At 39.7% G+C, this 72,089-nt stretch overlaps 1 protein-coding gene across 1 annotated transcript; it reads left to right on the top strand.

Moving 5' to 3' along the window:
* Positions 1–49,393: 49,393 nt before the first annotated feature.
* LOC148039649 (uncharacterized) lies at positions 49,394–54,030 on the top strand. The gene is made up of 4 exons (XM_087692355.1): positions 49,394–50,273; positions 50,893–51,153; positions 51,581–52,573; positions 52,778–54,030. The coding sequence occupies exons 1-4, from the start codon at positions 49,781–49,783 to the stop codon at positions 53,410–53,412; spliced, it is 2,382 nt and encodes a 793-aa protein (XP_087548481.1). The 5' UTR covers positions 49,394–49,780; the 3' UTR covers positions 53,413–54,030.
* Positions 54,031–72,089: the final 18,059 nt, after the last annotated feature.

The following is a 72,089-nucleotide window of genomic DNA, read 5'->3' as shown; positions in this document are numbered from 1 at the left end:
GAAGATAGGCAAGTGGATTGGCATCTATGTAGCAATATCCTACTCCAAGTCCAATGCCTTTCCACATGAAATGGTGAAGGGTTGTAGAGTTGATCCAAGACCCCCATCATGCCGGATCGTTGGTGATAACTTGAAGAGTACATAGCTATCTTGAACATGATATGAAATACGACAAACTTGCTCCATGCCTCGTAAGTCTAGAAGCAGCAACAATTCACAAATGAGTAATAGGATTTTTTTTTTCTAGTGAAAACATCACTTCGCTCTTCTCAATTTATTCCTATCTTGGTTGTCTTATTCGTTGGTTTGCTCTAATACCAATTGTAATGTGACCACCAACCCCGAAGCAGACCCATGCCACACTTGGGGAAACGAGAGGGATACGCCACTCAACCTCTCTGCCCGTAGGGCATAGTTCCCATTTCGGTCCCTTAAAATGGCATGAATAGGGTCCTAATTTACTATTACCTAAAGATCGTAAGATTGTAGAACCTTGTGAGAAGCCTCCCAGTCTTCTGGGACCACCCTTTCGTAGGACGGACCCGTTGGGGGTTTTGCACACCCACTTCCCTCAATAGGTGTTCTTTAGTTATCTAATTAGGTTCTGTCACATTTACGTGTGAGATTCAAAATCAACTTCCTTAATTAAGCCTTTTAGGGAACATGGTTCATTCATGTAGCTTATGGTGCTGACATGAAAACAACTCAAATAGATTCCTTGGAAGTAAACTTTATATTGGCATTTTAATTGAGACATAAGTCTTGTCCAAAAAGGACGTTTCCTGCAATCCATGAGGATGTGTCTTATTTTTTCCAAGTTTTCGCCCTTGCACTAGTAACAAGGCCTCGAGAATCCATCTCGAGTCACGTAGGTCATTTGAGTAGGATGACTTGGAGGCAGGGAATTTACAGCCAGAGCCCCTTAGCATACAAGCATCCTCCTATGTTCAAACTAACCCATAGAGATGTCAAGATTGTGGGAGAGAAGGAAGGAGTCTCTCTTGTAGCTTTCTCACTTACACAATGGGGGAATACACACAAAGGTGGAGGCTGAAAACAGTTTTCCTCTTCTTAGTTGTGTAAGCCAAAAGGAACACAAGTACATAGAAATAGAAGAACCCTATATATGGGTCTCAAACCAAACTCAACTAACTAAGGTGGCATACTAATTGAGCCATGAACTAGAGTAGATAAGGATAGCTGTCATATAGCTATTATTCATGGGCGGTGTACCAACAGCATTTGCAGCTAACAAGTCGGTGACATAAATGCACAACGGTCACCCTAGCATATCACGAGTGGAGCTCGATATCTCAACACTCCCCCTCAAGCTCAATCCCAATTCTTGCACACCAAGTAGGTCTCTGAACTTGCGCAGCTTCTCTGCGCCCAATGGCTTCGTGAATATGTCAGCTACCTAATCCTCTGTGCTGACATAAACTAGATCAATAAGACCTAGTAAAACCCTCTCCCGCACATAGTGATAATGCACCTCAATGTGCTTTGTTCTAGCATGATAGACTGGGTTATTTGCTAAGTGTATACTGCTCATGTTGTCACAATAAATGACAAACGGCCCATCTATAGGCTGATGCATATCATAAAGTAGCTTATGCAACCAAGCTACCTCACATGTAGCCATTGCTGCACCCCTATACTCAGTCTCTGTGCTTGACAAGGCAACTGTAGGCTGTTTCTTGCTGCTCCAAGTGACTGTAGCACTCCCAAAAGAGAACACATATCCACTGGTAGATCGTCTATCAGAAATACTACCAACCCAATCACCATCAATGTATCCATGCAACTGTATTTGAACCCTAGTCTCATAAAATAGTCCATACTGCAATGTGGACTTCACATACCTGAGTATGCATCTAGTCGCATCCAAATGTGGTTTCCTTGGAGCCTGCATAAACTGACTTACCAATCCAACAGCATAGCTCAAATCTGGCTTGGTAATAGTCATATAAATCAAACTTCCTACTATGCATCTGTACATAGTAGGGTCTTCAAGAAGCTCACCTACATCTACGCTCAGCTTCACATTCTACTCCAAAGGAACTGAAATAGGCTTATAGCATGTTATCCCATATTTGAATAGCATGTCCAATCCATACTGCCTCTGCAAGAGCCGTATCCCACTTGGTGATCTAATCACCTCAATGCCCAAGAAATAATGTAGCTCTCCCAAATCCTTCATCTTAAACTTCTGCTTCAATAGCATTTTCACATGAAGGATATCTTCATTACTATCATTTGTGATAATCAAATCATCAACATAAATGACAAGAAGCATAATACCTTTCTCTATTTTTCTCACATAAAGTGAAAAATCTGCCTGGAAATATGAAAGCCAATAGTGACAAGATACTGTCCTATCTTGTCAGACCATGCTCTAGGTGCTTGCTTCAAGCCATACAAGGCTTTCTTCAACCTGCAAACAAACTCAGGATGAACAGCATGCACATAACCTGGTGGCTGCTCCATATAGACCTCTTCTTGCAAATCACCATGCAAGAAGGTATTCTTTACATCCATCTGATGTAAAGACCATCCCTTTGATGCAACCATAGCAATGACTGCTCTTACGGTTGCCATCCTTGCAACCGGACTGAATGTTTCTTCATAATCAATGCCATATGTTTGTGCATACCCCTTGACTACTAATCTTGCCTTGTATCTATTCACAAAACCATCTGCATTGTGCTTGACTACTAATCTTGTCTGTCCATGGCGAAAAATGTGAACCACTGCTAGAGGACACGCCAGGTCCACTAATATGTTGTGACTATTGCTGTGAATTATGTGCAGCATTATTATTTTGTGCATCTACATTATCAATCACGTTTACTGGTTTATACCAGGTACTCATCTCATCAGAAACAACATCTCTGCTCACTGTAAACTTATGAGTAGAAGGGTTATAGCATCTATACCCTTTCTGCTGTGCAGAGAGTAACCAATAAAGATGCACTTCTCAGCTTTTGGATCCAACTTGGATCTCAACTCATCTGGCACATGAACATAGGCAATGAAACAAAAAATTTTCAAATGAGAAATATCTGGTTTCCTACCAATATACCTCTCCTCTAGAGTCATGCCATGTATTGTTGCAGTGGGAGTCTTGTTCATTATGTAGACTGCTGTAGCAACTGCCTCAGCCCAGTAAAAATCTGGCATGTCTTTTTCATTGAGCATGGCACGAGATACCTCTCCAATATGCCTGTTTTTTCTTTCTACAATTCCATTTTGCTGTGGGATATGACTACATGAATATTGCTGCTTTATGCCATGCTCCTGCAAGAACCTTGCAAAGTCATTTGAGAGGTACTCTCCCCCTCCATCTAACCTTAGGCATTTTATTTGCAGGCCAGTTTCTTTTTCAACCATAGCTTTAAGAGTTTTGAAATGCCCAAAAACTTCACTTTTTTTTTCATAAAATACACCCAAACTTTTCTGCTATAGTCATCAATAAAAGTGACAAAATAATGATAGTCTCCAATAGATACAGCTTTAGTAGTCCACACATGAGAGTGGATTAATTCCAAGGGCTTCTTACTCTCTTGAACATGTCTTGGAAATGGTTTCCTTGCCTGTTTTCTAAATTGACAGGCTTCACATACCTTATGCATTTCTGAAACCTTGAATTTAGGCAATCCTGCAACAATATTTTGGGCTTGCATTAATTTAAGTCGTTGTACATTAACATGACCAATGCGTTTATGCCAGATATCAATATCTGCAACTACACCGGTCCCATGTGCAAACATTGCTGCACTCAATTTAGGCATGTCTGCATCCAATGTAAACATTCTGCCCTTCTTATTTCCTTTTGCTATCAAGTGACCTTTATTTTTCATATCCTCAACAAAGCATCCATGAGGATTAAATCTAACCTGCAAGCCCTGCTCAACCATTTGACCAACAGAAACCAGGTTCTTGGTGATATTCGGGACATGAAATACATTCGACATGTATTTATTTTTCCCATCCTGCATAAACAAAGGGATTTTTCCAATCTGCACAATAGGATGTGCAGTATCATCACCAGTCTCCACAAATCCTAGTTTTTCCATTTTCCTTGCAGCTTGCATCCATTCTGCATGACCTGTCATGTGGTTTGATGCACCTGAGTCAACATACCACACATCATTGCTTTCTTCTGCACTTGTCACAGAATTGGTCATGTGTTGATGTTGGGGGTAAAGGCGCCTCCGCCGTGCCGCCCCATGTATTACTACACTAACAGTACCCGCCATTGCATACTGCAGGTGGCGGGCATGTCACGTCACTTTATTCTTTATTCTTTTAGTGATAGTTTGAATAAAGGAAGGCCCGGTCACACATTGTGACAGTTGGAGTTCCCATTTCTTGTCTCTCTTTTTCTTGCTCTTGCTCTCCCGCCATAGCTCTCCTGCATGCTTCGATCCTTCTCACCTTTCAATTGGTATCAAAGCTTGGCATTCTCTTGCTTGAGCTCTACTCGGTGCTTCCTGACCTTCGCATCGACTCGCTTCACGCATTGGGTCTCCATCCCGGCAGCCATAGCGGACCTCTCGAGCTCCCGACTCTCCTCGGCTTCCCGAGCTCCATCCCGGCCTTCTTGAGCTTCATCAGGGCCTTGCCCTTGAGGTATTGTTTCAGCATTTGCAAGCATTTGAGTGTATTCTCAGTTTGAAACATGGCAGGAACAAAGGGCAGCCACTCTTCTTGAGCTCCATAGCTCATATCTTCCCTCCCCTTTGCATTGGGCCTTCATGGCTTGGTATGTGCCTACCTTGGGCCATCATTGAGCCCTCCCACACTCAACATTTAGCCACGTTGATCAGCAGCCATTTTCCAGCAACTCACGCTTATTTCAGCGCACCTATTCAGCCCTCCCCTCCTCACGTGTTGAAGCTGCAGCCACTTGATCTTCATCAAGCCCTTGTGTGTGGCCTATTGGGGCTTATTTTGGAGCCCCCCAACCATCATAACTCCACGTGATTGGCAGCAGCACTCCAGGCCTCAACACGCTGAATATGGAGCCCATTTTCAGACTTTGACCTCCACGTTTTACAACTAAATGTTTTGTTTCTCATGGAGCCCTCATCATTGGCCTATTTGGAGGGCATTTGAGCCATTTTTGGATGTCATTTTGATGCTTTGGCTTGACATTGAGGTTGGGAGCTGATCATTCTCAGTTTTGAAACTGTCATTCACTGCATAACAGTGCTGGAAACAGGGCAGCACCCCTGACACTGACATTTGTTGCTTATGCCTCATTCCATTGAAGCTATTTGATGCCCGTATGCGGTCTACTTCCTACCCAGATGTATTGGGGATGTATGCATTTGGTTTGACCATGATTTTGGCTTGAATTCGGGGCTGAAATCTACTGTTTAGAACAGTAAATACATGCTGGAATAACAGTGGGCTGAAGGTACTTTACATGCTTTGGCACTTACCTACCGATACCGGATGTATGCTTTGAGCTTTGGCATGATGTCTCTGACATTTGGGGACGACTTGGAGCATATGTATGAGATTATGGGATGCTTTTGAGCTTTGCATTAGCTCTGTCTTCACTGGCATTTGGACCGACTTGGCATGCTCGTGGACCGCCTATGCCTCATGTCTCTGCTTGACAGTTAGGCTTTTGCATTACATGCTTTGGTTCGTGCCATATGCTATTTGGTTCGTGTATGCCATACCGACATTTGGAGCTTGGATTTGGATGTATTTGAGCATTCCCGGCTTACTTGATCACTAATCTTGGTTGCTATTTGGATGTCATTGAGTTGATCGAGAGCTTATTTGGGCTTATGTATTGCTTTATGGTTAATGCGACTGGTGCTTCATGTATGTCATGCTCTCTTGGATGCGCTTGATGCATTGACAGGGTCACTTATCACTGGTGCCTTCTCTTGGGTTGTTTGAGCTTCTGAGCTCGCTTTGTACGCCTTTTGTGCCAGTGGGAGCATTTTACATGCTTGCTTGACCTTTGACAGTTGCATGCTATTGGAGCACTTACATGTATTTGGAGCAGTTTATGTCTTGAGCAGCTACATACGCATTGAGACTTTGGGATCATACTCCGATTTTTATGGATATGCATTGATGTACTCTTGGTTCACAGGATGCTTATGAGCTGAGTCTCATATTTGGATCTTTCTCTTTGAGCAGGCACCTATTTGTGTCAGGTTTTGGCAGTTACAGGAACACTTTGCCTAGAGTGTCTGGGGGTGTGCCTTTCACTGGCAGATGTTATTTTGACATGCTTCGGTATTGAGCTCATGTTCTTTTCACTGTCATTGGCCTTGCTTATGTCCGTTTCATGCCGGCTTTGGACCTAGCATTGTTTGCTTGACATTGGATCCTATTTTGGGACAGTTTGCTCTCTAGACTGCATACCTGCAATTTATTACAGCAAGCAGTTATTGGTAGACTGAGGTGTACTTTTCATGCTGAAATATCCTGATTTGGTGTACCGCACCTAGTACTAAGTGGGCAGCAACTTTTGGCACACTTTGCTCGCCCTTTGGACCCCGTTTTGGTCATTTTTGGGCAGTTTCTGCAGTAAAACAACAAGCAGTTTTGGACTGTTTGGGCATTTCCAGCCTGCATAATGGCGTCATCTTCTCATGATAGTGCCATCTTTAACATTAAAAGTTGGATGGTACCAACTACTCTTATTGGAAGAGTCAAATTTGGTAGGTCTTGGTGCAGAAATCTCAGATTAAGCCACTTCGGTTGAGTGGGGAGCAGCTTGAAACTATGGACAATGACGACTGGCTTGAACTTGATGAGCTATGCAAGTTCACGATTGTATTGTCTCTCGCTGAACAGGTACATTATAATGTATTTGAGGAAGCACAGAGTGCATGGGATCTATGGAATAAGATCAAGAATCTTTATGATAAGAAAAGTCCGGCGAGTCAGATGTACTGGTTGAAGCAGCTTATGGATCTGCGCCATGAAGGATAATGCGACTATGTCTGCTCACTTGAGCCAGTTCCATGCTATACTGAAGAACCTGACTTCGCAGGATATCACCTTTGGAGAGGAAGTAACTCCTCTTTTCTTGCTTGGGACTCTGAATGAGCCATGGGATGTATTCCCCACTGCTCTTTGTGCCTCTAGTGCTACTCTAAAATTGGCAGATGTTGAGAGTGCTCTTCTTCAGGAAGAGGTCAATCGCAAAAACTTGGATGCCTCTCATGGTAGTCATGCTTTGACAGTTAGAGGCGGGAATGATAGGAATGATCGTGGTAATAACCGTGGCCGTGACTCGCAGAAGGGTCGGTCTAAATCTCGTGGCAAGTCGCGTAGTAAGTCACGTGGGCGCAATGCAAATGTCACTTGTCATCATTGTGGGAAAAAGGGCCATATTAGACCACAGTGTCATGAGTTGCGCAATGAGAAGCGCAAGGATAAGGGGAAAGATAAAGTGCAGGAGAAGTCCTCTGATCGTAGCATAGTACCTGTGAAGTCCAGCGTCAAGATTGAGGAAATTAATGTCACGCAGACTGAGGAGTCCGATGGTGGTGATGAGTTTATACTTGCAGCTAGTTCTTCTGATGCTTCACACTTGACTGAGACATCTAGTATGTATGCACAGTGCTGGTTATTGGATTCAGGAGCATCCTTCCATGTGACGCCTTACCGTGAGTGGTTCTACTCTTACCGCACTATATCTGGTTTAGTCAGACTTGGAGACGACAGGTCTCTTGACATTGTGGGCATGGGTGATATTCAGTTGCAGTTTTCCACTGGCAGTTCATTTTTGCTTAGGGATGCACATCATGTACCTACGCTTACGCGCAGTCTTATGTTTGCACGATAGCTGGATGATGCAGGATTTCATGTATGTTTTGGGGATTCTGCCTGGAAGATTACTCGTGGCAGACTTGTGCTTGCTAGAGGCGCCAAGGCTGGCAGCCTCTATCCTCTTGTTGTATCTGGGTCGTCAGTTGACCATGTTTTGGCAGTGGGTTCTATCCCACATGTATCACTTTGGCATGCTCATTTAGGGCACATGTCTTTGAAGGGAATGAAAATGTTATCTGGTTTGCAGTATCTTCCGCCTTTAGATTATGCATGTTTTGACTCGTGTGATCATTGTCCTTATGGTAAGCAGAATAGGTCTACGCATAAGAAATCGGGTAGGCCACGCATGAGTGAGCCCTTGACATTGGTGCATTCCGATGTTTGTGGGCCTATGCCTTGGATGTCTATGGGTGGCGCGAAGTACTTTGTTACCTTCATTGATGATTTTTCTAGGAAAGTGTGGGCTTATCCCATAAAGCAAAAGTCTGATGTCTTGGCAGTCTTTCAGCGTTGGCTTGCTCTTGTTGAGAACCAGACTGGGTATAGGTTGAAATGCCTTAGGACTGACAATGGGGGAGAATATGTATCGCATGCTTTTGAGTAGTTTTGTGATGACAGGGGTATTAAGCGTCAGTTGACCGCCCCTTACACCCCACCCCAGAATGGTTTGGCTGAGCGCATGAACAGGACTATTCAGGAGCGTGTGCGCTCTATGCTTAGCCATGCAGGCCTACCCCAGAGTTTTTGGGCTGAGGCAATTAGTACGGTAGTGTATGTCATAAACCGATCGCCTTCCAGTGGATTGGATTTCCAGGTTGCAGAGGAAGTTTGGGCTGGTAAGCCACCCTCTTATGCGCATCTCCATGTCTTTGGATGTGAGGCATTCTGCCATGTGCCCAAGGACAAGAGGAGTAAATTGGATCCAAAGAGCATTAAATGCATATTCCTTGGCTATGGTGAGTCAGGAGAGATGGGCTATCGCCTATGGGATCCGCAGGCGCGAAAAATAGTACGCAGCCATGATGTCGTCTTCCATGAATACAAGATGCACAGGCAGCCTGAGAAGGTGGTTGAGATCCGCAGAGTGATCTTTCAAGAGGAGCCTAGAGCTCCAGCATAGCTAGTAGTACAGCCTGCAGCAGTTCCTCCACAGGGCCAGGGTGTTGGACAGGCAGTTAGACAGGCAGCAGATCCTGCGGTGAGACGGTCTGCTAGAGACAGACGTCCACCTAACAGATTTCAGCCCTCTATGCATTATGTTTTGGTTACAGATGCAGGAGAGCCTTTCACTTATGATGAGGCTATGCCCAGGGGTGACAGTCACTCCTGGGAGAGGGCTATGCAGTCTGAAATAGACTCCCTGCATAAGAATGAGACTTGGGATTTGGTTGCATTGCCTAAGGGCAAGAAGGCTTTGCCATGCAAGTGGGTGTACAAGCTGAAAAGTACCCCTGGACACCCCAAGCCAGTATACAAGACTAGATTGGTAGCAAAGGGTTTTAAGCAGGAACATGGTGTGGACTTTGATGAGGTCTTCTCTCCTGTGGTTAAGATGACCACCCTGCGCTTAGTCTTGGCTTTGGTTGCACAGCTTGACTTAGATCTATATCAGATGGATGTCAAGACAGCTTTTCTACATGGGGACTTGCATGATGAGATCTATATGGATCAGCCTAAGGGCTTTGCAGAACCTGGCAGGGAGCACCTAGTGTGCAAGTTGAAGAAGAGCTTGTATGGCTTGAAGCAGGCACCTAGGGAATGGTATCATAAGTTTGATGCCTTTATGCAGTCACAGGGCTACAGCAGGAGTGCTATGGATCCGTGTCTTTACATGAAGAAAGCCCGTGATGGCAGTTTGCTTATCTTGGTACTCTATGTTGATGATATGCTGATAGCAGGGAAAGCTCATGATGAGCTAGATGCTCTTAAATCTCAGCTGAAGAAGAGCTTTGAGATGAAGGATTTGGGACAGGCCTCACATATACTTGGGATGCGCATTAAGTGCGATAGGCATCAGGGGCTTTTGTATCTCTCACAGCGGGAGTACATTCATAAAGTCCTTGAGCGCTTCCGCATGCAGGATGTAAAGCCTATTGGCTGTCCATTACCTTCTTATGTGAAGGTATCACATGCCGATTGTCCTCTCGCAGACAGATGAGCAGAGGGCCGAGATGGCCAAGATCCCTTATGCTTCAGCCGTGGGCAGTTTGATGTATGCCATGATAGCCACTCATCCAGATATTGCGCATGCAGTTGGTGTTGTGGCATGCTATATGGCTACACCTGGCAGCAGACATTGGGATGTCGTGAAGGGTATCATGAGGTACCTAAAGGGCACAGCAGATATGTGTATTTGCTATGGCAGCCAGGATACAGGGGTCGTGGGGTACACTGACTCCGATTATGCAGGACATGCAGATAGTAGGAAGTCCACTTCTGGCTATGTATTCACCTATGTTGGAGGGGCTGTCTCTTGAATGTCCAGGGTTCAGAAGTGTACGGCTTTGTCTACCACTGAGGCCGAGTATGTTGCAGCCACTGAGGCTTGCAAGGAGGCCATATGGCTAGGCCGTCTAGTTGCTGACCTTGGGATTGATGCTATACCTACACTGCATTCGGATTCTATGAGTGCCATTCAGTTGGCTAAGAATCCGGTCTTCCATGCGAAGACAAAACACATTGAGGTGAGGTATCACTTCATACGTGGTGTTGTGGAGGACAAGTATGTTGACCTTGTCAAGATCTCCACTGACAAGAATCCTGTAGACCTGCTCACGAAAAGCCTCACTACTGAGCGCTTTGCCTTCCTCAGGAGATTGATGGGCATTGGATGAGATGTTGCCTTTCCTCATCCCTTGTACCTATGTACATTTGTACTGTCTTTTCTTTTTTCTTTTCTCTCTCACCAGGGCAGATTCGCCTTTAAGTGGGAGGTTGTTGGGGGTAAAGGCGCCTCCGCCGTGTTGCTCCATGTATTACTACACTGACAGTACCCGCCACTGCACACTGCAGGTGGCAGGCGCCCGTCACGTCACTTTATTCTTTATTCTTTTAGTGACATTTTGAATAAAGGAAGGCCCGGTCACACATTGTGACAGTTGGAGTTCCCATTTCTTGTCTCTCTCTTTCTTGATCTTGCTCTCGCGCCATAGCTCGCGTGCATGCTTCGATCCTTCTCACCTTTCAGCTGCACCATAAACAAATGCTCATTTGTGTCATCACCCTGTCTACTAGAAGATGCATAATTCCCTTGTTGCAATTTTCCATTCATGATGTCATTCTACTTTTTATAGTAGTCTTTAGCCATATGACCCATTTTACCATAGTAGTAGCATTCAACATTGCTGTTTGCATTTTGCCCTCTTTGCGATCCACCACGACCTCTTTGGCTCCCCCTGCCTCTAGAGTTACCACGTCCTCCTCCATAGGACTTGTTTTCTTGAGTTTGCTGCATATTCAGATTTCTACCACGGCCTCCAGATCGGCCTCCTCTACCTCTGCCTCTACCTCTTCCAGCATTTGAGTAGAAGACAACTTCTTTTGAAGTTCCTCCTAAAGAAGACGCACCACCATTTCTCTAATCCTCAGAAATTAGAAGAGCAATCAACTCCTCAAAATTAGGAAATCTTTCACGGACAGAAATGGATGTTCAGAATTGTGCATAATCCTTTCCTAGACCATTCAAGGTCACAGAAACTAAATCATCATCTTCCACTGGCAACCCAATGGAAGCAAGTGCATCTGCAATCTTCTTCACCTTCATGTGGTAGTCATTGATGCTCATACTTTCTCTTTGCACATTGTGCAACTCTTGCTTGAGCTACATTTTCCTGGCTTGCGTATTTGTGCTATACATTTTTGACAAAGTATCCCATGTCTCCTTTGGCGTACTTGCATCCTCAATATGCACAATCATAGAGTCTGAAATACTGATAGACAGCCAGTACATAACTTTTCTGGCTCTCTCATGCCATCCTTTAAATGCCTACATTTGCTATTGATTGGGAACATTAGGAAGAACTGGTTCTTCTTCATTTCCTGCAACGAATTCCAAATATCCTTTTCCCATAAGGAAATTCGTCATTCTAAGCTTTCATGCTTGGAAGTTGTTCTTGTCAAGCTTTTCAGTGGCAATCTGTGAAAGAGAATCAGACGCCATTACAGAACACTGTAAAAAATTCTATCACTGCAAAAAACACAGCTTTAGCCTCACAAGGGCAAATCTGCAAAACTGACGAAAGTGGTATTTGACCACACAGCCACTTCCTAGTGACGATTTTGCATCAACAAGCAACAAGGATGATTTTGTAACTCCCAATGTCTTTGCGCACAGGCATACGATGCAATTTCTATGGTAACATTTCACCGACCTGTAGAATAGTGGTCGCACAGCAAAAAAAGGGCCTTTTCTTGAGTGCATGTGAAAAACTTTCGCCTCTAAAACAGGCCCCGAAATGGCCTCGAATAAAAAAAACAGGGCAACCTTACCAGAACACCGCGAACTTGGTTTGCTTTCTTGAGCTCCTTACCATGAACCAGGCTCTGATACCATGTCAAGATTATGGGAGAAAAGGAAGGAGTCTCTCTTGTAGCTTTCTCACTTACACAATGAGGGAATACACACAAAGGTGGAGGCTGAAAATAGTTTTCCTCTTCTTAGCTGTGTAAGCCAAAAGGAACACAAGTACAGAGAAATAGAAGAACCCTATATATGGGTCTCAAACCAAACCCAACTAACTAAGGTGGCATACTAACTGAGCCACGAACTAGAGTAGATAAGGATAACTGTCATATAGCTATTATTCATGTACGGTGTACTAATCGCATCTGCAGCTAACAAGTCGGTGACATAAATGCACAACTGTCACCCTAGCATATCACGAGTGGAGCTCGATATCTCAACAGGAGAGACATCTCGTGTGATAGGTTTGGTCCACGTTCCTATCACGGTTATTTAGAACCCCCTTGGCTAGGGTTGGCTACTAGTTGGGGGTGGCTTGACGCATCCTCCATGAATTCACCCTGATTCATTATTCAAACTTCCTTTGTGAGCTTGGTTCATACATTCCTTTCACAAACATTGAATCTAGTGTTACAAGCACAAACAACAATGAAGGCGAGTGCTCGAACAGCTGCTAGTGGAGTTCCCATCTTTAAATGCTTGGTGTTGCCCTTCTTGGATCTTTCCTACCTTGGCATCAAATTTCATTATCTTCTTAGGGATAGAGGATACCCTCTTTCTGACCTCACTCCTATGTAATAGGAGTGAGCAATTATGCTATAGTTTCGGATGGTAGCTTTCCTAAGTTACTAACCTTTGGTTCATATCTTAAGGTCCCGGTCTAGGATTTCAATTAGTCAGTTGTTGGTAATCACTTTCCCACTTTAGAATTTTTTCAGGTTCTAATTTTACCCCTAGGGTTTCCTTCCCTCAAGATAACATGAACTTTTGTTCATTCCTCTCACAAGTCAAGAGTAAACTAAGCCCATTTACAATCCTTAAATAGTTGCAAGCATTGAATGTAACGTGGCGAATGGTCGTTCTTCTTGTGGATATGACATTCGAGTTTTCTTGTGTTAGCTTCAAGATGTATCATATTTTGAAATAAAATCTCCAAGAGTGTTTTGGACTCATCGTGTGGCTAGTTATTGGGATAGAGACCAAAGAGCATGTTGACTCTAAGTCAAAATATGGTCATAATGACAATTTGACCTATTTATGATTAAATCCTAGCTGAGTCGAATTAAATCTTAGCCTCACTTATGATGTAGGATTTCATTTACCAAACTAGCCATTGCAATTAAGCTTAGCATTTCACATACGCATCTTAAATCTACCTTTTTAGATGCATCCCTATTATGTGGTGCAACTAAAGCTATCCATAATGCTATGCAAATCTAGATGCAAGTATTTCTTGAATTGATGATACAATGCGGGATTCCCATTCATGAAAATTTCTTCTAGTGTATTTATGCAATTCATAAGGTGTGACCTAAGTATTTAAGTGCGAGTGTACATGAGTTCATCGTAAATGCGAGTTAATTCACTTCAATGGTCTACATGATGCAATTGACCTATACGGAATATTTATGTACACCGGAAATCTATGATGCATTTGCAAAAGTTCAAACTTAATACTTGGCTTAATTACTGCAATAACATGTAGATGCTTAATCTATTCATGGCAATTCATGGTTATTCAGCCTTTTCAACTACCTTTCAAGTTATGCAAGTTATGCGATGCGAAGTATGACTTCTTCCTAATGATGCCCATGCTTAAATGTTCGGTTCAAAGTACTAAACATTGTGGAGCAGTACCTAGTTTTTGAGTGTTGAATTAGCATTTACGCCCGATAACCCGTTTGTGTTGATGTTTACTGCGTTTACCGCAGCACAAAGGAGCAGGAAAATGGAAAAAGGAAATAGAAAAAAAAGCGCAGGATAAAAGCAGAAAAATGCACCTTGATCGGTAACTAGACCCTGAAAAACTAATGTTCGAGTACGACCCTCAGAAAGTCTCAGTGTCGCTCCGAAACAACAAAAGAGTAAAAGGCGAACCATTAAATGTGGAAGCACTCCCGAATCCTTGTAAAAGAGCATCAGGCTCGCTCCTGTGCAAATTGTACGCATTAGTTGGGAATAGGATAAATTAGAATGGTGGGAAATGGGAAAAAGGGCCTAGGCTACGGCGGCCATGTAAAAAAGGGAAAAAGGGGATGACCGTCCATGGGATTTTAGGGTTTGTATATAAAGTTCAAAAAATGAATGGAAACTCATTCTTTTGGTGTGTGGCAAAAGGAGCCTTCTTCTTCCTCTCTTCTTCTCTCCTTCTTGCTTCTGTGTGCTCTTGAGAGAGGGAGTGTGAGAGTGTGAGGGAGTGAGTGTGTGGGAGTGAGGGATCAAGAGGGTGAAGCTCTTCACCATCTCCTCTTCTCTTCTTCTCTTCTCTTCTGTTCTCTTCCCTTGCGCGCACGGCTATGGAGGATGGAGCTTGGAGATGGAGGAGGATTGAGGATGCTTGAGCTAGCATCAAGAATCGTGGAGCTATCGGAGGGCAAGAGAGAGGAGGGTACTCGATCAAGCATCAAGGTAAGCTCACTACACTTATAGGATCGACGGTGCATTGGCTAGGTGAGAGATAGCCATTAGAGCTCACTTGGAACGCTTGAAACAATAAGCAGTCCGTTGGTCTTGGCGGTTGAGCGAAAGCTCCCACATTTTGGTTCCGTTGTCAAGACTAACGGATTCAAGCTTGAGCACTGCGCGCCTCATATCGAGCATCGAAGTAGGGGATTCATCCCCGAAACGGAGCTTGAGATAGGCAGGAAGTTTGGGTGTTTTTGATCTTCAAAACAAGTAAGTATTTTGGGATATTTTGGTTGTTTGATGATTGGAAAGCATGGAGAATCTATTTCAGTTTTTTACCTTCGATTTTTGTTGCATTTAGCGTAGGTTAGAATTAGGATATCAAACCAGAGAAGGGTAGGGTTTACTGTTTTAAAATAGGGCAAAAAGCATGCAAAATGGGTAAAATGCTCGCTAGTGATGCCTAAGATCGACAAGTGAGTGATTGGGGGCATCAACGCCACACTTGGGAAGGGGTCTAAGAGCCAGGAGGCCAAGGGAGAGCTCATTTGTGCCATTTCAGAGAGAGAGAGAGAGAGAGAGAGAGAGAGAGAGAGAGAGAGAGAGAGAGAGAGAGAGAGAGAGAGAGAGAGAGAGAGAGAGAGAGAGAGAGAGAGAGAGAGAGAGAGAGAGAGAGAGAGAGAGATAGAGAGCTCCAGCCCGCATCGATTCGATCGCATCACCGACGCACTTACCGGCCCGCTCAGGTATATGAATCTCTCCCTCTACTCCCCTAGATAGGATCTGGAAGTGCATGGCCATGGTACTGACCTACATCTGGTGAATCGATCAAAATCATGTTCACGCGGGTTACGCATGCCGCATTCGGTCCCGTCCGAGTGGCCTTTCCTGGGCCGAGTCCCAGAATCGGCCCTCGGCCCTTGTCACTCGGCCCACTTAGTCGGCCCTCGAACTAGTCGCCCCCGGGCCCTCGAACCGTCCGAGTCAACCCATTCGACCGTCCGAGTCAATACTTTTTGCCACATGGCACATTTCGTCTGAACGACTGTTTGAGCCTCAAATTCGGCCTCTGGCCCAAGTGCCATTCGGCCCGTCTAAGTCATCTTGTCCGAATTTGCCACTCGACCCGTCCGAATCAAAACCATCCGAGTCTAACCCCAAAATTCGGCTCTCAGCCGTGTGCCTTGGCCCATCCGAGTGACCTACTCGGACCCTACAATTGGGACCAGTTGGTCCGAGTGCAACTTTTTATCAAAAATTTCAGAAATTTGACCTAACCCGGCAAATACGTGGCAGCACAAACTGTCGAAACCCTTCGGGCGCTTAGAACTTGATTCTGGCACATGTAATAGGAGAAATTGTAGTGTGCATTTGCTTGGCAGCTAGAAGTGAGAAGTTATGAGACCTAAGGACTTAGACGCAAACCATTGAGCTGTAAAACCTGATTGACCGAAAACGAACAAGGCGACATACGAGAAAACCCTAAACCCTGACAAAACGGCCAGAAAATGGATCTACAAGCCTATTAGGTTCGAAACAAGCGAGAGTGTGGGAGACACTGAGGAATTGCTTGCTGCACTCACATTGAATTTTTGCACTTGAAGTACACTTAAGAAAGCTGAAAGCCTGATTGGGCACAAGTGCTCGAAAAACAACACACGTACTGAGTGATCATAAATTAAGGTCTGTATTCAATAATCAAAACTGAGATAAACCACTCAAGGAACCCACCAATAGGAGAGGACCCAAGATATAGACAAACCATCAAAGAGCAGAGTAGGACCAAGCAAGGGGCGCCAACGACGTGGATGTAACAAGTCTACTGAACCTAAGTGATAGCTTAGTGGAGCAAGACAACACGACAATGGCAGAGGAAGGCTCAGACCGCGGGTCTAATGAGGAACTAGATTTGAACGCCTTCCTAGATGCTATTCAGCAGTTGATGAGCAGTTATGACATGCACACCCGGTACGAGCACCGCGGCAGGACAGCAGACTCAATCATCGCAGACCTAGAAGAGGAGAGAAGGCTAGCCCGCAGAGCATTGCTTATGTTATGCTTTTTCAGAGATTAGGGCATGGGCTGCAATGAGACAATTCTTGAATAGGCGTTCTAGCTCTATTAACCAAATTTTCCATGCTTCTTGGCCCTCCCACCTCTCTTGAGCTACTATTCTCAAGCTTGGAAACAAAGAATTCCACTACTAGAACAGCTTCAGTTCCATAGGTCAATTTGAGTGGAGTTTGTTCTATGGTTGTTTTGTAAGATGTCATGTATGCCCATAGAGGTACCATGAGCTTGTTGTTCTTGCTGCTACGTGAGGCAGAGACTACTTTTTTTAGAACACTCATCAATATCTTGTAATATGGTGAAGACTTTTTGTGGATTATTAAGAAGGTGGATAACAAGTGAGCGATCACTTCATTAATGAAGTGTGTGCCTTGGTCACTAACCAACTCTATTGGGCAACCAAATCATGAGATTACTTGCTCCCAAAGGAACTTAGCCATGGTTCTAGCATCATTTTTTATGAGTTGCTCGAGCTTTCGCCCATTTGGTGAGGTAGTTTATGGCAATAGTGATGTACTTGGCTTGGAAGTACCAATGAAGTCGATTCCCCACTTCACAAATGGTTGGCATGTGATCACTAGGGTCAACTCCATTTTGTCCTTATAAGTAGAGACTTTGGTCCATTGGCGCTCATCACAATGCTTCATGAACTTAGTTGCATTATGGAATAGGGTTGGCCACCACAACTGAGACTGGAGCACCTTGCATGTTGTAGTGTCTCCATTGAGATACCCTCCAACAATCGTGCCATGTACTTCTTTGAGTACATCATAGATTTCACATTCGTAGACACATCTCCTTAAAAGTCCATCCTATCCTAACCAATACATTTGACCTGTAATCAATGGTTAGGGTTGGATCTTCAAGATTAGTTTTTTTTAACCTAGCTTTTTCTATGGGTCATTTTGGCAATCCATTCTAGAGGATGTGGACTATGTCATCCACCCACTATGGTATGAGGTATCCTCTAAACAAATCTCGTCCATTGGACATTCTAAAAATATGTGCATCTAGTAGGTCATCACCAATTCCCTGTCCCTGCAGCTTCTCCTATGGGTGTGCAAGACAAATGCTCCACCATATAGTGTTGTTTGCTTTTGATTAAGTATTCTCTGCATTTCTAAAATACAACACCTTGCGTGCAATAATCATCGTGATCATTGTGTTTTAGTATGCTGACCCTTGTCTGAAAATATGTGATGTCGTCATCTCGTTAAAGACAACAATTGCCATTACATCACTTGTAATGCTCTCACCTATGTTGACCTTCGAATTACCTGCCATCTCCTGCCTTTATCAATGCTACCCCAATCAGGCCACCATATATGCTTCATCATTGTTCGTGCTCATCATAATGTTGCCACCTTGCATAAATATGCCATTTTTTCCTACGATCAATGTAGCCTTCCTATCATCTTTGATAGTCGTTTTGTCAACAACATCAGCAATTGCCATAATTACATTATTAATAGCGACCTTTCATTCTTCATTCCGAATCTCTCCCTGCAATCTATCTATAATCCAACATCTATACCTATGATCAATGCTTCAAGCCATCTAGTCCCTGTCATCAATGTTGTCCCCTTTGCTAGCAATTTGTCAAATGCCATCAACTTGCCTACCTCAAAACATGACGCCCTTCATCAAGGTATTAGAACTTTTGTCAATGGACACAATAATGTTGATCGATATAACTTTGAAGAACTAGGCCACCATGAAGATCCAAAGCCCTCATACCCTCCTTGCTCGCAAAGCCATCTTGATTGCTTCCATAGTAGCAACTGAAGAAAATACACAAGTGCTAATCATGAAGAATATGACCATAAAGTTGATGATGATTACATCATCCTCAAAGTGTTCCCTAAAGCATCCATATACATTTCAATAATGGATGACGAGGTGCGTAAGAAAAAAAATTGCATTCCTTGATGATCACCGAAATTTTTAGTTTCATAAATGCGTTTAGAAACTACAATGTTTGAAGTCTCCTAGGTGCCACAAACAATTTTATGAAGGGTGAATATTTTGCCCGAAATTTTCATGCATAGCATATTTGACATGTACCCTTTCTTCAAAGTGGCCCTACCCATTTCCATAGCATTTAACCATATAATGACAAGCTTGAATAGTAATGGAAATGATGACTCCAAAGAACCAATAAATCAAGGAAACAAAATTGGATGAAAAGCGATCCATGCCAACAAAACAATCTTGGAGAAATTTCCATAAATAAGAGATGGAAGTAGTAATATAGAAAGTAATAGGCTTGCTAGATGATGCTTCCAAATTTTGCAGGCCTTCCACTTTTCATGACTTCTAATAGGTCTAACATGATCTGTTGAGCCTTCAAAAACCACTTTGTTTTCTTTGAATATACGTACTTTTTTGCAATGCAATTTGTCCTAGCAAGAATGTGCTTGAAATTGAACTTTGTGCCTAATTATTTATGGTTTGAAAAATAGGCAATGTTGGATCCATGCTATGCAACCAATCAAGCCATCTTACACCAAAATTATGGATGCATTGAAGAACTGTGCCTAGCCTATCTACATGTGCTCGTGCATCATGCATAATGCAAACATAGTTCTTTGATTATAATTAATCATTCACCTCACTATCACTCAAGAAATGATTGTCCTCAAGATTTTGACCAAGAAAACAACCCATCTCACAACTCCTAGCGACCTTCACAACCCTCAAACTCTCCCAACCACCTTTCCCACTCAATCAAAGGTCCCTAACTCGATGATGAATATCCCAAATATTGTGCGTGCAAGAAACATTGTGTGCTCAAATAAAAGGTGCTCTCTTAGGTGTGCGTGCAACTAGGAATTATTGCATATAGCTGCAATGGGCCTCATGCCATACAAGTGCTCAACAATGGTGCAAAACGTGCATCAACCCAACCCATGGCATGGAAGTATTTGAAAGGATCAAGAGATGACCCCTGAGTGCAGTGTAATAGACAAGTGCAATGTGAAGTACCCATGAACCCATAATCCTTGTGATGTGTAAGAGTTTCGACAAAAGAATATACCAGTTCCACAATGTTTGGCTACTATCAACAAACTTCAACTCCAACCTGTCCAAAAATACCAAACTTGACCAAGGCTATGAAGTTTCCAAACTCAAAAAACAAATAGAATGACACAAAAAAATCCTAAGCTAGACAATCACAGAAAATCCAATTACAAAACAACAAAATAAACTATCGTGCAAACAACAAAGCTAGAAAAAACCAAACCTAACTACAGTTTCACTAGGGGTTTTCCATTTTCAAAAAAATACTTGACATATTTAGCCCTTCCTCTAGTCTACAAACATTCATGTGTAGCAGTTTCTCTCATAAAACGATGCAACATTTATGAGCCAATAAAAAATTGAATCCAACACTCCATCCCTGAGTTCTTTAAATTCATAAATTAATAAAATCTACGACACATCACTCTCAAACAACTCCTCAATGAACACATAGAAGTCATCCAAAAAATTCTCTTTAAAATCCTCCAAATTTTCAAATCCAAAACTCTCAAAACAACGCACACTATTGATACAATACATCTCATCACCTACAACAATCCACTTGTCCCTCCTATCCTCCCAAGAGGAAACTATGACAATTCCAAGGTTTGAGAATGAGGTTATGACCTTTTCTATGTTGCCAAAATCAAACATCCTAGAGAATACATCTTATAGCACCACAAAATATCCAAACATATCATTATCGACAACAAACTGAAACTCATCCTGACAAAACACACCAAAACAAGAACCCTCTTCAAGACACCCATCCAAACAACAAGACTTCTTCTCTTCAACTCCATAAACACGAGCCAACCTTTTCCACATCATTATCACAAACAATCTCAAGAGACTTTCCACAAAAATCACATACAAAAACCTTAGGCAACACATTAAGTTCGTTATCCTCATCCAAACACCCTATTGTCCAATTCTCTTTAATTGCAATTTCACAATTTGTTTCAAACTCTTTATCCTTAGTGTTAGATCTCTTTTCCCTCAAATTTTCAATCCTTTTCAAAGCCTTAGTCAAATTTCCTCTCATATTCTCATCAAAGTCACTCTCGGGGCCCTCAAAACCCCAATCAAAATCATCACTAACATCATCACAAACTCTAAGAGAACTCAAAGGAACCACAAGACAATCAGATGAAGTTTTCTCTTCAACATTGTTGCTATACCAACCAAACAATCATCCACACAACTATCAAGAAGCAAGAGGTTAGGTCTACTCAAAACAACATTAGCAACATCACAAACAAAGGCCTCTCTAGGGCTACTCAAACCGTCAACAAACAACTCACAAGACTCACCAAAGTCAACAACACCAACACCAACATGACGACAAGAGTCAGAATCCATAACCTCAAAACTCTATTAATCAACTAACTCACAATAAATCTCAACAAACTCTCCAGCATGCAACAAATTCGAACCCTCAACTTCATCAATCAATCTTACAGATTCTAAGCCCTCCCCCTCACGGTCTTCCAACAAACTCAAAAAATCCTCCTCAATTCTCTGTTCTTCTCTTTCAAGACTAACTAACTCAACTGCAACAGATGGCACCTCCCGATCAAAATCACTTTCTAAACTCTCATCCTCACTATCATCTTCCTCATCAGAACTATCACTCTCTTCATCATCATCTTCTTCTTCATTGTCATCATCATCCACCACTTCCTTTCTCTAAGACGACATGTCAAACTTCTTTGGTACTCCCCTTTAGTCATATTATTATGATAATTTTTTTCCAATCTTGTATTGCTCTTGTTTTCCTAAGCCAAGGCCTACCCAATATAAGCAAAAAAGCTCCCAACCCTGCTAGCATAACATGACAATCAATTTTCCTAGACACACCATAAACCTTAACTTCCAAATTTTAAATGATAACTAAACACCTCCCTTTAGCATGATTAGCAATCTTGATTCAAAACTTAGACCCTTCAAGAATTCAAAGTCCAAACTACTCAACACAAGCCTAAGTAATCACAGTAATTTGTGCTCCTCCATCAATATATGCTTCACCTATGTTTTGATTCTTATGCCAAGCATCAACAATAGGACAAATATTAGGCAATTCTTCAACACTCAAAACTCTCACTGTTCCTTTCTTTTTTTTCCTTATACTTCAGATTCACTGATTTCTTCCATTGTCCTCTCCTCTTAGGACACAACTTTATCAACTGAGCAAAAGATATATCAGCTTTCTTACCCATCATATCCTTTTTAAGGTCTTAATCACTCTTTCTTTTCCCTAAAGGAATGTCAATAGCATGATAATGTTTTCTAGGCATTCTCAATTTATTTTCTTCTCTCTTCTCTCTTTGTTTTTCTTCCTCTTTCCTAACTAGCCTTACTAGTTTCAGGTTCATCTCTCTCAGCATCTCTCCTTCTTTTAATTGCAGGCATTACATCAATAATTTTATTTTTCTCTTTTTGATTTTATAAAAGAATACAATTTATGGCACTTTTCCCTTTCTCCTCTTCAGTCAACCTAGGTTCTTGATTTGTCGAATCATTTTTATTTTCTATCCCAAAATCATTTTGTCTGTTAGGAAAATTTTGAGGTAAAGGATACATATCCCCTCTTACTCTAAGTAGATAATGACAATTTGTACTCACATAACCTAACTATCCATAGGAAAAACAAGTCACCATTGGTCTTCAAAAATATCCTCTCCCATTTCCTCCTCTTCCACTTCCTAGATTTTCTTGATTGGTTTGTCTTACAGGTTCTCCACTTCCTCTTCCCCAAGTTCTTCCTCTCAAACTCCTAATCTCATGTTTTGCATTTGACCTAACAACTAATCCTCAACCTCTAGTGCTAACTGAGCATTTTGTCTTGTTAGAATTTGAAAATTTTGTCCATCCCATTGCCAATTTTGGTCTCTATTTTCAACATTATACGTTCTAAAGATTCTATCTTTTTAATTTTCTCAATCTTTCTCTCTTTTTCTATGGCAATCATTACAACTTCCTCAAAAGCACTCCAACTCATCTTTGTAGGTGTAGTTAAATCTTCTCTTCATTTGGGCTCTTTTACAACAGAATGCATCAGAGAAGGAACAATAGAGAAGAGAAGATAACAATATTTTAAATGATCATTAAGGAAAAAATAGATGTGATTTTAGCGAGAAAATCTGTGACAAAGTATAATCTACTATGAGAAGCAACAAACACAAGAGAATAGGAGTAAACAATGTTAGAAATTACTCTAGAGAAAAAAAACTAACTTGATTTAAGTAAGAAAATGTGATAGCATATCATTTAACTATTTAAAAAGAAAAAAATGGTTGAAAAGTGACCCCTTATATGATTTAAAGACCTTAGGCATTTAATGGCCAACTTCTTGAATTGTAGCATGCCTGGCAAACATTCCCTTAACAACACAACTTGGATAGCCCATGAAGACATAGACCTAGGTGACACCATTTGAAACTCCCTTGAAATATTATAGAATTGTTGCTTAGTCTCACTTGAATCTACCTCATAACAGGAAGCTCTGCTCCATATCCATGAGGATCAACTTGAATTTAAGTCTTCTAAATAATACTATGGTCACATGTGGTTTATCTCTAGTATTAGTTATCAAGTAGCTACCTGTGCAAATTACCTTGATCTGAAATAGACCCATGTCACACTTGGTTCAAAGAGGGTGAGAAACAAGGGGAACTGATGTGCATCAACCCCTTTGGCCATGAGGCAAAGTCTCACCTTGAACCCCTAAAATGACACAAGGCAATCTAGAATATTTCCTAGGACAATCATCATCCAGTTCTTTCCCAAAACATTCTAAGTCATGTTTTTGAAGGAAGACTTGATTTATCAAGACTACCCAACCATAGGATGGATCCATTGAGGATCTATCCTCACACTTCTCATTTAAGATGGCATTTCTTATTTGTTTAATTACCTAGCATGGTTAATGTAACATACAAAAAAATAGCTTCTTTAATGAATCCCATTAGCATGAGGTTCATTTACACAATTTATGCACAAATACAAGGACAAGATCAAATAATATTTAGAAGATAGCAACAATAATGTGTTCAATTGTACCTTCTCCAAGGTGCAATGCTAATCTAGCATTTCATCCCTTACATTAGGACTTATCCAAACACTTCATATCTATATCCAAGTCCCATGGATCCAATCCATAATCCACCCTTTAAGGTCTTCTAATGTCCATAGAGTTAGGCCACATAGGTTTTTCCATCTCCCATCCTAGGCCCAATATGAGTTGTCCAAAGCCTCCCTAACCCACACACTACCAAAGGAGTAAACCAACATTCCTTGGTGGCCTTCACACCACTCAATCTTTGGCAATTGTATCAAGTAGTATGCTTCTTGATTCCTTGCCTTTACTAGCATCTTTTTTTACAGTAGCGCAATCATGGAGATAATCCACTCATGCATCAAAACCCATCCAAACTCTTGGAACAAGTACAACTCCCCCCTCAGGGAAGTCTCAAATTTCCAATAAAAAACAAGGCAACATCGTAACCTTAAATTAAGAAAAGTAATATTTTTTTATGATAAGCATAACATCTCTCAAGATAAAATTTAAATTCAAAAATATCCTTAAGTATCCCGCAAGGATTAATAAACTTGCCAATATAATTCTACGACTTGAGAAATAATATAAAAATAGCAACCCCAATTATGCTTGGATTGCAAGTTAAGATAAATCATTTCAAGCCTCTTCATATTACATAAATCTTTCCCTTTAGAAAGGTGCAACGCTTAACTATACATAGTCACTTCCTTATGGAGTCACAATGCATCTACCTTTACATCTAATTTAATCTAGGGATCACTACGTCCCTTGTAGACTCATCCTACTAGGAATTGACAATCTAGGGATGCAACATGAGGGTACTTGCAATTTGAGGAATACGCATTGGTCATCAACTCTCTTTAGTTTTTGAAAAGGTCCTAAAAGTAAATCCGACTCCTAGCAAGTACATGTTTAAGCATCGTACCTTTTTCTAGATGCAATTTACTTTTCATGGGAATCACATCTCTTATTCATAGCCTGATAGGGGTATACTAGTAGGTCAACTTCATTGCTCTTACACAAACTTTCATACGAATGATACTTTGGATAACAACCATTAATCATATGAATATCACTTGCAAGAAGATTTCACTACTTTAGGAATCTTAAAAAATCCTATTTTGCTATGAATATTTCAAGCACTTTCCTTCTTTATCTATCAAGATATATGTCTTATTTTATATATCAACAATCTTTTCAATGTAAGACATTTGGATGTATTAGAAGGGACCTAAAAGGCTTGTGGGGAGAAAATGTGTTTGTTGTTCTTGCAACCATGCATCCTACTCCAAAAAAGCTTCTTTTGAGTGCCATTTATATTGCCTTACTTCCAATATACCTTTTCATATGTTGTTGGGCCATATATGCTCCTTGAAGATTCCTCATGCTCAATGATTCGCAATGGGGGAAAGGGATGCCCTAGATTTCTCCTTCTCTACCCTCCCTACATTTAATTAATTATCTATTTTTTATTTTTATTTTTTTCTTGCTTCCTCCCCTCTCGCTCTCTTTGCATGCCCAAAAGAATAATATTGACAAAAGAAGGGGACAAATGCCTTAATACTTAAAGCTTACATAGCCTTAATTAATTTTGTTATTATCATTTTACTATCTCTCTCTACCTTGGTCTAATCGTAGCTCCATCTCCTCACCTTGATCAGCATCATGTTTTTCTCTTACGGCCTACATGGCAACTGGTGGTATCAATGATGATGTAAAGGTTTGATCAATTTGACAACTTGATGATGACAACGATCAATGACATGTTTTCATGATGATAATGATGAACACAATATAGAGCATGAAATACTCTTAAGGTTTAACCTTAAGATTATTTTCCTCCTCCATTAGCCTCTATTCACACATGAATTACGGGGGATATTACATCCTCTCCTCCTTAGAGGAATTGAGATATCCTCATCCCAATAGAAACTTGGGGATTATTATTCTCTAAAGTAAGTTGTTATTGCATCATAAGACGTGGTTTAGGACCCACCACACTTTCTCTTATAGCCTACATGGTGACTTGTGGTATCAATGACGATGAAGATGTAAAGGTTTGATCAATTTGATAGCTTGATGATGACAACGATCAATGACATGTTTTCATGATGATAATGATGTACACAAACTCTACACCAAACATAGAGCATGAAATACTCTTAAGGTTTAACCTTAAGATTATTTTCCTCCTCCATTAGCCTCTATTCATACATGAATTACAGGGGATATTACATCCTCTCCTCCTTAGAGGAATTGAGATATCCTCATCTCAAGAGAAACTTGGGGATTATTATTCTCTAAGGTAAGTTGTTATTGCATCATAAGACTTGTGGATTAGGACCCACCACACTTTCACTATGCTACTCTAACTATTTACAAGTACTCACTTCAAAGTGATACAAGTATTTTAAAAACAATTTTATTGCAATATTTTGTGGTATAATGACCATTGCAATGAAATCTTTAGTGCAAGTATAAGGCTTATTAAATTTTGGATTTTTTAAATATAAAGGGATCCTAATCATCTTTAAAGGTTACAATGGATTGTTAGTCCTTCATCAATATCTGATTGTAAAGCAAGGTTGAATATTGAATCTGTGCGCGCTTCTTCCCTTGGTCCTTCAAGATATCATATTCTTCTTCAATGTTTGTTGTGAGGTGGTTATCTTCAAGAAATTGGTCTCCATTTGGCCTTGGCTTGTATGAGATCTTGCAAGTCAATTGACCTTAGGGATTCTAGATAAGCATCCAAGGATTGATTCAATCCATGGCAAATTTTTGCCACTTGTTGGGTAGTATCCATAGGCAGCACATATTTTGGAAGTGTCACAACTGAGAGAGTAATAAATAGGTCTCTAGGCTTAATCCTAGTTGATATAAGGAAAAAGAACCCATTCATCTTGATGGAATGATAGGAAGGTGGCAAGTATCTCTACCTTATAGCCTTCATGATATCTTCCCAACTTACAAGGGTTTCAGTGGTAGTGTTGTCCCAGCACCATTGTTTCCACCACAAGCATGCCTACCTAGTTTTGCAATCATGGCCTTGTTAGCTACACTCATTCCTACTACATCAAAATAATCTTCAAGGGTCTCAATACAAACTTCGGCATCAATCTAAACCTTGGGTCCCTTTCCCATGAATTCATATGACTTGATTTGCTTCAAGTGAAATTTCTTTTCTTGAAGCTCAACATCCACTATTGCAGAAGATGCCTAGCAAACAAGATAGCATAATTTAGAATAATATTTTAGGGTGTCTGAGCTCTTTCATTTTTTAATCAAATCATTAAGTAAACAGATGCAAAGTTTTTTACTCATCCATTGATAACATTATGCATTAATACCACTTATAACATGTCCATCAAACATTCCCTTTAGATAACACGATTTTGGGTAGCCCATCAAGAGATATTCCTAGGAAATGCCATCCTAAAATCCCTTGGAATATTGCTAGCATTATTACCTAGGCTCAATTGAATCTACCTCATAGGGGGAAGCTCTACTCCATACATGAGGATCGACTTGAATTTAAGGCTTCTAAACACTACTATGATCACTTATGGTTTATCTAGCATTGATTATCGAGTAGCTACGTGTGCAAATCACTTGGTTCAAAGAGGGTGAGAAACTAGGGGGAGAAATGCACATCATCCCTCTACCCATGAGGCAAAGTCTCACCCTAGTCCCCTCTAACAACATAAGTTCTGGCTCTAGAATATTTACTAGGAAACTCCATCCAAATCTTTCCTAAAACCTTCTAAAATACATTTTTAAAGAAATACTCCTGGTTTACCACCCTGAGATCACGCAACAAATTCATCAAGGATCTGCCCTCCCACTTCCCATTTAAGATAGGGTTTCTAAATTGTTTAATTACTTAGCACAATTAATGCAACATATAGAGAAAAATCTATTTAATTAATCTCATTAGTACAAGGTTCATTCACGTAGTTTATCCACATACACAAAGACAAGATCAAACAATGTTTAGAAGACATTAACAATAATGTATTTAATTGCACCTTCTCCAACATGCAACACTAATCCAACATTGTGTCCCTTACACCAGGGCCCATATCCAAACACTTGCATACCCATGTCCAAGTTCCATGGACACAATCCATATTTCACACTTTATCTAGGATAGGGTATTCCAACATCCATAGACATTAAGCCACAAAGGTTTTTTCATCTCCATCCTAGGCCTAGCATAGGGTATCCAAAGCCTGCCTAACTCGCAACTATTGTAGGAGCAAACCAAGTTTCCATGGTGGCCTTCACACCACTCAATCTTCATCCAGTGTATCAAGTAGTGCCCTTTTAAGTTCCTTGTATTTATTGATATCTTTTTCCTAGGTGTGATCATGGAGGTGATCCACCTATGCATCAAAACCTCATCCAAATCCTTGGAACAAGTACAACTCTTACCCTCAAGGAAGTCTCAAAAGTCCAATTAAAAACGAGACAAACAACCTACCCTTAAACTAAGAAAAATAATATTTTGTTATGACAAGCATAACATCTCTTCAAGACAAAAATAAAATTCAAACAACATCCTTAATATCCCACAAGGGTCAATAAACTTGCCAACATAATTCTACAACTTGAGAAATCATATATAAATAGCAATCCCAATTATAATTAGATTGCAATTCAAGATAATGCATTTCAAGCCTCTTTGTATCACATTAATATTTTCATTTGAAAAGGTGCAACTTATCTATATATCGTCACTTCCTTATGGAATCAAAATGTATCTACTTTGTTGAGAAATATACAAATGATGTATGCTGTAGGATGAGGTGCTATATCCCATAAGCACAGTGAGGAGAGTGGAGAAGTCGGAAAGCTATAAAGACATGTACTTGGTTCATTTTTCAAGTAATGCTATTGTCCTTTCAATCAAGTGTCAGTGTCATTGTCCTTACACACAAGAATTTCTTTATGAGTCCAAGTCTCAATCTTGGAACCTAATTCACTTGTGTGACAATTGGTCTTGTCTAGTCTATGTCTTCATGAGTTTGTACTTTGAGTTCCAACCTCCATAGCTGCCATGCTCTAGATCCGTGTTTTTCAACATACTTTACATGTAACTTAATGTAGGGATCACTAGGTCCCTTGTAGACTCATCCTTGGGAATTGAAAATCTAGGAATACAATACAAGGGTACTTGCAATTTGAAGAATAGTTATTGGTCATCAGCTCTCTTTAGTTGTTGAAAAAGTCACAAAAAATCTGACTCCTAGCAACTACATGTTTAAGCATAATACCTTTGTCAAGGTGCAATTTACTTTTTAGAATCACATATCTTATTCATAGCCCAATAGGGATATATTAATAGGCCAACTTTCATACTCTTACAAACATTCATACAAATGATACTTTGGATAATAACAATTAAACATATGAGTCTCTCTTATTAACCTTGCAAGAAGATTTCCCTACTTTAGGAATCTAAACGATCCTTTTTTGCTATGAATATTTCAAGCACTTCCCTTCCCTATCTATCAAGATATTTTTCTTATTTTACATATCAACAATATTTTCAATACAAGACATTTGGATGCACTAGAAGGAGCTTGGAAGGCTTGTGGAAGAGATGTTGTGTTTATCTTGGTTGTAACTACACATCCTACTTTGGAAACTCTCATTTTGTGTGTCATTCATCCCACCTTGCTTTCAAGTTTCCTTTTCATATGCTCTTGGGTCCCATACACTCCTCTGTGAAGATTCCTCAAGCTCAATGATTCTCTGTGGAGGAAGGGACACCTTGGATTTCTCCTTATTTACCTCTTTTTTCCTCTGTGTGTGTGTGTGTGTGTGTGTGTGTGTGTGTGTGTGTGTGTGTGTGTGTGTGTGTGTGTGTGTGTGTGTGTGTGTGTGTGTGTGTGTGTGTGTGTGTGTGTGTGTGTGTGTGTGTGTGTGTGTGTGTGTGTGTGTGTGTGTGTGTGTGTGTGTGTGTGTGTGTGTGTGTGTGTGTGTGTGTGTGTGTGTGTGTGTGTGTGTGTGTGTGTGTGTGTGTGTGTGTGTGTGTGTGTGCCCAAAAGAATAATGTTCACAACAGAAGGGAGAAAATGCTTTATTCTTACGGCCCATATAACCTTAATTAATTTTGTTATTATCATTTTATTGTCTCTCTCTAGTCGATCTAATCATAGCCCCGATTCCCCATCTTGATTAATGTCTCATTCTTCTCTTATGGCTAGATGGCAGCTCATGTTGTTGATGATGTTGAGGATGTGAAGGTTCGATTAGTTTGATGGCTTGATGATGATGATGATGATGATCAACAGTATGTTTTCATGTGATGACAATGATGAAGATGAAGTTGATTCCAAAAACATGAAACCTAAAATACTCTTAAGGTTTAATCTTAGGATTATTTCCCCCCTCTAGTAGCCTTCATTCATATGCAGAGGACAAGGGATATTACATAGATAAAGAATATATTATCTCATTAATCACATTTGAACAACCAAATTTGGAGGGTTCATTTGTTTAAAACCTCAACTAATTAGTAACGTAATCATTTCCTTACAATTGCCTTTTTTGAAGTGTTTTAGACCTAATGCAATGAGAAAGATTGCTCAACTAAAGGATTTCATTGCATTGTATTTATCTCACAAGATGGCACGTAGCACAATTATGAATAAACAATATCCAATCTCCCAACCATAATTAGAAACAAAGAAATGTATCATATAGCGAGTTGGAAAATCTAACAATTGCACAAATAACAATATATATGTCAAAATAACATTGATGGTACTAGGAAGGCCTAAATTTGATAGCCCATTTTTGGTTATTTTGTCCATCAAAACAAGTAAAAAACGATGTCTTGCTAATTTAGATGATTGTTATAGTTTTTTATTGATTTTATTGGATAACGTTCTTAGATTTGTAGTAGATAGTTCAAGGATTAACCTAGATACATGAAATGTATTTCAAAAGACCATAAAGTAAAAGTGCCTAAATGCCTTGGCCAATATTTAGCCTACTAGGGCTAAGTTATAACTGGCCTAGCATCTTTTTGCCATTTTGCAACATTACATGTTTGAGGTCTCAACCTCCCACCATCTAAGAGGGTGAATACTCTTGGCCACCATAGCTTGGGGTGCATACATGCTGCAGCCTCTCATCATTGGATTCTCAGCCTTTTATGGTAACACCATTTCATGCCTAGCCACCTTGGCTATGGTTTCTTGGCATTTAGTCTATTTCTTTGTATTTTTAGTTTAATGGTTACCTGTGGGAATTAGCTTCTTTACAGAAATCTTCTCTCACACTCTCCCATCCCGAATTCATTCCTCCTTCTTTATCTCTCGAAACCGCTCGCGAATGATGGCTCCAAGGCAACAAGACGCAAAGACCATGAGATCCACTGCAACCGGGAACGGTTATTGCTAGAGATACAGGAGTGCCTAAGGTTGCCGGAGTTGCCACTACCAACGAAACATCGGGTGTGGCGAATGCAAGTGCAAACAAAGATGAAATTCCAAATGTCATCATGCCAAATCAAGTTATTCACAACTCAGAAATAGGCTATTATTTTCATATTGTCACATAAAATAATAAGGGTTTTGTCGAAATTTTTGATAAAATATTAGCTTTTGCATTAAATGGTATAAGAATTACTTGTTAGATTGCATGGACATCATCCATATAAAAATTAAGTGCATAAAATATTAGCTTCCATATTTACACTACGAAATGACAGCTTCTATCTAGAGAGCATATTAGTACATGCATAAACTATTAACTACTACCTATGATTTGTAGTTAGATTAGTCGAGATTATAATCCGTAGAATCATGATAAAATAGTTATAGGAGGATATTGCATGAAATGAGTAAAGGACTATATGCGCACTCAAGATTAGTAAAATAACTAGATATATTTATTGTCAAACGTGACAAGGTTAAGTGTTGATTAACAATTAAAAAGTAAAAGTCTATTAAAAGTAAAAGTCTATTTAAAGGCCTTGTAAATTGTCTCCTTAAGTTATTGTCACAATATTTTTCAAAGTACCAACTAAAGGAAATTCACTTATATTGGGTAAGTTAGCCCTAAACAAGAAATTCATGTCTTGCTTAACAAAGTTGAAAGAATTGTACTCAACACTTCTTTATGGGGAGGAGAATACTCATTAGATTGTAAGATTACCTTAGGTTAAGGTCTACCTTGGCTATGCGAAGCTGCGGAATTGCACCATGGTGTGATTGTCATTGCATCATTATATGTTTGAAAGGATTGTTTGTGTTTGCTAGAATCTAAATCTCTGATTAAAAACATTGACAAACAAGATAAAAAGAAAGATCATACTAAGCTATCCCCAAGCTAACTACAAGACCCTACTCCAAAAGGGGGTCAGGATTATCACTTTGAGAGGCTTAGACTGGCTCTGTAGCGGAAAGGTCTGTGCATTGGGATAGTCTCGAGTAGTAGAAAATGTGGATGCTAGGGGGGACTCAAGCCATAAATTCTGCATTACTCCTAGAATCTAACGAGCCCCTTCGTGACCCAGGATGGGATCTTGGAACCCCAATACTAGTTACAAGGGTGAAATCTTGGTGGGCAGAATACCCTCATGGAATTATGTATATCTTTCGCAGGATCAAAAAGATGGAAATCGTAATAAACTTTCAATATAATAAATGATTTTTTTAACTCAAGGGTTGTTTGAATTATATGTGTGTCCATGAGACAAATTACATGAAGGAACCTATGATTTAATGGACTAATTAAATAACTTAGTTATATATGTTTCAATAAATGTGATGTAGGTAATTTTTAAAAAACTAAAGATGATATCGTCATTATGGGTGGGCGTGACTCCTGATGGGTCCATCCAATGGTAGGGCGATCCCGATTAGTTGGGAGCTTTTCTAAATCAGCGATAGAAATACAAAGACGATAAATTGACCAACTAGTTGCTAGGTAGAACCGACTTGCATTGTTTTAGGGGGCCAGAATGGGATTTTGCCTTATGGGCAGGAGAGTTGATGTACCACACTCCCCTTCATCTCCCATTCTCTTTGAACCAAGTGCAATGGCAAGTCTGCTTCAGTTTGAGTAATCCTATAGGAAATGGAAACTCAAAATTACTGACACTAGTTGGCTATTAGGAGACCCAACTAATTTTAGGAACCCGAAAATTCAGGTCTATCCTAGTGGGTTCGATCGGAACTCTTATGTTGCAATGTAGACTCAGTAGGGTCTATGTGACAAAACTTGTGATATTCTAAAGGAGCGTCAAGTAGTGTCATTTGGAAAACCTACTGATGGACTACGAAAAAGTGTTGACTTGGAATGAGCCTGGCGAACACCTCATAGTTGGTATTAGAGCACTCGTTAGTATAGAATGTGATGTAAGCTTACGAAAAAAAATGGATTGTAAATACATTCTATGACATGTTTTCTTCTCTTTGTTAATGTATGTTTTTGAATTATGGCAGAGTAACGAATCTTGGAATCGATTCTTGATCTTCCAAGTAATGTTTATGTTAGCTATGCATTCATCCAATCTTGCCTGGAGGAATTAGATGATGCGGATATATTAGATCAGTTGTACAACCCCTCGCCTCTATATTGTGAAAGATGGTGGATGATTAACAGAGGATACTGCTATATTGATGCAAGTCGTCTAGCTTATCTTCAGAATAATCTGAAAAGGGTGAAATAGATGGAAGATCTTAAAGTTGTCAAGATCTATCTATTTTATGAAGCTAGTGTAAACTCAACCCTATATACTAGGGGCAAGAAGATCAAACTAAACTCATATATATGTGAGGAAGTTACAAAGATCCTTCCATTCGATAGAGTAAAAGTCACAGGTCTCTCTAGTAGATGCAACTACGAAAAGGACGAATTTCCAGATCTCCCTCAAAAATATAGATTCATAGATATCTACTCTCAGAATCCAAGTTACTTCATAAAGGATGTATCAAAGTGTCATGCTCATATTGTAGTAGGGAATCCTTTTTTGAAAAAAAAAAGAGCTTGTGAGCTATCTAAATAATGTATTTATTTCCATTTGATTACCTTGTACATTCGTTGTAATAAAGATTGATTACTCTATCAATCAGAGAAATAATGGAACCCTACTTTTCCCTTGAAACTCTAAAATTGCAATTTAACTTTAGCAATGGGAAAAGAGCTTTATTTTAAAATGTTTCAATAAATTAAGCGAGAAATAATTTAAGTATCAAACTCTAATATTAATGCTATATAAATTTCATAAAGTTTAACTTGGGAATTATTGAAAATTTCCCAAAATCTTGCACCCACAATAATTCCCAACGAAGTTCAAGAAAAAAGGAATCTTTTGAAGCAAGTTAGACCTCCGAATTTTGATAGGAGAGGCGAGAATGTGGAAGCCAATGTAGAAATTTGGATTGAATCCATGGAATATTATTTTACTGCTACTAGAACTATCCCAGCCAACCAAGCCATGATAGCTAAGCTAAAATTAATTGGTGAAGCTCGACTTTGGTGGAAGCAGTGGTGTCAAGATCAAGGTGTCCCTGAAAATACCATTACTTGGGATTTGCTGAAAGAAGCTATAAGAGGAAGGTATTTACCTCCAACTTATCTCACCCAGAAGATGAATGAGTTCTTTAATTTGAAGCAAATGGGGCTGACCGTGGAGGCATATTACTCCAAGTTTGTTTCACTTCTCAAATATGCACCCTCCGTGGATACTACTCAACAAGTGTCCAAGTTCCAAAATGGGCTAAATTCTCCTCTGAAACATTTTTTGGAATCAATGCACCCAACAGACCTCCAAGATGCTTTGATTTGAGCTGCTTCTATTGTACGAGAAGTACAATCAAAACCTAAAAACAATAAGTTCTAGAGCTACAATAATTGGAACAAAGGAGGATTCAAAGGTCAAGAAAAAAGAACCCAATGTCAATTTCACCGAGGTCAGAAAAAAAAGGCAAAATCCAATGTAGTTGCAAATTTTGTTCCTACCCAAGGAAATAGGGATGGTCTTAGGTGCTTTCACTATAATGAGCTAGGACATTTCAGGAGAGATTGTCTAAAGCTTGGAGGAAACCATATTGTATAGCACTTTGCTTGTTCATTTCTTCTAAAAAGAAAGAGAACGTAAAGAAAAAGAAAATAAATATACACCCACGAGTGTTGTACTACTACACGTAGTGGTGGTATCTCTGATGGAGCCTTGGTTAGCCGAATCCGTCTCTAACCTCTTAGCCCCTCTTTCTAACTTCCCTCACATTCACTCTAGCCCCATCGAGGGCACAACATATCTAGGGAGAGACTTGACTTGCCTATTAGACCTATCTCCTTGAGTCACTTGCACATTTCTCCTTTTCACCTTATCCACCATAATGCCAACAAATCGACCATGAAAGCAAGGTTGAAAATGCACTTCAAGTAGAAAGAGACCAATCGCATTAATTTTCACTTATAGTCAACCTATGGAAGACCTTGTCCTTCCAAGAACTATCTAGATTAGACTCAAAAAATTTTCCAACCTACCTTTTAGGTCTCTCCTTGATCTCCTTTAAGAATCCTTTTTCATTTGCACTAAAAAAAAATCCATCTTCATCCACCAAGGTTCCTTGCTTCATCAACGGTCATCGATAACAAGAATAACCATGCCTAAGTAAGCATGCATACTCATATATTGATTGCATAATAACATATACATGATTTGGGTCCTCAAGTGTAGAACAACACTCCTACCTTGCTGCTACTATTGGGAGCTCAAGTTGTCTTTAAATCAAACAACATATATCTTTTGTATGAAAATAGGAGACTAGCACTTCCCTAGGAAGTGAATGAATGTAAGGTTTTCATTGTAGGTGCAAATGTTTGTAAAGAATCCCAAGCCATAATCTCTACTTCAATAATGAATCCCCAATCTTCTAGAAAAGTATAACTATAACCTATTCTCAATGCTCATTAAAGTTCCATCCAACAAACAATGAAGAATAATCAAGTGTATTAATAACAATATGACCCTCTACAAGCTTTATCATACCAACCACAACATCAACCACCATCTAGAAAGTTCCCAAAAGCAATCTTCATCTTCACCATCAATGACAATCGTTACATCTCCAATGGATAACATCACTATATCATCCCAAGCATTTCACATCTAATGTGCAAGCTATAGCATGCTTATGACAGTGTGAAGGGAATGGTACATGTCTAGGAAGGGAGTAATATTAACCTTCAAAAGCAATAAAGGATGCAAAGCAAAGTCAAAGTACTAGGATTTTTTTTCAAAAACTATATCCGTTTAGGCACTATCCATCTATAATGTGCAATTGTAATTTATTCCATTTATTTATTTGGTGAGAGATCATTATGATTTCTATAATATTTTGTGAGATCTAGGCTCATTCGCATGCAAGCTATATCTCTTGGAGATAAATTAGAAGACTCACAACAATTTTAAGCATTGTGGGCATGGAACTTCTATTCACTTTTACCTAGACTAGATCCCATTAACTTAAGTTATATTCATATACTATGAAAAGGACTAGTTAAGAGCCCAAAAGAAGGGTAAAGTGTCCAACTTTGGGTGGATACCATAACTCTAACCCTAATGTATAAAAGGAAAAAATTTCAATAGAGACCTCATTTTTGTGTGTGAAATTTTGAGAGTGACCATTCTTGTTTCTATCTCATCCTATTGTACACCATCATTGAGAGCAAGGGAGAGAGTGTGTGAGTTTGAATGGGGGGCTTGGAGACTGAAGCTTTTTTTTTGTTCTTGCTTTCCTTCTCCTCTTTCTTCTTCCATAGGTTGGAGGATGAGTAGAGTGAGAGGTTGTGAGAGTGAGTGTGTGAGAGAGAGTGAGGGACCAATTGTAGAAGCTCTTCTTCATACTTTTATTGTTCTTTTTCTTCTCTACATTTCCTCTCTTTGGTGGACCTATTGTGGATTGGACTTGTGGACCAAGGAACTTCACATGAATCATGAGGTCACCAACAAACCTTAGATAGCACTTAGACTACAATGCACGAAGGTGCAAAGGTGAGTCTACTATGTCCTCTTAAGTTGTTCAATTTTCTTACTTGCATTAGGAGTGAGAAAAGGGGGCATAATGACTTGGAGTTTGGAATTCAAGCCAACTAGGTGTGAGATAGTTGAGACATGGTGTGATTGAAGCTCTTGAAAGAATAGCAATCTATCCAATTTCCCATCATTGAGCATGAAGTCCCAACACCCATTGATGCCAAGGTCATGATTAGTCCATCCAAGAAGTATCCAAGAGTGAGAAGCATATAGGATTGAGGGTACAAGAAGAAAGGATCAACCAATGGCACCTAATAGGAGGGTCCAAACATGCTTGCAAGGCCACATTCATCCTTCCCTAGCTATGATTGGGGACCATCTTCAAGACAATACTTGCAAGTGCTATAAAGACTTGTAAATATTTTTGTTTTTATTAATCAAATATTGGGAGTCATATGCTTAAATTTAGCCTTGAATTAATGTTAGTCTAAGGACACCATGTTGACTTAATTTCCTATTTTAACTAACATAAATAAATGGAGACTTGAGAAAAGCTAAGAGAATTTAGAATAAAACTTTGGATCACTATAACCAGTTATGCTTGTGTGACATAACTATAAATAACATTATTAACCTAATTTCTTGGATAAAAGGGGCTAATATGATTGTAGGTCAATTATGCCAAAGACACCCAAAATGATAAGCCTTATGTGGGAATTTTGTTCAAGGAAAGAGAAGAATTTTGTACCTAAAGAACAATGCAAACATAGAAGTTAAGAAATTAAATTAACAATTACTATAGGCTATACCAAACCCACTATGGATTCATAAGGACCCTTAAATTTACATTTCCTAATGAGTTGAATTTGAATTTTAAAATTGTTGGAATGCATATCTTAATTAGGTTGTGGATTGATGGCATCTATAGAAGTGGGTCGTAAGATCCTGAAGAGAACCATAGGATTCCCAAGAAAGGAAAGAGGGGTCATGAGTCAACGTCTTGGTTATGGTAATGTTGTGTTTGTCATTCCCTAGTTCTTTACAAAAAAGTGTTGCTAAGCAAAAGTAGGACTATAAAGCTATAAATGGGATGCCTTGAAAAGAACTATACATGAAAATTAGTAAAAATTAACTCTTGTAGATAGGCTCTAATTGTGTATGCTGTTACATTGTCGTACTTTATAGAATATTATTTTCATGTAAAATTTTCTTTGGGAATATTGAAGAAACTATTTCCTAAAAGGCTAATAAGAAATGTTTTAAAAAGCGACTTGGACTTACTAAAAAAGAATGTTTTTTTTGGGTACTACTTAAGGGCCTAATGTGGTTAGTAGTATCCATGGAAGAGAGCAAGGAATAGCTTGTAATTTTTTATACATTTTGTGGGCTACTTCTTGCGTGTCACACTTGGCTCGATTCAGATTGGCTACTCGTGGTGCTTGTTACACTCCCTAACAATAATTTTGGTATTATTCAACTTACTCTTGAGCATCATTTGAAGATTACTGGCTTACCCATTAACTCACAATTTGGTACATAGCTGTTGTATACCCTATGGATAGTAAATAGTGAGCTTCGTAATGAAAGTTTAATACTTCAATTATGCGATTTTGGTGCCTGGATGTTATGCTTATGATTTGGGATGCTATGTGGATTGCTTAGAGCTTGATTAGCTCAGTTTTGTAGAGGTTCGTTACTGTAATAACGTTTGTACAACAAGCTATTAACAGTCTATATGCTCTAAAGGTATGTCACTTGAATGCATTGATGCTTGGACCTAGATATGATTATGGAATGATTTGGGACTCAGATTTGAGTAACATTTGATGTCTTGAACTCGTCTTGAAGCTTTGGCTACTTGTTTCAGTTGCTTTAGTGATCGTCATTTTACATGTTTGAAGACATTGGGTTTTATGCTCCTGGATGTATTGGTTGATGTCTATGGGCACCTAGGTATTATGTACTTGATGTATTGAGCCTTGCATTGCTCTTTTACACTCTAGATACACTTCAATGGATGTGCTTTTGAGATATTAGCATATGTGGATACATTACATTAGTGCAATGGGTTTTCTATGTAATTGAGCTTGTTTACTAAGATAGTGGACTCTTGCCTTATGTACATGCTCTCTTGGATACTTTTGGATACAGTTACATCTACTAGTGGGATGATCTGATTTATATGCTTTGGACACCAACACTTACCTGTGTTAGTAAGATTCAACAATGTGTACATGCTTCTTGGTTATCTATTTAGCTTCATTACTCTCTGCTCAATCAATTGTGTATTTGATAGATCTCTACACTTGACCTTGAGATATCTTATATACACGACATCTATGCCTATGGAATGTATTGGATACTTGCATCTAAAAAAGGAATGTAGGTCATGATAGGTAATATTTTATTCCCTTAAAACCATGATAATTCTAACTTTGCACAATAACAAGCAAAGTTCTAGAAAATCCGACCTTCCCTCTATAAGTCAAGAAAGAACTTTCCAAGGATTTGTTTACCTAGAATATAAATCAAAAAATTCAAGAAGGGTGCACAAATATCGAAGGCTTCTAAGAAGTTGAAGGCCTACTCTACTATCAAGGGCTACTACATACACTATTTGGATTGTTTCAATTATTTATATTCCAAACAAAGGATGATCTTACAATTGTAGGACATTTTGGGGTTAATAAAATGATAGAGCTTCTCTCTCAAGACTATTAGTGACCTCAAATGTGAAATTTTAAAAAGAATTTATACATATAGATGATATGTGCAACATATCCAAAGTCCCTCACCATTGCAATGCCTCATGGTTGCTCCACTAGTCACTAATGTTTTAGGCAAATGCATTAATGCAATCAAATTTGTCCAAATTGAATATTGAACATTCTTTTTTGGGGGATATTCTCATAATTTAGTTTTATACATTAAAATTTATTTAGTATATATATGTTTAACAACATATAAACATACAAATGTGGTAACAGTTCAATTTCCTTAATAAAAACACTTTATTGATATCTTTTATAATTTAATTTAATTATTTTAACATTCCATGTCGTTTTATTAAGAATAACTATGTAATGGGGGCATTACAATGGCCAAGACTTTTAGGAATACACATGTTGACATGAATTTCCAACCATATGATGCACTAGTAGGACTTGAACCTACAATCTAACCATTATGAGGCCTGGTTTCAACTATGAAGCCATCACATTTGGGACCCTACTATCTATTTAAGAGGCATTGGTGAGTGAAGAAAATACCAATTTCATTAGTCAAAGTGTAACACCTTTGTCTCTCACTCTTGTCACTCTTCATAGTTGGTGCTCCTTCATCAACTCAAGTTATTTCTCATCACTCTGAGCCCTCTTCATTTCCACCCTTGATAGCTTTTATTTCAACATTATGTTGCTCTTGTGTTTCTGAACACAAGTACATGTGGTTTTAGAGCCAGATACCCTCCATCTCTAACCCTTGAGCTTTCATTCTTTATTCCTTCTCTCTATTTTTAGGTTCCCTTCCTTAACTCAATATCCCTTAGCTACCTTAAGCCATCTTTTAAAAGCCTCTAACTAAGCATGCATGTCCTATATAAGCTTCTATGATAGAGAACAAAAGGGCTTTTCCTGAGAAACAAAGGTCTCTTTGTCTTTACTAGCATTCCGCGCATGCTTTGTATGCACAGAACACTAGGCCGCTTCACGGTAGCTTTGCTATCATGTGAAGCTATCACAAAGTGGCAAGTGAAGCATGATAAGTTTGTTTGATAATCCATTTCTCCTCTGTCTCTGTTCTCTTTTCCCTCTTTATTTCTCTCTCTCTCTCCCCTTTCTCCCGCCAATTCCCTATGTCTAATTTTTTTCTCTCTCTACCTTTTATTTTAGTTTATTTTCTCTCATCTCCTTGTACACACACACACTCTCTCCCTCTCTCCTCTTTTCCTTCTCTCTCCCTCTTCTTTTTTTCATTTTCTTCTTCTTCTTCTCTCTCTTTAAAAATTTTCCTTCTCTCTCTCTCTCCCCCTTTTAAATTTTATATTTTCTCTTTCTATAATTCTCTCTCTTTGTATTCATATTCTCTCTTCTTTTCTTCTTCTTCTCTCCCCACTTTTCTCTTCTCTCTCTATCTCTCTCTCCCCTTTTCTTCTCCCCTTCCTCTCTTTTCATTCTCTCTCCCTCTTATCTTTTTTCCTTTTTCTCTTCTCTCTCTCTCTCTCTCTCTCTCTCTCTCTCATATTTTCTCTTCTTTTTCTTCTTCTCTTTCCTTCCCCCCTCTGTCTCTCAAACTATGTGAAAAACTATGTTTGAAAAAACTTTTAAAAGGGCTTTTAAAAATGTTTAATTGAAAGGGCAAAGAAATTATAAAAGTTTTTAAAAATATTTAATTAAAGAGAAAAATTAGGAAAAATGGAGAAAGTTTTAAATTAAAAGGTTTCTCTTTCCCCCCTTTGTCTCTCTTCTTTTCCTCTCTCTCTCTCTCTCTCTCTCTCACTCTCACACTCTCTTCCCCTCTTCTTTTTTAATTTTTTTCTTTCTTTGTATCTCTCTCTTGGTTTTTCATTCTCTCTTCTCATTTTTCTTTTCTTTTCTCTCTCTCTCTCTCTCTCTCTCTCTCTCTCTCTCTCTCTCTCTCTCGTCAAAAACTATATAAAAATTTTAATTTAAAAAGGACTTTCCTCTTTCTCCCCTCCCCTCCCTCTCCCTCTTTTCCTCTTTCCTCTTCCTTTTCTTCTTCTTCTCTATCTCTCTCTCTCTCTCCCCTCTTTTCTTCTCCCCCCTCTCTCCTCTCCTTTTCTTTCTCTCTCTCTCTCTCTCTCTTTTCCTTTTTTTCTTCTCTCTCTCTCAAAGTATGTGAAAAATATGTCAAAGAAATTTTTAATTTAAAAAGTTTTTAAAATATTTACTTAAAAGAAGAGAAAAAAGAGAGGGAAGTTTAAAAGTTTAATCACACACACACACACAGAGGGGGTTAATTGAAAAGGGGAGGTTTGGGAAGGGGGTAGGTTCGGGAAGCTCTTTGGAGATTTAGGGTTTCCCGAACCTACAACCAAAATAATATAGTGAGAATATAATGGAAACAGATGTGCAACTTTGGTTTCTCAAACAAGAGGAGGATAATGGGGTGGTGCTAATATATTGTTCATGTGAGTTCTCATATTTCTACATATTCTTAAGATGAATTTTTGGCCCTTACTGCTCTCAATATGTATTCAAGATTCACGATGACTCTTGATTGATGTGTGTCAAAATGTATGCATATATAAAATAAATGCTTGATGTCATTTGCTTCTTGCATTTATGGAAGGGTAAAATCCACACACATTATGCAAGTAAATGGAAGTTAGAGTTTTCATATTAGAGAAAGATCATGCATCATAGCTATGTACGTAAGACTTGTCATGTAAAATGAGCCCTATGCATTCAATTTTACAAGCAAGAGGTCAAGCCAATGATGTACTTACCTATGTCAAAACCGAAGCAATGTAGCCATTTATGTCAAGCAGAAAGGCAACATAAGAATTTACTTATGCCAAAGGTAAGGTAATGTTTGGGAAAAGAGCCCAAATGTACTAATGCCCCAATGTATAGCTATACTCATGACTAATCGACCAAGTTTCATGGTTTGAAAATTTCAAATGGTAAGGACCTATACCTAAAGGGAAGATCTATCCACCATGTCAAAAAGTTGCAAATTATGTCACATAATCATATTCCTCAAGATTGAGGAGAAAGGGGCGAATAAAATCCATCACTCTTGGTTAAGGATATATCATGATGTGGAGACTTCTAAACCATTCTTATGTCACATCTTTATGTCTCATGTTCTATAGCCTTTGGCAACCCATGATGCATGCCATGGTAAATGCCCACGTTTTTCTAAACTCATAGTTCCTATATTTTCATGTCGTAAACCACCTCTTGGACCATTGATGATGTAGTCAAAATGCTATGTTTCTATGCTTCCATAGGCTTACCTATGCTCTTCTCTTAGGTAGGATTGGTTTGGGCATCGAGAAGTGGGGGTGTTAGAGAATGTGGTGCCCTTATGCACTGATGTTCCTTTTGGATATATGGGAGAGGAGATCGAGAATAATGGTGTTGTATCTTATAAGCAAAGGGTGCTTTACAATGTACCTTACCTATTCAACAAATGAAGAAAATACGAGTATCATTTTGAAAAGATTTTTGCCTTTGTCTCATCTTTGTCCCACTCTCCACAAGTGGCCTTTTATTTTCAATTGCTCATCTTTATTAGACCTCTTCAGGGCCATCCTCCATCGTAGCACCATCTTACTTTTGTGCTTCTAAACACAACGGTCATTGTTCTCAGAAGTAAAAATATAATTAACACAATTTGGAACAAAATAAAGCTCATGCTTATGTCCATGGAATAGCTAAAGTCGAAGAAGGAAACCAAAAAGCTTAGGGAAACAAAAAAGGTTGAAGTAGTAGAGGGAAGCTAGGAAGGCAGAGCAGCTAAAGTTGCATACACATGTTAAAGTGCCAACACTTGGAGGCAACACCACTATCACATTGGCACTTCTTTTGTTTTCGTAGTGTCTTGCCATGTTAGGTTACTACAAATGCAATGACAACACATTGTGGAAATAGAGAAAGAGGAAAGCTATTTGCTTTTATTTGGAGTTTGGGGAGTCTACCTCTAAGAGTCATGAATTGACTTGCATGGGTTGTTATGGTATTGTTGGCACAAAGAAAGCAGTCTACTCTATCTTGAGTTTGGGGAGTGCACCTCTAAAATTTGTTGTTGGGGTAAAATGCCCTTGGGCCTGCCCGTGTACAGTGACTGCCCATATTCTTTATTCATATATATATATATATATATGAAAGTGCAATAAGATTGTCATAACATTGTTGACAGCACCTACATTGTGTGTGCTCTTCTCTCCCGTGTCTCCTGCATCACTTTCAATTGGTATCAAAGCAGATCCTTCACAAGTGCTTCCCGGTCTTCCCCGCATCTACACAAGGTATGAGAGCTTGCTTCTCACTCCGTTCTCAACCATTCTTTGACATGAACAGCATGGTTTCATGAAGAGACAGCCATAGCTTCCCCTCTTGCTTGGACTTGTCCTAGGCTTGTGTAGGACTATTGTAGGCCTTCATTGGGCTCTTGCTTATCTCTTGCTTATCCCCTACCCACCCTGATTTGGCCCCTCAAGTACAACACCATGATCACATTTTATTTGTGCTTGTTTAAAAAAATGACTCAAAAATCACTCTTTTTGTCATATCTCGGGCATTCAGAACCCGATTCAGGCAAGGTAAGAGTCTAAGTTGGGGTTTTGGCATGCTCCGGACGCAATGGTGATGTCGGATTTGCCAAATTTTGATGACAAAATATTCTGCAATAGATTTCATGTCTGAGATAGTATGTATTTGTATGCCTATGGATTATGTGATGCTTCTACTAATGTCTATTGATACCGGATCACTTGTGAATGTATGCCTATCATGTGAGATGGTTTTGGAGTTGATCTTGCTTAGCCATTGACTATTTTACACAGTCCATAGGTAGTCCAAAACAAGGCAATCCCCCTGTCATTACATTTTATGCTCATGCTACATGGTCATTTGATGCCCGATTATGCCCGGTTGGTGTCTACATGTCTGGAAATGTATGCCTATGAGTTTGCACTTGATTTGAGCTTGGTTTGAGTATTATTTTGCACAGTTTTGGACTGTTATTTACTGTTGAAAATTTCAGGGCTGAAGCTATTTATACTACAGTTGGGTTATGCCTATTGGTCACAGGGTGCTCTTGGCTACTCGGTATGATGTCATGATGTATTTGGACTATGCCACATGTCTTGTTTATGCTCCAAAATACTTTTGAGCTGAGATTAGAGCTTGATTCGGGTTTGAATGTCACTTCTTTGCAGCTGGCATTTCATCTATGACATGGTTTATGCCTAGGCTACCTAGTACGGGTTATGATGACTTGGTGAATGCTTTATGCTTTGGCTGTGGATGGCAGTTGTTTGAGCTCGTCTCGATATTCATTTGAGTATTCCCTTGAGCAATTGGACATTGACTTGGATTTTTCCGTTACGATTTGGCTTTTTTTGTTATGACCTTGGATGCTATATGGGTTTTGATGCTCTGATTATGGATCTTGGCTATTACTTGGATGCACTTACAAGTATTGAGCAGTGAACTGCTCCCTCATTTTGGCAGTTGCCTATTGAGCTATGATTCCTCATTTGCATTTGATATACAGGATACTTACTAATCAGTGGACTTGGATAGTGCTTGGGATTTACAGTTATGGCCATCCTACTTCTTTGTTGTATGGCATCTATGCTATTTGGGCTGCTATTGCCCGTGTATGTCAGGGAGCAGTTGATCTTTATGGCCACCCATGTATGCACATGGTCTGCTGCTATGTATTTTACAAAGCCTCTTACATGGATGCTTTTACACAGATATTTGAGCTTTTATTGGAGCTTGGTTCTTGTAGGTTTATTTGCCACCTGCCGTTCTTCGCTAGACATGTATGTTAGCACATGGTATGAGACACTGCAAAGTTATGTATACTCCTATGTTTCGAGGATGCTTATGCATTTAAGGCTCCGAGGCATGCTTATGCTTTTATGGCTGCGAGCTACAGTGGTTGGATATGTCATCCTTTTGTCTGCTAGGCTTGTCCGTGGGGAGCTTTTGCGTCCGTGGTTAATGCCTTTGTGTTCTCTCCTTCTGGTTTGGATGACTCCCCTTTGCAATATGCTATGACGACTTCCAACTCTTCTAGTCATGCAGACAGTCCTCTTGATGAGCCTGTTCTCTCTGATGAGAGTTCCCCTGATTCTTTGAGCTCCTTGGATGTATCGGAGAGCCCTACTCATGCTATTACAAAGCAGCTGTCCTCTTCTACAGGTTTTACAAGTTCTGTTTGCTTTCATGGTGGAAAGACAGGGCATGTGAAGCATAAATGCTTCAAGTGGATTAGAGAGCAGAAAAGATTGCGCCGCACTAGACATGAAAGCAGAGTCAGTGATATAGTAGGTGAGACCACTGTTGATAGTGTTATTGTGCATGTAGTTACCCATGATGATGCAGCTGAGCCTAGACTCCTGGCATCGTGTTACCCTGCAGATTACTTGTTCAATGATACAGCCTATACCTTTGATTGGCTTTTAGATAGTATGGCATCTTGTCATGTTACTCCACATAGAGCTTGGTTCTCTTCTTATAGGGAGGTTGACAGATGTATTTCTTTGGGCCTTGAGCAGGATTTTCATGTTATTGGTACAGGGGATATACACTTGGCTTTGCCAAATGGGTCTTCTCTTATGCTCCGTGATCTTGCATATACCTACGCTCAATAAGAGCCTGATCTCTGTCAGTTAGTTACATGGTGCAAGATATTATGTCTCTCTTGGGGATACTTCATGGAAAATCCATCGTGGTTGCTTGGTATTGGCTAGAGGTGCTAGATATGGTAGTGATTATGTAGTGCATATTTCTCATGTGGGAGATTCTATGGTTGCAGTTACGCAGATACCACATGCATTGTTATGGCATTGTTGCCTAGGCCATGTATGACACACTGAGATGGATGCTTTATGTGATATGGGCTTATTGCCTGCTCTTCCCCATGCTACTTGCCCTCATTGTACTCATGGTCCGTGCAGAGCCTATTTGGCTTATGACGATCGTGTGAGGCATGCTCCTCTAGATCTAGTCCATGTTGCAGTATATGGACCTATGCCTTCCCAGTCACTTGGTGGAGCGTCGTATTTTGTGACCTTCATGGATCATGCTACCCACCGTGTTTGGGCTTACCCTTTGGTATGGATTGAGGATGTTGTTAAAATGCTTGACATGTTTATGGATTTTGCTGGTAGCAAGCCTAAATGCTTGCAGATGGATTATGAGAGTCATGCTATCTCTCCCAACTTACGGATCTCTTATCAGCAATATGGCATTGATTTCTTATGCCCACGGTATTATGGGATTGCTCATGGCATGTGCTTGACTTTACAAGCAAAGGTTGCTTCTATGCTTACCACAGCTAGATTGTCTTATGGCTTTTGGGTTGAGGCCCTTATGACGGCAATCTACTTGGTTAATTGGACATCGTGTTTCTCCTTGGATGTTATTACTCCGCATGAGGCATGGAGTGGCATGAGACCCTCCTATGATCACTTGAGGATGTTTGGCTGCCAGGCATCTGTCAGTATGCCACATGAGCATATGTCACGCAGATGCATACTACTTGGTTATGGAGATGCTGACTTTACAACTTACAAGTTTTGGGATTTAGATGCCCAGTAGGTTCTATGCAACCGTCAAGCTGTCTTTTATGAGACACAGACACCTCTTAGGCCTCTTGATGCGCGTTCAGTGAGCCTTATGGCTGATTCTATAGCCGTATGTCAGTCTTTCGCTTTGCTGAGGCTGCATACTGTCTTCAGACCCTGTTTGACTTGTGTCCGGGGGATGCTGGCCCTCTTTCGATGATTGACCTTGGAGAGTTTGTATGCTCTCCACTGTCTTTTATGCGCTGTGCTGATGCTATACACCACTCTGATGCTTTACAGTCGTGCACTTATGAGTTGTGTTGCTTGCTTCATGGGAAGCAATCATGGATTGCTTTATTGTCTAGAGCTATGGGATCGCTTATCTCCTAGATGTCGTGGACTCAGGGATGCTTGACTCTTCTTGTGAGGAGGTTCCCGCCACTTATTGCACAACTCGCTTTCCAATTGGGCGTTGGGTGAGATGTCATGATTCCTCACCCTATCTCTTTTCTTTTCTTTTGTTTTTTCACTCCCTGGCCCATTGGCCTTTTAGTGGGAGGTTGTTGGGGTAAAAGGCCCTTGCCTGCCATTGTACAGTGACCGCCCATATTCTTTATTCATATATATATGAAAGTGCAATAAGGCTGTCATAACATTGTTGACAACACCTACATTGTGTGTGCTCTTCTCTCTCGTGTCTCCTGCATCCCTTTCATTTGTTAACTAACTTGTGTGCCTTATCATGCTTGCTAAAGTTGCCATGTGGACTTGCATTGGTTATCATTGCTGCTAGTGTCCTAGAACTTGTTCACCATGGGAAAAATCATTCTCAAATTTTTTTGAAGAAGGAAGTAAGTCCCATTCAAATATCTCCAAATATAGTTATAGTTTCTAAATTTATGTAAAATATCGCTCTAATAGGGGCTACTTTTTCCTTCTCACATGATGATGAAAAGATTGCTTCCTCCTCTATAGTTTTGTCTCGAACCCTACCGGTGTGGATGGAGCCACTCTAAGGAGAATTGTAGAGGTCCCATCATTGTGGAGCTTGCAATGTCATGGGGTACAATAGTTTTCAAACCTTTTTCCTCAATTTTAAAGGTAGCACTATTGGAAGTTTAATGCTAGGTTAAATAAAGCTACAAAGGAGGTGTAGGGTGGTGCAGTCAAAAGTGTACCAAGGGGCTCCAACTAGATACAAACAAGCACTAGACAAAGTCCATCTACAATCTGTATGGTACATGTAGGCTACAAGAGCAAGATAGCTTTTTCAAAAACTGTTTGATATGACACGCTGCACAAGGAGCCTATCGAAGGCAGGTGCGTGAGTTGCGGCTGCTGCTAAAATTAAAAAAAACATGTTTTTCAAAAAATATGCTTGGTCTTTTGAGGAAAACCTTGGTAACAAGGGTGGGGGTGTTTGGTCGAATGACTGTGGACTGAAGGGGTGGGAATGTCAGTGACAACAACAAGAAAGAGAAGGGGCATTGATGACTGATGTATCATATCTTACGAATCATGATGATGGGTCTTCAGAGTTTTGTTTGAAAACACACACACACAGAGTGAGTGAGAGAGAAAGAGTGTGTGTCTGTGTGAGTAATTGTTTTCGGTGTATTAAACAAAACATAAATTCACCAGCAAAAATACATGGGTTTTGCCCAATAATTGAATAAATAAATTGTAAAAAAAACTTTGAATAAAGAAGAAAAATCCCCAATTTTCTCACAAAAATCAGATTTAAAAAAGTGGCAAAAGTTTTCCGGAAATAAGCAAGAATAGCCCCGTTTTTTTCAAAATTAGATGAAATTAACATCGCCCAAATATTTTTTGGGAGACAAAATGTGCCAATTTTGTGGGAAATTAATAGTTAAGAAATGAGAGGGAAAATTAATAATTAAGAAACAAGCAGAAAAAACGAGAGCGCAGTTCGCACCGTGATTCTGCGACTGTCTGTCCCCCACAAACGAACAATTCACAGTACGACAGCCTCTCTCTCTCTCTCTCTCTCTCTCAGTTTTCCTTCCCTTTTATCTCCCCATCTATCTACGTACTGGCACACCCCTTTTGCTAGTAATGGCATGCAAAACAGAGGTTCTTCCCCTTTCCCTTTCCTACTCAATTAGAGGCGACAATTCTTCCAGAGAGTAAAATTGCCGCCCTCTCCCAGCTTCCCATGGGTAAAATCTGATGAGATGTGGGCTCATAACACTTGCTCTGTTTGAATAGAGCCCACCACTTAGTGTGCTGTCCAGTGTGCCTCTCAAGTTCAAAGCCAAAAAGTAGCCACTTGAGCTAGTGCAGCGGTGCAACATTCTCGTGCGGTAGGCCATGTCGGTCTCAACTCGAGCTTGATTTATGCTCCCTGTGTGTCCACACAGACGAAAGGGGCAAAATTCATGATCTCCTTGACAAAGGGCAACCTCCTTCAGCTCACTTGCCCCTCTTTGGATAACAGAAAAGATGCACATTACATTACCCTTGTCCAAGCCAGTGCTCACTCTGCTTCTTATGATCGTCTTTGACAATGCCAATCCCAGCCATGGAGGGCCGCTCTCAGCGGCATCGTCAACTCATGCATCAGCTGTTACGAAGAGACACATGCAAGAGCTCGCGGAGACTGACAATTTGATGCAAATTAAGGCTGCATTGGACCCTGATGGCAAAATTCTGAAGTCTTGGCTGCTTCCCGGAGGATCTTTTGAAGGGGTGGCATGGAACGGCGAGGGCAAAGTGGCCAACATATCTCTGCAGGGGAGAGGTCTTACAGGGTTCATCCCGAGCGCCATAGCTGAGCTCAGTGCTCTCACTGGCCTCTATTTGCACTACAACAAGCTACATGGGCCTATCCCTACCATGCTGTATAAGCTCAGTGGCCTAACAGATCTTTACCTGAATGTCAATCTCCTCTCAGGAACCATTCCTTCTGAATTGGGCTCACTTTACAGTCTTCAAGGTACGCTGTGTTTTTTCTGCAAATGTGTGTGTTTTCTCTGTAGTGTCCATGGCATCAAGTGTTCCACGCTAAGATAGTTTGTTGTGATCGTTTGTCAATTCAGTGTCACTGCATTTGCATTCACAAGAAACATTAGGCAGGTTCCCACTATAATTACCACATTGTGAATTATGAAAACATCACGAGCTTTTGCAAGGGAGACACTGCATATCTAGCTAGGTGTGGTTGGGGGCATGGGGCGGCCGGCATCAGGGTGGAGGCTGACAGCCCCTGCCCCCAGTTGCACCTAGCTAGGTCTGCGATGCCTCCTGAGCAGGAGCTCATGATGTTGCACACTACAAGGAAAAACAAGGGAAAAGAGTCCAATGTCGCAGATGTGAAAATTTCAAAATTTTCTTCTGAATTCTCTGTGGCATCCTATGTTTCACAAGCAACTGCACTGCACCAGTTCTTTGTGACCCGTTTTGCTCTATGCTCTGTCCCTTTCAGGGCTTGTTAGTTTTTTCTCGCGTTTGCAATATGCCTGAAATCATCTCTCTTTGTATTGTTCTCTTCTCTCCATCACATTCTTTAATTTCTTGCTGCGAAGTCTTTAGAAAGAAGCTTTTGTTTGGTGCAGCTTTGCAGCTGTGCTGCAATGCATTGGAGGGTGTCATACCCATGGAGCTCGGGGGACTGAAGCAACTCAATGTTCTGGCCCTCCAGCACAATAAGCTTGTGGGGGAGATACCTTCTTCTCTGGGCTATCTTGCTGATCTCACTCGTCTGGACTTCAGCTTCAACCAGCTGAATGGAACCATTCCCACATCATTGGGTAACTTGAACCAGCTCACGATGGTAGATGTCTCCAGCAATCTTTTATCAGGTCCTATTCCAGCAGGTGAGTGACAGAAATCTGTGCCCAGACAGCATCATAACCTTATAACCTGTCTGTGTCCATGCTGGTTTGTCTCAACTGTTAGGGAGGTTTAGTAAGAGAATGTCGGATATTTGCACGAGACCATAGAAAATGAAAAAGAGAGCCCTAATGTTTGCAACTTTGAGACATTTTTGTTACGTAATGACAAAATCCTACCAATTTGTTCAGAATTTTCATATCAGCTTCTGAAAAGCCTTTTGATAGAACAGTGTTTGCTATCCCTTCAGTCTGCTATGTGCATGACTAGTTGCATATGTGTCGATGGACAATGCGTGTTGGCTGCTTTGAAGTGCACTTTCAACTGGTTTAACGTCACTGTTACTTAACCTTTGTGATTTAACTGGTTTTATCTCTATGACAACATTTTTGGTTCACTGGTCTCAAGCAGCAATGCGGAGGCTACAGCAGGCCTTCACATATGAAAACAATTCAAAGCTTTGTGGAGAAGGGTTCACAGACATCCAGACATGTGATCACTATTCTCTTTCTTCTGTGACCCAGATTGACCAGCCACTGGCGGGGGCTCAACCTCCATCTTCAGGCAACAATAGTTTGGCATCAGTATCGGATGCTGCTGAGTCTGCTGACCCTCACCTACTCCAGAAGAAGATAAGGTTGGGCTCTAAGACAGCCCAAGTGGCAGTTGTATCAGGGGTGGTGGCATTTGCAGCTGGGGGTGTCATCATTGGTCTTCTTATCTTCATTGTTTTCAGGAGACATAAGCAGAAGATAAGTAGTGCCTTTGAGAGTAGTGATATCAAACTTGGAGACCATCACTACATGTTTTCCTCTGAGCAGAAGCTATTCGCCAAAGTAGATGCGATCGATGCTACTTTGAGCAAGAAAGGCTCCTCCAGCAAGCCTCCCCCTGTTAAAGTTCTTGATCATGGAGCTCACCATGCATCTGCTTCCACTAGTCATCGAGCTTCACGATCCTTTGGGTCCTTCAGTGGAGTTGTCTTCTCTAATGGCTCAAACCAAAGTTTCCAGTATGATTTAGAAGAACTTGAGATGGCTACAAACTTCTTTTCTGAAAAGAACTTGCTGGGGAAAAGAGGAGGCCATTCGGCTGTTTACAGAGGAGTATTGAGGGACGGCTCTTGTGTAGCAGTAAGGGCTTTGCATAAGGCTAGCTGTAGAACACCTGGACCCCCGGAATTCAAGTCTGTTGTGGGCACCATAGGCCAGCTCAGACATGAGAATATAGTTAGCCTGAAGGGCTTCTGCTTTTCTTCAGGTAAGGCAGAGTGTTTCTTGGTCTATGACTTTGTGACCAATGGGACCCTCCAAGAGCATCTGGATACCAAGAGAAAGGGCAAGGCTTCTTCAGGTTGCTTGGATTGGTCAGCAAGGGCACGCATTGCTAACAACATTGCACGAGGTATGTAAGGCATCCACATTTATAATAATGTGATAATGCTTCTGGGCTCAATAATTCATTCATATTATGATTGACTACTCCATGTAAAAGAAGTCTAAAAATAAAACCTGCTCTGTAACAGGTTCTAGAACAGGGGCAGTTCAGTCTAGTTCCGTGAAATGTTATTAAGCCTAACTCTAATGACTAAACTGCTTTTTTTAATAGGTCTTCAATATATGCACAGAGGAACAGATGATGTAGTGGTTCATCAAAACGTCTCAGCAGCAAATGTGCTTCTGGATCAAAATTACAATGCTTTTCTCTCTGATGCTGGTCTCGATAGGCTTCTAGCTGATGAGATTGTTTTCTCTGTTCTCAAGTCTTCTGCAGCTAGAGGATATCTAGCACCTGAGTATGTCACCATAGGAAGGCTCACTGAGAAAAGTGATGTGTATGCCTTTGGGGTGTTACTTCTCCAGCTGCTCACTGGCAAAAGGCCTCTTTTTGTGGGAGAAACTCATGATTGTGGTGCTGATGTGCATCACACTGGATCAGGGGTGATCAACATGGTGAGTTGGGCAAGGTCTCTTGTGGGTGCAGGATGCATTGAAGAGGTCGTGGATCCCAGTTTGAATGGTAAGTACTCATGTGCAGCGGCCACACACATGGCTGCGGTTGCATTTGCATGCACCCATGAGGATGCAGTTGAGAGGCCTGACATGGTGGAGGTTGTGAGCCTACTGCAGAAGATGGATGCATGTGCAGAGACAATGGTAGAGGCAGGGTTGTCTTCAGGGGAAGACTATCCTAGGAGGCAACAAGCTTTGTTTGCAGAAAGGCTGTTGGACGACGGGCGCTAGCCGGCGGCTTGAGCATTGTTGTGGTGCTCTCAATGCTGCTGGGGGGCTCCAAGGCCTTAGTGGGCTGGGTGTTACTGCACACGAGCATGAAGTGGATGGATATGGCATCTGTTTGTTAATGGAGCTATGATGGCCAACCCTTTTGAGCTCCACTAAAGCACAGAAATGATTCAGGGAGATGCGCTAGCTGCTTCACCTTTTTCTGTGCTTCCAATGCTTCGGTAAAGTAAACTGACAAATCTGACCTGTTTAGGAAATTCTGATTTTTTGGAACATTTGTGGGGTCTTTTGGATCATGGGAGAAAGTCCTTTGTGGAGGGTCCTATTTCTGATGAACTTATAACCAGCTCTTTTGGAACCCATAATCTCAATGGGTTCTGTTTTTGGAGCCCATAATCTCAATGGGTTCTGTTTTTGGAAACCATCATCTCAATGGGTTTTCTGAATACCTATGTACAAACTTTTTTTCTTCAAGGCAAACCTTATTTTTACTTGACATTCTTGCAGTTCAGGAATCAGATCAATTTCCAGACATTGCATTGTATTTAGTTTCTCTCATGATCCCTTTGGAAGGAAGGGGTCACTAGCGATGAAGAATTTCTGTTCTTTTTTTGTCTATCTTGGCAAGAGAAGCTTGTGTAATGCAAATCCTGGGATCTGTGCGCTACCATAGACTTAATAGCTTCAGATGAAGTAATGTGACAAATATATGCCTATCAAGCTCGGGGAACCATGGAAACACTAATATTCTATAATCGTTTATTGAAACACTGCATTTGAAACACTAATATTCAATTATTATGGTTATTGGGAGACCAATGAAAGACCTTATAAGATGACTTTCAAACTATGAAAATTGGAACATAAGTTGGCATGAAGCGCTTAAATTCACTTACCTTAATTGAGAGCCTAAAGGTCATTACTTGAAATGAACTAGTTAGTACTCGGAATTTAATGACTCATGTGCAGATCGATTTAAATCAGTGATACACTTGTTTTTTGTTAAAACTTGGTTATTCATGATGAATTGATTATCTTAGCTTATTCTAATTGTTTGGTGCACAGTCACCCTTGCCTTTGTTTGTGTTGAGCCAAAATATTGAACCAAAGCTTGAGCTATGTTTTGACATGTTATGTTTTGGTACCTTTTCATTTGTCATATTCTCAATCTTCTATATTAATCAAGCACTTTTCTAGTATTTGCTCTTGAAGGTATAGTTATATCAACTCACTACTACAATCATCTAAGCCTCCTTTCCCCCTCTTTTTCTTTTACAAATTCATTGTCTCTAGTTTAAAGTGTGACAAATCTACATTTTAGTTGATACTTTCGTCAAACATTTTCTTATTGTGATGTTTTCGACTTTATCAACTTCTCATAATTAAGATTTGGAGAGTTTAGACTATTAAGAGCAGTATCTTGAATAAAATAATCCATATCTCATACCTTGACACCTTACGGGACTGATACAATTGCTAGCATCTCTACATGAGAATTGTCATGTGTACAACGGTTATAGCTCATAAGTTTAGAACTGACTAAACACGTTTAAAACTTGAGTAGGTCAAGACTTGGATTGTGGAGGCTAAGGAAAAAAAAAGCCTTAAGCTTAAAAAAAAAAGAAAAGATTAAGAAGGAGAAGATGTCGAATTGACGTCGTCCTTCCTCTCCTTTTTCATAATCAATGGCACCATCTTCCTCTCTCTTCCCAATTTGGGAAAACTGAATCGGGCAAAAACAAAAGCTTTGAATTCTCCTCTTCAACCTAAATGTAAGACTCCAGCAATCTCCCCCTTTACTCACCTTGACAAGAGGCTTGAATTATTGAAGCAAGATCACCTGAAAGCCAAGCGAATCAGCCATGGCATCTTTGGACCTCAGAGATTAGATTGCCAGCATTAGATTGCATCTCAAAAGCTTCCAGATAGCTGGATTGGCAAGATACCCTTCATAAAGGACTATGCTTCTCAGCCACAACTCATGAAACCCACTCTCTTCAATTTGATTATAAATCTGGGGCATGAGTAATCGTAGGGAACATAAGTTGAATCAGAGAGGAGACTCTTCTCAAAGAGGGAGGGAGGCAGAGAGGGAGGAGCAATAGAGAAAGGCAAGAGAAGAGCGAGAGGTATAATTCGTATTAGCTTTTGAAATCGAATCCCATCTCTCTATCTTCATCCCCTTGTAGAATTGAGACTCTACTCGATTTCTTCTCCATTCCTAATTATTATCATCCCCATCGATCCAATTGAGACGACCCAAAGAACATTGTGGATCAACCATTACAAATGGAATGGCAAGTATTGGAATTACAAACAAAGTTGCGAATACCAATAACAACCAAGTGCTCATCATAAATCCCTAGGTGCAATATTCGATTATTATTTTAAATATTAAGGATAACAAATAGATCATCATCCAATGGCATGGTAACAAAAAAGAAAAACTGCATCTGTAAGAGTAGGATTTTCCCATATAATCTCAAGCATAGAAAATCCTAGATAAAATTCTTAATTGCAAATTCAAAGGATTAATTTGGGGTTATAAGAGATGCACTAGGAATAGGATGCAAGAAACATACTATACTACCCAAAAGAATTTATGATTTTATTACGTCAAAATAGGATTTTTTTCCAAGATTTAGATTCAAGGACTATGATGTTTACAATAAGTAATATTTTAAGGAGTTAAATTTTTGAATCCAATTTGTATTGAATTGATGGAACTTCTGATTAATGAATACGAACACCAAATCTTTGAAAAATCTTGAAATGAAATTGTTAGGATACTCTTTGTAATAAAATAATGATTTTGAAACTAGTGAATTATCGCTAGATAAGGACCTACAAAATTCTGTTAAGAAAAAGAAAAGATCATCACAGGAGTTTGCTCTCAAAGATGGAAGTCTTGGAAAAATAAACTCTTGTTAAATCTTATATTGGGCTAGATCCTAAGGGGAAGAGTAATTCGAGAGGATTATTGGAAGATATTGCCACTTACTCTAAGTTTAGCCCTGATATTGTTATTCCAAAACAAGGGTTTGTTTTGGAAATACATTCGTTAAATTTTTTTGCATATAATATATTTGAAGTAATTTGTGGTTGTAAGTTCCGATATTTCTTAAATTATCAGGATAAAAGATAGATAATTGGATACAAATTGTCGAGATTGAGTCACTATTCTGATGGCCACAAAACACCAATTAAGGTAATATTCTCTGATGGGGCTGGATCTCCCCAATGTCAATGTGAATAAAACCTACTTGCGTTAGTGAGTATGGACCGATCATCATGACTCGAAAGGTCTTGTCGTAGGGAATTCTAGTTGGCAAGAGGAGATGAGGATACTGGGGGACTCTCATAATAACCTCCTTAGACTCTTACAAACTCTCAATTACCCTTTGAACCCAAATAATATTTTGGAAGTCTTGATACTAGTTGAGGGATTGAGCTTGGTAGGAATAATACCTTTGGATTGATATTACTTCCAATCAGGACAGTAAACATTGTAAAAAGATATTTTTCTTAAAGAAACTATTGAGAAAGAATTGCTTTATACTGTTTTTGTGTTGTGAAATAAAGACGTGTAATGAATTTATGACAGGAGATAATCAAAGAAGTTGTTTTTATAATATGAGAGATTGAGAGAAGAGAACTATGAAGACAATGAAGATGAATACTTTGTGATTGACTTCCATCCAAAAGCAGTGTATTCCTTTGTGTTCTTTGTTCTATTGATGGATTCTTTGAAGAAATTGAAGATTATGGTTGATTCTATTAAATCCGTGGGAGATATCTACTATGATGCTGTGTGAAGATTTGCTGTTTTTCTTGTTTTGGTCATCTAAAGAATGAAATAAAAGCTTGTTGATGTTACAAGATAGATTTTATTGCAGTAGAATCCCCTTTTCCTTGGTGTCTCTCTTGGGGCTCCAAGAGAGGATGAAGAGGGCTTGGAACATGTAGAGGAGACATGCATGGGTAATGTAGATGAAAAGACAGGAGGCCATGAATTTTTTGAGAATGAAGTGGACTTGAGAGCTAAATTTTGGGACCTATTTTTGAAGCGTTTGAGCCCATTTTTGGAGCAGAAAAGTGGCCGGAAGGCATCAAAGACCAAATAAACCTAAAGCGGTAAGTAACTAGGTAATTAAAAATACTTTATTGAGGTAAGGGGGTGGATGGATTCTCAATGGGTTCACACCTACTATTGGGTGGTCTCTCATAAATCAAGAACTTTTCTCAAAGGAAGGATTATGTTCATAGATAGGTAAATGAATGACCACTAGATATTAGGAAAACCCGACTTGCATATTTTTAGGGGATTGGAATGGGGTTTTGCCTCATGGGTAGAAGGGTCGATAGTTGTACTCCTCTTTGTCTCCCATTCTCTTTGAACCAAGTGCAATGCAAGTCCGCTTCAGTTTGAGTAATCATGTAAGAAGTAGGAGCTCAAATTACTGATGCTAGGTGATCGATAGGAAACTCGACCAATAATAGGAATCTAAAACTCGGGTTGATCCTTGTGGGAATGGCTTGGAACTTCCACTACGAGATAAACTCAAGCGAGCCTAGATAACAAACTCTGAGGTATTCCGTGGAATCTCAGATGGTGTTGTCTAGGGTATCTCTTGATGGGCTACTAAGAGTGTGCCAAAGAGGAAGTAGTTTGAGCAGGCATGTCACAAATTGGTATCAGAGCCTACATTGATATAGGATACAATTCAAGTATAAAAAGTAGTAAAGATTTGTAACCACAATATAAGATGTCTTTTCCTTAAGTTTTGAATTTTTCTATTTGTTGATGTATGTTGTTGATTTTCAGTAGAAGGACAAACCTTGGGAACGATTATTGATTTTCCAAGTCATGTTTATGTTAGCCATACACTCATCTAGTTTTAGTTGGAGAAATCTGATGATGCGAACATTAGACCTGAGGTACAATCCTTCACCCTTGTATTGCGAAAGGCCATGGATGTTAAGTTGAGGGTATTATTACATTGACGCAAACTATCTCGCTTATCTCTAGAATAATTTAAAGAGGCTAAAATGGATGGAAACTCTTAAGGTTGCCAATATTTATCTATTCCACGAGGCTAGAGTAAATTCGAACATGTTCACCAGAGGGTGACAAGTCAAATTAAATTAGTACATCTTTGAGGAGGTCACAAAGGTTATACCGATTGACCGAGTAATGGTTGTGGGTTGCTCCAATAATTACAACTACAAAAAAGATAGATTACCTGATCTTTCCCTAAAATATAGATTTTTGGATATCCATTCTCATAACCCTAATTACTATTTAATGGATGTATCACAGTGCCATGCCTAGATTGTAATAGGGAATCCTCTTCCAAGAATAATATAGCTTTTGAGCTACTCGAATAATGTATTCCCTTCCTATTGACGTAAGGAATTACTTTTGTCTATATGTTGTAATAAAAAACTGGTTGTCACCATAGTAACCAAGAGTAATGGAAAAATACTATTTGCTTTCTTGACATTTTTTGAAATTTTAAGAAGTCTGGATTGGTTAAACCCTAGTGAGAATAGGGTTAATATAAGCCAATAGCAAATTATTTCAAGGTAATGAAGTTGAAAGAAATTCCTTGCATTTCACGAAAAGTATATATTTGCCATGTATTTGTTGGATTATGAATGGTGAAATAATTCTATAACTATCTTATAATGAATGTACGGTCTTTATCTCTTCTACCCAGAATGGCCTTAAGGAAAATATGGGACAGATTGATATGTTGAGGTTAATTGCTCCGATTATATCAAAGATCAACCTTAGGAGAATCCAATGGATAAAGAGCTCAAAGCTTGTTGAGCTATTTCTCTTTGATAACCCTGAACAAAATCCCATTCTTCACATAATAATGACCGACTAGATCGCCAAAATCATTACATATGTAAAAGACCCACTAAGTCATGATAAATAGACTTACTATTCTGAGGAGTAACCCTTGTCATAACCATTACAAAGAAGGATATCTAAACCTTCCTACTAAATACCAAAATATGGATGTCCATGTCGAAACTCTAGTCACCGGTAATATTTGTTGAGTTCCACAGGTAAGTCGAGAGATAGAAATAATTATTAGCTGAAATTAAAACTCTATTTTTAATGTATAAACCTTGATCATTATCAAGAAGATTGAATAATACATACTTCCCTTCCAAAAATTAATAAGATAAATTAAGCAAGTTAACATCTTTCTTGAATATTATTACTGGAGGAAAAAAATTGATTATGAAAATTGTTTAAATCCCCAGGATGTTACTTCAAACCTCAATATCATAGAAGCTCAAGCGAAGAAATTTCTTCTCAAGCAAGTAAAACAAGCCATTGGAATTTGATGGTAAGGGAAAGGATACTCCAACAGAGGTAGAAACATGGATAGAATTTATGGAAGATTATTTCATTGCTGCAAGGACTGCACCATCAAATCAAGCAATGATTGCAAAACTGAAATTGATAGGAGATGCTCATCTTTGGTGAAAACATTGGTGCAAGGACCAAGGAATGTCCAAAAACTGCTATCACCTGGGACATGCTTAAGGATGCTGTGCATGGGAGATACCTTCCACCCACGTATCAAGGCCAGAAGATAAATGAAATTTTCAACTTGAAGCAATTAAGCCTAACCTAGAAGCTTACTACTCCAAATTCATAACACTTCTACTCCAAATTCGTAATGCTTCTAAAATATGCATCTACGATGGATATTTCATAAGCAAGTATCCAAATTTTGCAATGGTCTAAATCTACTCATGAATACACATCTTGAGTCAATACAACCATTAGACTTGCAAGATGCATTGATTCGAGCATCTGCAATAGTTCAAGAGATTGAGAAAAAATCAAGAAATACAAAAATTTGGAACAAAAGCCATCAGAATAAGGGTAACTCCCAAGGATATGCAAAAAGAGCCCAAGGACAGTATCAAACTAAACATGATAAAGAGAGCCAAGTCAAATGCAATGGGAAACTTTATACCCATAGGAAAAGACAATGAGACTACGAGGTGCTTTTATTACAAGGAACCAAGATACTTTAAGAGGAAATGCCCGAAGCTTGGCCCAAACACCCACCAAGGGCAATTTCAAGAGCAGAACCATGCTGCCAGGGGCAAAGTTGCTGTAGTAACCCTGAAAGAGACTAGTGATGATAAAGATCCTACAATGGAAATCGACATGGAGAGAGTAAGAGAATATGCCACTCTCAATAAGAAGGGTTCAAATTGCCAATTCTCAGTGATCTAGACACTGACAAAATATCAAGGTAAACCCTTCGGAAATTTAATTGACTGTGGAAGTACCCACTCTATCAAATCACCAAGATGTGTGAAAAAGCTAGGCATTAGCATTACTCCTGCACCTTGATTGCTTGTGGAGTTAGCAAATGGTAAAGAAGTTATTTCAACACAACAAACTAGCAAGGTAGAATTTAGTCTGAGCGGCAATTATTTCAAAATGAGTTTTCAGATTATGAACCTTGGTGCTTATGAATGCCTGCTAGGTATGGATTGGTTAATTTTAAACAATGCTCATATCCATTGCAAAAAGGGTCGAATTACATTTCAAAACTTAGAAGGAGAACAAGTAACCACTTAGGGAGAAGTAAGAAAACCTAAGGTTCACTTGACCAAAGCTTCACCAATAGTGAAAGGTCTAAAGAAAGGATTACTTGTCTATCTAATTAAGCTTCACAAGGCCAAGCAAGATAGTGAAGCCAAGGACCAACCATCATGGCTAACAAATTATGCGGATGTTTTTTCAGAAGACTTGACAAAGCTTCCATTGATAAGAGAAGTAGATTATGAGATCCAACTCATTCCAGGCAGCGCTGCTCCAGTAGCCAAGCAACCCTACCGAATGTTAATTCTTGAAGCCATTGAGCTAAAAGAACAACTCAACCAGCTATTAGACCAAGCATACATCCACCCAAGTAATTCACCATGGGGAGCCCCGATACTATTTCAAAAAAGGAAAGATAGAACACTCTGCCTTTGTAATGATTATCATGGATTGAACCTACCTTTAAGACAAGAAGGTACGATCATTATGAATTTATTGTGATGTCATTTGGATTAACGAATGCTCCTACCACCTTCAACAGGTTGATGCAAGACATTTTCATACCTTATCTTGATAATTTTATCCTTGTTTTCTTCGATAATATCTTAATATATTCTAAAAATAAAGAAGACCATGCACCATATCTGTGAATGGTTCTTGAAACAATGAGAACTCACAAGTTGTATGCTTAAAAGAAGAAATGCGTCTTCTTCAAAAAGCAGGTTGAATATGTAGGATTCATAGTGTCAGCAGATGGCATTTCAATGGATCTAGCCAAGGTCAAAGACGTACAAGATTGGCCACCCCTAACAATGGTAAAAAAGTGCAAAACTTTTTAGGGCTAATGGGTTAGTATAGAGTCTTCATTAAAGGCTATGCCTTGATTGTTGCACCTCTCACTCACCTACTCAATAAGAAATAGGTCTCCATTATATGGACGTCTACTAAACAATCAAGCTTTGAAAAGCTTAAGCATAGTTTGATAACTGCCCCTATTTTAAAGCTACTTGACCTAATCAAGGTGTTCGAAGTCATACTTGACATAAGCGCTCTTACATTAGGATGCGTTCTTATGTAAGAAGAACATCTAGTAGCCTATGCTTTGAGGAAATTAAAGATCCATGAAAGGAACTATGCCATGCATGACCTAGAATTACTTGCTATAATTCGTGTCTTCAAATTATGGAGAGATTATTTGCTTGGTAATAAGTTTTCCTTAGTCATTGATCACAAAAGCCTGAAGTAGATTTTCACTCAACTAGACCTCAACAAGAGGAAAGGCCGATGGATCGAGATTTTGCAGGAATTTGATTTTGAAATCAAGTATAGACTAGGCAATGAGAATGTGGTTGCGGATGCCTTAAGCCATAAATCATAATTCCTTATATTCTAATCCTAGAGGAACCTCCTAGGGCAGAAACTCTTGCTACAATGATTTCAATGCCCAATAACCCTATCATAGAAATGGCCAAAGAAGAATCAATAAAGGATTCAAGCTATTAGAGAATGCTAAGAGAAATCTCCGTTAAGGATACAAGTCCAAAACTCAAGTCTAAGTAACATGATTTTTCCATAAATGAGGAGCTTGTCTTTTTCAAGACAAGGTTATGTATTCCTACAAGTTAGGAACTCAAGAAGAAAATACTCTAAGAAGCCCACGATTCTCCATTTTCGATTCTTCCTAGATATGCTAAGACTCTTAATGCAATAAAAAAAAGCTTCTACTAGGAGAGACTCAAGGGTGACATACTTAAGTATGTTACAGAATGCCTAAACTTTCAGCGAATTAAAGTTGAATGTGCCAAGTTGCCATGCAAGCTCTAGCCACTTGACATCCCTAAAATGAAATGGGAATATATTAGCATGGACTTCATAGTTGGATTCAACCCTGGTACAAGGAGGATATAACTCAATTATGGTAGTCATTGATATGCTAACAAAAGTTACACATCTAATTCTTGTAAACACCAATTATAAGGCTTCAAATATCGTCGGACTTTTCATTAAGGAAATTTTTAGATTACATGGATTACCTAGAGAATTATCAGTGATCGTGATTCTCTATTCACATCAAACTTTTGGAAGAGTTTGTTCGAAGCTCTAGGAACCCATCTTTGCTTCAGTATGTCTTACCATCTCCAAACTAATGGTCAAACAAAGTGGGTCAATCAAGTTGTTGAGGATATAGTTAGAGCTTATTGCAACACGGAACCTAAGCGGTGGGTCTAATACCTATCCTTAGTTGAATTTGCCTACAATTCATCATAGCATCAAAGTATTCAAATGACTCCTTTTCAAGCATTGTGTGGACAAGGTTGTCTTACAACAGTAATTTTTAAGAAGACATTGAATTGGCACCGCCCCCTCCCTCCTTTTTTGTCATCAACGATGCCATCTTCCTCTCTCTTCATAATTTGGAAAAACTAAATCAGGATTAAAAGAAGCCCTAAATTCTCCTCTTCAATCTTAGCATAAGACTCCAACAATCTCCCCCTGTACTCAGTTTGACAAGAGGCTTGGATTGAAGCAAGATCACCTGAAAGCCAGGTGAATCAATCATAACATCTTTGACAGAATCTTTGGACCTCAAAGATCAGATCGACAACATCAAATGGCATCTTGAAAGCTTCCAGATAGCTGGATTGGAAAGTTACACTCCATAAAGGACTCCTCTTCTTGGCCACAACTCATGAAACCCCCTTCCTTCAATTTGATTATAAATATGGGACATGAGTAGCCGTAGGGGGACATAAGATGAATCAAAGAGGAGACTCTTCCTGAATTGAGAGAGAGAATAGAAAGAGAGAAAGGCAAGAGAAGAGAAAGAGGGATAAATCCTATTATGAAGACAAGGGGGATACTTTGCCAGCTTTCAAAATCGAATCTCATCTCTTTTACTCAATCAACGACATTATCTTCCTCTCTTCCCATCCATTTTAGTCATCAATGGCACCATCTTCCTCTCTCTTCCCAATTTGGAAAAAGTGAATCAGGGAAAAAAAAATCTTGAAGTCTCCTCTTCAACCTCAACGTAAGACTCCAGCAATCTCCCCCTTTACTTAGCTTGACAAGAGGCCCGGATTGAAGAAAGATCACTTGAAAGACAAGTGAATCATCCATGGCATCTTTGGACCTCAAAGATCAAATCGCCATCATCAGATTGCATCTTGAAAGCTTCCAAATAGTTGGATTGGCAAGATACCTTCCATAAAGGACTCCTCTTCTTGGCCACAACTCATGAAACCCCCTCCCTTCAATTTGATTATAAATATGGGGCATGAGTAATCGTAGGGAACATAATCTGAATTAGAGAGGAGACTCTTCCTGAATCAAGAGAGAGAGAAGAGCAAGAGAGAAGGGCAAGAGAAGAGTGAGAGGGATAATTGGTATTATGAAGACAAGGGGGATACTCCACCAGCTTTCAAAATCAAATCTCATCTCTTCTATCTTCATCCCCTTGTAGAATCGAGACTCTACTCGATTTCTTCTCAATTCCTAATTATCACCATCCCCATTGATCCATTTGAGATGACCCAAAGCTCTATTATCAAAGTATTCTATGCAATTTCGTGATCAAAGACCATGGCCTTGAAGAAGAAGAAAATTATGAAGGTTGCAGCAGTGGGAGTTGCTAATAACATTGTGGGTATGACCACTACAAACAGAATGACAAGGACTGGAATTACAAATGAAGCTATGAATATCAACAACCAAGCGCTCGTAAATCCCCAGGTGCCATATTTGATTATTATTTTAAATATTGAGGATGGCAAATAGATCATCATCCCACTCACTGGTTTTTAAAAAAATTGTATATGTAAGAGTGGGATTTTCCCATATAATCTCATGCATAGAAAATCCCGGAGAAAATTCTTAATCGTAAATTCAAAGGATTAATTTAGGGTTACACGAGATGCACTAGGTATAGGATGCAAGGAAGATACTACGCTACCCAAAAGAATATATGATTTTACTACATCAAATATTTTTTTTCAAGATTTAGATTCAGGGACTATGATGTTTGCAATAATGAATATTTTAAGGAGTTAAATTTTTGAATTCAATTTGTATTGAACCGATGGAACTTCTGATTGATAAAATACGAATGCTAATTCTCTAATAAAGGACCTACAAAATTTTGTTAAGAAAAAGAAAAAGATCATCACAAGAGTTTGCTCTCAAAGGTAGAAGTTTTGGAAAAGCAAACTCTTATTAAAACTTATATTGGGCTAGATCCTAAGGGAAAGAGTGATCCGAGAGGATTATTTGAAGATATTGCCACTTATGCTAAGTTTGGCCCTAATATTGTTATTTTAGAACAAGGGTTTGTCTTGGAAATAAATTCTAGGGGCTCTAGTCATAAACTCCTTAAACTCTTACAAATTATCAATTACCCTTCGAACCCAAATAGTATTCTAGAAGTCCCGATACTTGTTGAGGGACTAAACTTAGTAGGAATAATACTTTCAGGTTGATATTACGTCCAGTCAAGATAGGAAACATTGAAAAAAGATATTTTTCCTAAAGGAACTATTGAGAAAGAATTGATTTACACTAATTTTGTATTGTGAAATAAAGACATGTAACAAATCTATGAGATTATAAATCAAAGAAGTTAATTTTATATGTCAAACCTAAAGTGATAGTTAATTAGTAATTAAAAATACTTTATTGAGGGAAGGGGGTGGATGGATTTCCGATGGGTCCAGACCTACGGTTGGGTGGTCTTGATAAGCCAAGAGCTTTTCTCAAAGGAAAGATTACGTTTATAGATAGGTAAACGAATGACCACTAGATATTAGGAAAATCTGACTTGCATAGTTTTAGGGGGCCGGAATGGGATTTTGCCTTATGGGTAGAAGGGTCGATGGCTATACTCCCCTTCATCTCCCATTCTCTTTGAACTAAGTGCAATGTAAGTCTCCTTCAATTTGAATAATCATGTAAGCAGTAGGAGCTCAAATTACTGATGCTAGGTGACTGATAGGAAACTCGACCAATAATAGGAATCTATAACTCAGTTCAATCGTCATGGCAATGGCCCGAAATTACCACTGTGAGATAGACTCAAGTGAGTCTAGATAGCAAACTCTGAGCTATTCCATGGAATCTCACATGGTGTTGTCGAGGGTATCTCTTGATGGGCTACTAAGAACGTGCCAATGAGGAAGTGGTTCGAGCAGGCACGTCATAGTTATCTTTTGCATGATTATTGCTAGTTATTTGTGAAGCTTCATGTTGAGTGTGGCATGGGATTGCTTTGCCATGTGCATCCTTTTCTTTAATTCTCTTTAAGGAAGCATTTTCATTGTTTAGGAACCACTCACCCCCTCCATCCTTTTTATTGGAGCTTTGTGTATATAACTTCATCAAGATAACAAAGTAGATGAGCTAGTAATAATTGAAATACTCTTGGTTCCACAATAAAACTTGTGTAAGAATGGAGTGCCTCTTGGTTCCCAAGATAAATCTTCTATAAGAATGGAGTATTTTTTTAGGTTTGAACCTTTACATTAGGAACCTTTTAAGCTCCATGTAGAAAGCTTCTTATCAGTTACCTACATGAACCATTTATTGGAGATTCTCTTGACTCCTAAGATATTTGAGAATGGTGAGTAAATGCTTGTTCTAATAAATTTGATTGTATCTATTTTTTCAAGAGTTCAACTTTTCAGTACAAAATTGAATTGTCTTATCACCTATAAGTTTTATTGATCACCTATTTATTATTTATGATCATCGAAACATTTGGTGTAAGTTAGATAGCCTTATGAAGTTGATTATTTAATGCTATATGCATTCTCCATGTCAAAGCATGACCAGGTGAAATAAGCAAGATGAATGCAACTAGAAATGAGGGCAAATGGGTAGTTTATTAAGGTGGAAAAGCCATCATAAATGAGTTTAGAAGGCTTAACCACTAAGTTACATTTAAATCATGATGTATTAAGTAACTTTTACAACTTAAGGAGTCGATTTCCTTTTTGTGCCGATGGCACCATGAGGTGGGTTTATTTTGTGCCAATGGAACCCTAAAGTGAATTGTCATTGAAATCTTGATGTGTGTCATTTTGTCCTATATGCCTTCAAGGAGCCTAGAAGCATGTTGACGTAATCTCTCTCTCTAGGAGATCAAGGGTACATTGTGTGGGTGACACCAGCCTCCAATGTTAGTGGTTAAGTGTGGGTTGTTAGATTCACTTGAGAAAGAAAAGAGAGTCACTACCTGGGGGGTGTGCCTACCTCACCTTGCAGTGCATTGTGTATGTGCTAGTGGAATTGGGAGCTAGGTCAAGCCTAGGGTGTTGTCCCATACTTGAGGACCTAGTTCATGCATAGAAAAAGTGTGGTGGGTGTAGCTTAGGGAGACAAGCCTAACCATAGGCGAGTGTGACCTCCCTAGGTGTATCCTACCCTTGATGTGCTTTAAGTATGAAGTGGGGAGAAAAATGGCTAAGGTGTTAGGGATGGAGCTAGTCAGCCAAGCCACCAAATGCATCTAACTTGAGGACTGCTAGGTGCAGTAATTGTGGCACTCATCAAGTGAGGTGTGTTTTCTTGCTTTCCACTTGATTTTATTTTCTTTCATTACTCTTGTCTTTTTCTTTTTTCCCTTTCCTTTCTCATTTTTTATTTTTATTATTTCCTTTTTCTTTTCTCTTTTTGTTTTTTTCTTCATTTTTAAAAAATGTACATGATGAACCAGTCCTTGTGTTCCTGGTGGTGGGAGGAAGAGGCTGGGGGCTTAAGGGACTTACTAAGAAAGTTCTTGCTCTACATGTAGTCCTTTAGATTCATACGCACATTTAGAGGGGTTGTAGAGAAAAATGGATGACTACATCTAGTAAATCAGCTGTCGTTCATGTCCTCTAGAGGTGGTATTCATAAGAGGTAGGCTCTTGCTTAAGTAAAACTCTAAGTAGCCTAAGGTAGTTATAGGTTGTTATGAAAGCAAGATCGGGGCAAGAAGAGAATTTACTAAGGAAATGGGACCTAGGTCATTTTCAAAGAATGTAAGGGCTTTCTCTAGCTTAATAGCATTTACATTATAGATTTTAGGAAAATGGTAGCGATCATGGATGTCGAAGTTAAAGTCCCACTCCTACCCTTCTTAGATATGGCATGTATGTTGGGTCATTTCTCTCGTAGGGTAGGGTGCTACAAAATGACATCCATGCATCCATGTTTCCATCCCAAATTCTCTGCCTCCACTTTGGCTGTGACTCATACCCCTTCACGGTCTTGGGCCCCTCCATAACTTTGTCTTCCCAATAGTCCTAAGCCTTTGTCCCCCACAGGGTTGGATTCTTCTCTCTTTCTATGCTCCATTGATCTCCAAGCCTTCTACCCATGCTTATTACCTCCTCCACCACTTTAGGAGGTAATACTCGGCTTAGTGTGGGTGGGTATCAGAAAGTAAATTTAAAGGGCTTGCACTTGTTTTCCCAGTGTTCCCACACTGCGAGTTCCATATTCCAGTTGATAGAAAAACATTCTTCTTTTTGTGGGATGGGAGCTTCAAGGATTACCAAGGGTCGTGCCCTTAGCCTTCTTTATGCTTGTTCCAACATCTTCTTCCTCTTTTTCTTGACTTCTGCTTTTCTTTCCACAGTTGTATCCCTTGGTGGAACTTCCTATTGAGCTTCTGATCTTGGAGAGGGTGGTTGGGGGAATTGTTCTTTGTCTTGTTGCCCCACCTCGAAGTCTTGTCCTACTTTAGGAAGTGATATTTTATGTTCTTCTTCTCTTACTGGCTCATGTGGTCCTTGTTCCTTCGCATACCCCAGCAATTCCCTCTCTTGAGCTATTGATCTTGCCCTTAGTAGGTACTCCCTTTGCTCTCATTGGCTTAGGCTAGTTTCTGCTTTGTGCAGTTGGACAGATAGGCCATGCCTTATGGCTCTACGGGTAATTTCCAATTTTTTCTTTAAGGTTTCAACGACCTCCTCCTCTTCTAGCTATGTGACATCTAAAATGGTGCCAAGGAAGGCACATTGCTGGGCTTCATTGCTCGTCTTTATGGTTGGCCTCTGCCCTGCTTTCTCATAGCATTTTGTTGCCTTTAGCATGGACTAGATGGATCGCCAATTCTTTCTCTCTTCCCTCACTCTTGCCTACCCATTCCTCTACTTTTTGCTTCATTTCCTCTAGGCTTTCATTTTACCTTTGTGCTAATGCCACCATCATTGGCTCTTGTTCCTTCCACCTTTGGATTGCTTCTTCTTTCTCATTTTCCAATTTCTTAATTTCCCTTTCTAGCCTTTCTTGTTCTTCTAGCTTCATTAGCAACCTATGCTCCATTTCCTTCATGTCTCCGATACTCTTTCTCTTTCAGAGCTTTTTTTACGTCCTCTACTTCAATTTTTTCTACTGCCTCTTCAATCCTTTTCAATTGCTCTCTCAATTCTTCATGTTGCACGAGGATGATATTGTACTCCCTTTGCAAGCCTATGAACTATTATCATTCTTCCTTGAGCCTTTCTTGCCAATTATCTTCTTCCTTTTTCTTGGCCTTGAGCTCTTTCTTCAGCTCATAGATTTCCCTTTGGTACCCTGCCACTTGGGCGAGTCCTTTCCAACTGGAAGGCTGCCATTGCTTCTCTTTTAGCCTCCAATTCTACCACGGTTGTCTTCTTTTCCTCCTTTTCTCTTTCTAGCCATGCAAGAAGTTCCTTGATGTATTCATCATAGCCCATAGATGGTGGCATTGCTATAGGTACAAACATTGTCGATGCCTCTATCTTCCACTTCTTGGGATCTTGCCTTGATTCAGCATCTGCAATTGCTGATCTCTTTATTCTAGATGTTGGAGCTCCTCCACTCGAATCTAGGGATATTTCTTGCACTTTATTCACTAGATATTGCACCCAAGCCATGAGGTTGCTTGCATCTACTGTGCTAATGATGCTTTGAGTGGTTGTGGTGGTTGGGGCACAAGAGCAAGTAAGATTGGATACAACAAGCTCTTGTCTTTGCCTTCTACCAACCACCATCTATGGTGGTTCAATCTCTGGTATTTTGGCACTGGTGCTTGGGCCTTCTTCCCTTAGTGGACTCATAGCTGCTAACTCCTCCCTGGAAGGTTATTCCACCAACATACGAATGGCTTAAGTCAAATCTTCATCTTCCTTCATGTGCAGCTCTTTTGCCTTTGCTTCTACTTTCCTCATTCTCTCTTCTTCAGACCTCCTCAACTCTGCCTGTACTCTTTGCAACTCGGCCTTTTCTTCCCTGGTCATTCTCTCCCTGGTTTCTTGCCCCATTACTTTTGAGGAGTCTTCTTCTTTGGCCTCGTAGGCCCTCCTTCATCGGATGGTATCTCTTGTTCTCTGCTCTTACTCACTGTCCTTTCACTCGACTGCTCTTGCTCCTGGGGTGGTGATCTTTCAGGTGTCTCCCCCACTTCATCTTTGCCTTCTACCTCTCCCACAACCTTTTGTATTATAGCGATTAGCACCCTCACCAAACCCTATAATCAATGCTTTTGATGATGATTTCTTCCTTGCCATCCCCGCTGTGGAAGTTAGAGACTCCCCGCCCACTGGTCTTGTACATGTGGCTAGTGCCTTTGCTGAATCTTTGATGGTTTTCTGCACATAGCCATTCCAATTCACTTCATCCCCCATAGACTTGTTGGCTACATGGTTCTCTAGCAGGGACACTCCAATTTTGCTTGCTAAGGCATTATACCTTTGACTAGAAAACAATGCAAGGATCATCTTTACTTGCAACCTTATTGTAGGATTCGGAATATTGACTAGGCTGATGTTGTCATTGGTGTGGTTTGTCCATTCCCAATATGCTATGGACATCCCTTTTAGGCTCAAGCTCTATGGTAGGCCTGCATGGCTAAGCATACTGCATACATGCTCCTGGATGGTTCTATTCATCCGCTTAGCCAAACCATTCTAGGGTGGGATATAGGGGGCGATCAACTCACGCTTAATATCCCTCTCGTCACATAGCTGCCCAAAGGCATGTGACACATATTCTCCCCCATTATCAGTCCTAATGCATTTCAACCTATGCCCAGTCTGGTTCTCAACCAATGCAAGCCATCTTTGAAACACAGCCAAGACATATGACTTAAGCTTAATGGGGTAAGCCCAGACTTTATACAAAAAATTGTCAATGAACATCACAAAATAGTTTGCACCACCCATAGACTGACAGGGCATGGGTCCACAAATATTCGAATGTACCAATGCCAAGAGCTCACTCATGCATGTCCTACCAGACTTCTTATGTGTGTTCCTAGTCTGTTTGCCATAAAGACAATGCTCACATGAATCAAAACATGCATAGTCAAGGGGCGGTAAGTAATGCAAAAACTAGAAAGCATTTTCATTCCCTTCAAGGACATATGGCCCAAACAAGCATGCCAAAGAGATACATGTGGGATGGAACTGACTAACAAAACATGGTCAACAGAGGACCCATCAACTACAAGTGGATAGAGGCTGCGAGCCTTGGCACCTCTAGCAGGCACAAGTCTACAATGGGTGATCTTCTAGGCAGGATCCCCAAATGAAACATGAAATCCAACAACATCAAGTTGCCTTGCAAACATAAGAATGCGTGTAAGCGTAGATACATGACGTACATCCTGTAGTAAGAGAAAAGTAATGCTAGTAGAGAACTACAGTCGTACATCCCCAATGCCAACAATAGCAAGTGACCTATCATCATCCAAGCGAACTAAACCAAAGACAATGTGATAGGAGTGAAACCATTCATGGCATGGTGTAAAATGAAATGAAACACCAGAATCCAAAAGCCAGCACTGCACATACATAGAGTGAACCTCGGTCAACGGCATAACATCACAAGAACTAGCTGCAAGTTTGTACTCACCATCGGAGTCATCAGTCTGCATGACATTAGTTTCCTCTATTTTCACACTGGATTTCGCAGGCATCATGCTGTGATCAGAGGACTTTTCTTATACTTTGTCTTTCCCCTTCTCTTTGTGCTTCTCATTGTGCAACCCATGACACTGTGGGCATATGTGACCCTTCTTGCCACAACGATGACATGTCACATTAGCATTTCTTCCACAAGACTTGCTATGTGACTTACCACGTGACTTAGA

Source organism: Lygodium microphyllum, chromosome 2, assembly GCF_053477565.2.
Source record: "Lygodium microphyllum isolate KBCC chromosome 2, Lygodium_microphyllum_v1.1.10, whole genome shotgun sequence".
NCBI classification, from domain to species: Eukaryota; Viridiplantae; Streptophyta; class Polypodiopsida; order Schizaeales; family Lygodiaceae; genus Lygodium; species Lygodium microphyllum.
This window is presented reverse-complemented; position numbering and strand designations above follow the sequence as displayed.

What these genes read in the sequence shown, in the direction of transcription:
- LOC148039649 (XM_087692355.1), top strand. Translation starts at nt 49,781, where the DNA reads ATGCACATTACATTACCCTTGTCCAAGCCAGTGCTCACTCTGCTTCTT. An exon ending in CTCACTTTACAGTCTTCAAG is followed by an intron (nt 50,274 to 50,892) that starts GTACGCTGTGTT and finishes TGTTTGGTGCAG; the next exon opens with CTTTGCAGCTGTGCTGCAAT. An exon ending in TGCTAACAACATTGCACGAG is followed by an intron (nt 52,574 to 52,777) that starts GTATGTAAGGCA and finishes TTTTTTTAATAG; the next exon opens with GTCTTCAATATATGCACAGA.